Genomic DNA, 72,089 nt, shown 5'->3' with positions numbered 1-72,089 from the left:
TCTTTTCTTTTCCTTCTTCTTCTTTTCTTTTTCTTTTTCTTTTCCTTCTTCTTCTTCTTCTTTTCTTCTTTCCCGTGGGTTTCTTTTGGGCTGAAACAGGGGACCTTGAGGTTCCCTCGATGATGTTCCGACCGGCGGCGCAACCAGTGTGGGATGGCCGTCAGCAGGAGGAGAGGCGACCCGACGGCAAGAGGAGGCCAAAATCGATGGTCGGCGGTGACACCGGCGACGGAAAAATGACAAAAAGGAAGGTTCTTCCACAACAAAATCTGAATACTCCGATCATCGGTGAGCGTGCACATCGGCACGGGAAGGAGGGGAGAGAAGAGAGGAAGGGGAGGAGGCTTACCTCCATCGCCGGCGAAGCTTTTCCGACGAGAAATTGGACAGCACAGGGACGGTCTTCCGTGGTGGATTTTCCGGCGATTGCCGTCGATTGAGCTTAAAATTTTTGATGGAAAGGAGAGAGGAGGGATCTCCTCCTTAAATAGGGCCGGAGGGAGCTCGTCTCCGACTCCGATTGGGAGCCGGCGAGAGGAGGAAGAAGACTCCCTTCGGGAGTTCTTCTTCTCTGTTTTCCTTCCTTCTTTTTTTTTTTTTTTTTGTTTTGGGCTTTGGCTGATTGTCGCATGGGCCGGGCCAGGCCATGACATTCTTTTCCTCTAGAAGAAATTTTGTCCTCGAAACTTTTCTTGCCTGAGTCTTTATAGTTTTTTTTTTACTTGAATCTCATCCACAAATATTTCAATATTCTAATTCTTGATATAAATTCATTCTTAAATCATTCCATAAGAAAAAAATCGGTACATCAAATATCGATCTGAACGGAACCATCCATTTTCTTATTTATCAAGATCAACATCTCAAAAATTTTCAATATTTCAAGATTTCAAAATTATGATCTCATTTTTTATAAAATAATGTTCTATATCTCATGACTCAAATCAAATCTATCTCTTGTGAATAGAAGAAGGTCAATGTCTCTATTCTTGCATAAGAACTTTATTCATCATCATTCATTTATTTATTTATTTATTTTAAAATATTAACCACTCTTAATTCAACCCATCATAAGATAGGAAAAATATACTTCTATGAATCATATGATGACATCTCAATTAATCAAAATTCAAAAATATTTTCTCTTATTCATACTTTCAAAGATTGAAAATTTATCATTTCAATCTCATTCTCGAATTTTTGATATTTAATTCTCAATGCAGCTTCATCATTAAGTCATTTCATAAAGATCAATATCACCATTGTTGATTGAATCAATATCACTATTTTTAGTCATCAAAATTTTCTTACTCAAACCCTCAAACTCTTAAATATTTTAATTCTTGAAGCAAATTTTATCATTAAGTCATTCCATAATAAAAATCAATAACTCAAGAATTGATCTAAATCAAAACTATATTTTTCTTATAATCAAAATCAATATCTCTATTCTAAGTAAGTATATCAATTTTCTTTATCTAAACATTAACAACTCTTAATTAATTGATTTATTATTAAATTATAAATAACTCTAATTCATCTTTTGTAGAACAATCATCAATATCAATAGATAACCTCAATCTTTTTTATTTAGTCAGAAAAATAATAATGATCAAAAGAGTTCTAACTTCAAATTTCATTATACCCTGAAGATAAATATTTGAGCATAATATTCTAAGATCGAAATCATTATTCGATAAACAATCTCCAATTCTTTCTAATGAATAGAGAATTATAAAATTTAATTCTAGGATAGAAAAAATTTATCTCTAAATATTTTAAATCTAAAATCAAAAATCAAAGGTCCACTCATCTTAGAATTAGGATGCTAATTATTTTTGTAGCATAGTAGGTGAAAGCTCTACTTTTAAAAATCATATTAGGGATATCCAAAAATAATTCAAAATTTTAAAATATTATTCTTTCTAATATCAATAAATTTCTTGTATCAAATCATATCATCTATCATAATTCTTTAACTCAAAGGGTCAACATTCCTGACTTACTCAAAGTAGTTCAGATTAACATACTTCCGCTGCGCACTCTGATCTAACAATCAAAATTTTTTAGGTTCACCAAAAAAAGTTTGATCAAATTATTTCTTTATCTTAAAATTTCAAATTTTAATTGAAATCAAAGATTAACTTTCGATTCTCATTCATATCTTTACTGGTGTACAATAATCTTGATTAACCCTTGAGTCCAATATTATATTTAAACCATCATATAGATTTACTATAATCAATATGAATCAAATCTCAATTCTCATATCAATTCAATTCGATAATTTTCAAACCAAAAATTTTTATAAGTCAAATCAACGAGAAAATCCTTCAATGCTCTATCAAATTTGGATATAATCTAAATATATATGAATTTCAAGTCATTATTATTATTTATTATTTTTTTTCTAAAATTTCTATCATCAGAATCTTCAATATCTATTAAATATCCTTTCATAACGATCATACAAGCTTCAAAAATCAATTCTCCATTTAATAGTAGATTCAATTAGGGACCTCGTTAACAAAAGCAAAGGAACTCCTATCAATTCCTAAATCCAAAATTTTTAAATTGTAAATTCACATGGATCCCTTAATCTGAAATAAATATAAATCAGATCTTTTGTCTTAATCTAAAGATATCAATTTTTCATTAACAACCTCAACAATAATATCAGAAAATCTCTTGATCAACTTAGATACGAAATCTTTAAATTAGAATTTCATACACATCATGTAGTCTCTAAGAGACATAATAAGATCTATTTTCTAGATCTAAGGATGATGATTAAAGATTTCAGTATGATGAATATTCTACAACCTCTTAATCGATTTCATCAATAGGTTTCTTTGCAATATCCTCAAATATGCATTCATCCTAATATACCACTTTATATATAATCCACATATCAAATTCAATTTCGATAAATATTCCAATCAAGCATCATAAAAGATTATTCTTAGTCCATCCTGGAACAACATTTTATTATCAAATCTTTATCTTTCCAATAATAGTCAACTTCTCAACTAAAAGTAATATCATAATATTATTCTTACATCGAATTTGAACTTATGATTCACTTGAATAACCAATGCTCAAATTAATAACCACAATGCACAATAAAATTTTATATCAATCCTTTTGTGATTACTTTCGATCAAGATCTAACTAATCTTGTCATGATCAATAGATCATCCATCATATTTCAAATTCTATATGTCATAATCTCTTGCGATCCTTTTATACATAATCTCAATATTTAATCAAAATTTTTAAATATTTCTTCCACTACAATCATCAAAGATCTACACTATAATGTCCCTGGTGTCTATTTACTTACATCCATTCTATATCTGATTCTATGTTTCATAATTCATCCACTTATGCTCTGATACTATATTAATTGTCACGCCCCCGACCCGAGATTGTGCATCGAGGGTCATAGCAACCGCCGCATATTCATAGAAAACTCTTCCTATAAGCATGCAAGGCATCTTATCATGCTATCTTAAAACAATAGCGGAATAATTAGACAATAATTTAAATCCAAAACATAACGACCTAAATTTTTTCTTTAATGTCTCAATAAATTCAACAATAATTCATAGTCCTTACATCAAATGCAATAAGATTTTCAACTAAAAATAAAAGTCTAGAGATTCTGCTTCTGATCACTCTTCCATTCATATCTTGTATCATCTTAGTTCCTCAATATCTGTAAAAACAGTAAAATAGGAGGTAATGAGCTAGACAGCCCAGTAAGCAATGATCACTTCTCAACAGATTTGATCAGGCATTTAAGTAAATAATCATTTATAAAAAATAAGCATATAGAGTTCATTAATTCGAAATCAATTTTCAATTATGCAATATAATTTATGCCAAATTCATTTCTTTTTCAAAAATTTAAGTTTCTTTTCATATTTCAATTTCTTTTGTTCTTCAATTCTTTTCGTCAACCATGAGCTATGACCATATTTTTTCTGTGGCAGGGTCATAATACTGCGTATCTGCTTGCGGTAGGCTGCAAATCATCTGGCAGCCATGTCCTTTGGAACCGCTGGTCTTGCTGGCGATTTGTCGCTGGTCTCTCTGGTGACATGTCGCTGGTCTCGCTGACGACATAAATCCTCAGGACAATCAATTGCCAATGTATATGCCCCCATTGGCAGGGTCCTTTATATAGTCAGGTTGTCAATTCATAATGTTTCTTATATCATAATTCTTCATAAATCATATTTCATATTCTAATTTCGATAATAAAACATATAATCATGTAGTATCGAAATCAATCAATGTAATACATCATGAAATCTATATGTTCAATCATGCTTCATCATAACATTTCAAATAAGATATTTTTATAGCAAAATACCATTCATCCAATTCATGCATCGTTTCATAAATCATGTCAGAAAAATATATTATAATTTATCGATAAATCTAGAAAAAGTGAAACATTACTTACCTCGAACGCATTCCAATAAATCCACATAATTCTATAATTTTTCTTTTAAAAATTCTGTTCGTAGATCATATCGCGATATCCCATGATCAAACATCTACAATCCTATACAGAATCAATTTCAATAATTAGAAAGAATACGAATACCATATTTCAACGGTTTAGATTGGGTCCGATCATCTAATTTTATCTAATCAAAATCTAATTAGGACTTAAACGATCCAAAGTTTGACTATCAGATCAAATCGGATTCGAAGTGATAGGACTGAGGTTTCTTCATCGATTTCATAAAATCAAGTGGAGAGAGAAAATCAGAGGAGAGAGAAATCAATGAGGTATAATTCGAATTGATCAGGTGACGCAATCCAACATTATGATTGGTCCAATATCTCGATTGGTGAAATCAACATGATCAAATCAAGTCATGGCTAGATCAAAATTATGGATGATCAAATCTAAAGATTCATGGTCTGATTAAGGTGGATGCCAGTACGCTGTCTGACAACCATGGATCAGATCAGGACTATTAAAAAAAATTTCTTCATTCACTAATCTTTTTAGAGAGAGAATCAATCAAGGGAGAGAATATTTTTAGAGAGAGAAAATTCTAGAGAGAGAAAATTCTAGAGAGAGAAAACTCTAGAGAGAGAAAACTCATCTTGAATTCTTCAGACAATATGATTCAACAAATTCAATCGATCAGATCAAATCATGCTAAGATTATCATGTGGATAATTTAATAAAATTATAGAAATTAAAATCTTAAAAATACCTGATCTGATCAAAGTGGATGTTGGTGTACCATCCGACGATCACAGATCAAAAATTCATCACTAGGATCATTTAAATTCATCATGATTCTTCACAAAATTCTAGAAAATCTTAGGAGAGAGAAATAATCTAGAGGAAGAATTCTAAAGAGAGAAAGTAGAGAGAGAAAGTCCAATTCTAGAGAGAGAAAATACTAGTTCAGGCTGAAGGGAGAGAGGGAAGAGAGAGAAACTCTCTTTCTCATATTTTATTATTTATATCATTATTTATTAATTTATTAATTTATTCTTTTTTCTTCTTCTTTTCTTTCCTTTTTTTTTCTTTTCTTTTTCTTCACGGAAGAGAGAGGAGAGAAAATTCTATTTATTATATTATTATATTATTATTATTTTATTTTTTTTCTTTCTTTTTTTTTTCCTTTTCCTTTTCCTTTTTTTTTTCTTTTTCTTCTTCTTCTTTTCTTTTTCTTTTCTTTTCCTTCTTCTTCTTTTCTTTTTCTTTTTCTTTTCCTTCTTCTTCTTCTTCTTCTTTTCTTCTTTCCCGTGGGTTTCTTTTGGGCTGAAACAGGAGACCTCGAGGTCCCCTCGATGATGTTCCGACCGGCGGCGCAACCAGTGTGGGACGGTCGTCGGCAGGAGGAGAGGCGATCCGACGGCAAGAGGAGGCCAAAATCGGTGGTCGGCGGTGACCACTGGCGACGGAAAAATGGCAAAAAGGAAGGTTCTTCCACAACAAAATCCGATGACTCCAATCGTCGGTGAGCGTGCACATCGGCACGAGAAGGAGGGGAGAGAAGAGAGGAAGGGGAGGAGACTTACCTCCATCGCCGGCGAAGCTTTTCCGGCGAGAAATTGGACGGCACAGGGACGGTCTTCCATGGTGGATTTTTCGGCGATTGCCGTCGATTGAGCTTAAAATTTTTGGTGGAAAGGAGAGAGGAGGGATCTTCTCCTTAAATAGGGTCGGAGGGAGCTCGTCTCCGACTCCGATTGGGAGCCGGCGAGAGGAGGAAGAAGACTCCCTTCGGGAGTTCTTCTCCTCTGTTTTCCTTCTTTTTTTTTTTTTGTTTTGGGCTTTGGCTGATTGTCGCATGGGCCGGGCCAGGCCATGATAGCATAATTTGAGAGTCGACCACTGCACATCTTGAATTGACTTTAAAAAATGAGTTGCTCCCAATATAATTTAGGATACCAAATAGAGAGAAGTAGAAAAATGGCCAGAACTTGAGTTGACCTCAGAACATCGCAAGTCGACTCTAAAAAATGAGTCTACCCTGGAATGGTCTCAAGATAAAGATCGAGTAATGAAAAATGGTTGGAACTTGGGTCGATCCCATTAGGAGCTCTAGAATGGCCATAGTCAAAAGACAGAAAGCTATTTAGAGACACTATAGATCATGAGTCAGTCTTTGAAAAAGCTGAGTCGACACTTGAAAATCTATGGTCAATTCCTTTGCATGAGACAATTATAATGGCTAATTTTGCAGAAATTCTCGAATGGCTAGTATGAATCCTATAATGGCTATTTTGCCCTCGTCAGTTATTTTTGGAGATATTTAAGTAGAGAATTTAATTAAAAAAGGAAAGAAGTAGTGAACGAGTGAGAAAAAAGAAATGAACACTTAAGAGTATTCAAATTTATTTTCTAACAATTCAATTCAATTGAGAAGAAAGCATGAAAGTATTAATTATATGACCTACTAGTTAAAGCATCTTCTCCAAATATTTAATCAAGCTTCACTTAAGTATTAAAGGAGGAAGTTATTATATTCAAGAGACATCTACATCGACTTCCCTAAGCTGCTAAGAGTTTTTATTTCTTAAGCTTTAAACTATCATTTATTACACTCTTTGTATTATAATAAGTTTTTTGGGAATAGAAACTTAGGGGTTTAGGCTGGTCCAAGCCTATAATTGACGGTTATATTTGACTAAGTCAAGAAAAACTTCATTGAAAAGATTTTGATGGATGAATCTATGCAAAATCAACTGAGTTGATTGTGATCTTGATAAAAATAATCGGACTATAATCTTAGTAATTATAGTGAAATTCCCTACTAGGGAGACTTGGAGAATAGGCGTACATGTTGGGCCTTGCAACAAACCATTATAAATTTTATATGTTTGTGATTATAGATTGGTTTTACTTATTGTGCTTCTTTCATTTTGTTAAGAAAGAAATTTGTGGACAAAGTTATTGAAGAAGGAATTTGTGGCCAAAAGGTTCAATTTCATTAGTTATGATAACATGCTTATATACACCTCTTATGGGATCAAAATCCCTATATCAAAGAAATTAATATTTTTACATCAAAGAATTGATATGATCCATATAATAAAAATCTTCACAAATATGTGCATAGTTAGCAAAATCAAAAATGGTTTCATTGTCATGGGTGTATGGTTGGCCAGGAAAATCAAAGAATGATTTCCACCATATGAGATTGTATAGCTACCCATATTTGTCCAATATAATGTCGAGAGAATCCACATATGATCATCATCATAGCTGCCCATATCTGCTTAATTGGATACTGAGATCTTCACTATAGCTGTCCATATCTACCTAATTTTGATACTAAAAGAATCAAGATATGATTTCCATCCCCCACCTCAAGTTGGAGCATGGAGATCAAGAATGCCCAACTTAGATAAGAGATGATGAAACTGAATCTTTTCAAACTTCTTGATAAAGATATTTGCTAGTTGTTATTTGGTAGGAATGTAGTGAGTAATGAGTTCATTAGATTGGATCCGTTCATAGACAAAATGACAGTCAATCTTAATATGCTTAGTTCATTCATGAAAAATCAGATTGGAAGCAATATGGAGAGCTGCTTGGTTGTCACAATAAAGCTGCATGGGACGTGTAAGAGAAACATGCAAATCAGAAAGAAGAGCTCAAAGCCAAAGAAGCTCACTAGTAGCAGTAGACATAACTCTATATTCAGTTTCAGTAGAAGAACTTGAGACTATACTTTGCTTCTTAGTTTTTCAGAAAAGTGAAGAATGCCCAAGGATGGTAAAATAGCCGGTGGTGGAGTGACGGATAGTAGGGCAACTCGTTCAGTTAGAGTCATAATAAGCGACAAGGACAATTCACTTGATGCAGGAAGAAATATGCCTTGTCCTGGTGCTATTTTGAGATAGAGAAGAACCTGTATGGCGGTATCAAAGTGTGGTTGAAGGGGATCATGCATGAATTGGCTGAGAACATGGACCGAATAACATAGATCCAGATGAGTAATTGTAAAGTAAATCAGCTTGCCAACTAAGCGCCTGTATAGAGAAGGATCAACCACCTTTGGACCAGCGGCACTAGATAAAGAATGATGTTGTTCCATTGGAAATATACACGGCTTCTCCTAGCATACTTGTCTGAGAAAAAAGTCAAGTGTATATTTTCTTTGACTGAGCACAATACCATCCAGCAATCTAATAACTTCAATTCTCAAAAAATATTTTAATGGGCCTAGATCTTTGATATGAAACTGTGAGTGCGGATAAATCTGGATAGAAGAGATATAGATGAGATCATTTCCGATAAGAATGATATCATCCACATAGATTAAGATGAAGATTATACTCTCACCTTGAGCATGAGTGAACAAGGAGTAATCAATCTTGGACTACTTAAAATTGAACTAGATAATAGAGGAGGTGAATTTTTCAAACCAATTACGAGATGCTTGTTTGAGTCTGTACAAAGACTTATTCAATTTACAAACTTGTGTATTACCTGGGCATGTAAAATCTTGAGAAATGTGTATGAAAAATCTCTTCATGCAAATCACTTTGCAAGAAGGCATTATTGACATCCAATTGGTGCAGATCCCATTTATATATTGCTGCTTCTACCAACAAACAGTGCACAGTAACTAATTTGGCCATAGATGCAAACATCTTGTGTAGTCAAGACCTTCAACTTAGGTATAATCCTTAATAATCAACCATGCCTTATAGTGATCAATTGACCTGTCTGCCTTGTACTTGATGTGATACATCTATTTGGAATCAATGGCTCTCTTTCCAGATGGTAAATCAACCAAAGTCCATGTCTAATTTTTTTCTAATGTTGCAATCTCTACTTCCATAGTCTCATGCCACTTTGGATTTTTAATGGCTTATGAAAAATGCTTCTCATCAGACTGCCAAGAAAGCTAAATGTCGAAAAGAAAATTTATCTTAATGAACAAAATTTGAGAGAGGGTAAAGAATACTTGAAGGAGTTGTTGGAGTGGTAGATTGTGAGGAATCGAGTAAAACTGGCAATTGAAAGACATAATCTTTCAGATGGGATGGTGTTTGTCAAGTTTGAGTTGATTTAATGCACTGTGGTTTAGAAATTTGGTCCTACTCAATACGAGGAGGCTGAGTTGGAAGCATTTCAGATGAATTATTTGAATCGGTAGAAGATTCAAATGTGGGATTGGCAGTAGGTATGCTCGATGGTGGATCATCAAGAATGGGCAATGGAATAATCGAATTGGTTCTTTGCTATTGCGCACTGACTCTGCTATGGAAGAAGAGCAATATAAAAAAATATATTCATGAAATACTACATCTCGCGTGACAAAGATATTGTGATTTTCAAGATCATAAACATGCTACCCTTTTGTCCATATGGGTAACCAAGAAATATACATTGAATAGTTTTAGAATCAAATTTAGTACATGACCTTGCATGGTTATGTGCATAACATATGCAACCAAATACACGAAGGTGATCATAAAAGGGTGGTTGATTAAACAATACCTCATATGACATTTTATGCAGTAAAACTGGAGTTGGCAAATGATTGATTATATATATAGCCGTAAGGATACATTCTCCAAAAAATTTTATTGGCAAATTAGCTTGAAATCTAAGTACTCGAGCCACTCTAATAAGTGCCTATGTTTACGCTCCACTACTCTATTTTGCTAAGGGGTATAAACAAAAGATGTTTGATGTTCTATGCCCTGAGCCAAGTAAAATTTTCTCATAAGTATGGATGTGAACTCACTCCCATTGTCACTATGAATAATTTTTATTTTAGAATCAAACTATGTAGCAACCATGCGATAAAAGGATACAAGATAAGTAGATGCTTCATATTTATAATGTTTAAGTAAACCCAAGTACCACATGAAAGTTCATTTACTATGATAAGAAAATAATGTGAGCTATTAAGAGATGGAGTCAGATACGGTCACCATATGTCCCAACGAATTAACTCAAAACAATGAGAGCTTTTATTATTGCTAATAAAAAAATGAGTTCTAGTTTGTTTTGCATGATGACAAGCATATGCCAAAATAAATCAAAAAATTTTGCCATAGCTTGAAGGGATGTGGGGTTTGGTGTAACATAGCAGTGGTAGCTACCATCTCTTTGTCTATCCACTCTAATCAGCTTCTTCAAGGCAAGGTCCTGAAATATATAAAAATTAGGAAAGAAAATAACAACACAAGATAAATCAGAAGTTAATTTGCTAACTAAGAGCAAATTGCATGTAAAATTTGGCACACAAAGAACATTGTGAAAGGTTATATTACCAGGTAGTTTCACTTTACCAACATGTGAAATAGGAGGATTTATGTCATTTGGCAGCTTGACAGGTCTATCAAAGGGTATGATAGTATGTGAATTTAGAATGATGGAAGATGAGACCATATGATCTAAGGCTCCACTATCTGCACCCTATGTAGTAAAGGAAGAAGAAATTTTATCTGAGAGACGATCATGAGTAGAAGTCGTGGCATGTGAAGCTAGGCTAGGAGAAGATTGCACACCATTAAGAAAATTTAGCAACTGAGTACATTGTTGCATATTCAAACTTGAAATAGCTGATGCGGCTTGTTCTGAAGAATCATTTGATTCACAAACAGCTGCAGCTGAAGATTTTATAGGATGTTACTTGTCTCGTTGATTCTATCCCTATCTTCCAATGTGGTTTGAGCCTTTTTTTTTTTTGTTCTCCACGTTGGCAGATAGCCAATAAGCTCAAAATAATGCTCTTTTGTGTGGTCAGATTTATGGCAATGATCACACATTATACCAGCATCACGTGTGATGGAAGAAGTGGTCTTCGCAGCCATAGCCATAGTCTCATGATCGGGTTATTGCATAGCAGCAACAGACTGTTGCTTTTCTTCTTGCACAACTATGAAAAAATTTTGCTTAAGGAGGGTAATGGATCATTATTAAGAATTTATGATCGTACCATATTGAAACTCAAATTCAGTCCCATGAGAAACTGGTTGATCTTCCCTATTTCTCTTGCTGTAGCAAATACCTTTCCAGCCCCACATGTACATAGAGGAATAGTGTCATATAAGTGCAACTCATCCTATGAGGCTTTAAGCTTTGAATAATAGGCTATGATCGAGAGCCCTTCTTGCACAGTGAGAGAGAGATCGTGCTTCAGCTGATGAATTCTTGGTATGTTACCCAATGAGAATCTTTCATCTAAATCCATCCATATGTCATGTGTAGTATCATCATATGCCACACTATCGTGTAAATCTCTAACAATAACATTGAACAACTATGATATAACCATGGAGTTACACTTTGTCCAAGCTGCAAAATAAGATGAATCAGCATCAGCTTTGAAAATACTTCCACCAACAAATCCTATTTTACTCTTAGCATTGAGGGCATTTTGTATCGCCTTTTTCCAAGTACGATAGTTATTTCCATTCAAAATGGTTGAAATAAATACCGTTCTCAGATTATCAAACGGGTGAGATAATATGCAGAATCAATAGCAATGAGAGAGAAGATCACTCCCCCTATCATCAAAGAACTCTGCTCTTGTCTCTTGTGACATCATGAAGGCTGTAAAAATACTTGCCTAGGCTTAAGAAATCAAGAACATGAATGATGTAAAGATGGCGCAATACTTGTCAGGAAGAAGAAGTTCATCAATGCTCTAATATCATATTAAAAAAAGAATTTGTGGACAAAGTTATTGAAGAACGAATTTGTGGTCAAAAAGTTTAATTTTATTAGCTATAATAACATACTTATATACATACCTTATAGGATCAAAATTTATACATCAAAGAAATCAATATTGTTACATCAAAAGAATGATATGATCCATATATGGGGTTGGAAGTAGGCTCGGGTCGGCTCGAAGCCCATCAGGCAGGGCCGACTTCAGGTCCGACTTTTGGCTCGATCTGAATTCATTCAGACCAGATTTGGTCCAAAAATTAAGGCCCATTTTGCTTTCGGGTTGGACTCGAGCAGATCTTTGGTCCGAGCCCGAAGTAGGATCTGATGGTAGCCCGAAATCCATCTCATCGTGGGCACATGGACCGCGCTAAATCCCACGGTGAATAACACGCCACGTTACCCCTCATTTTTTTTTTCCTCCGTGATTTGTCCTGTCTGCCCCCGATCAACAGCTACCCTTCGACTTCGAGGAGCTTCTCCAGACTCCAGTTCTCCTTTCGGCTGTCTCCTCCTCCTCCGCAGCCTTCCGCATGGTGGTGGCGGCCTCCAACCAGTCCTAGAGGCTTTCCCGCTCCTCTCCGTCTCCACGATGCGGCCTCCTCCTTTTCCCCACAATGCGGCGTTCCCCCCATCTCCCTTGACCGCACCCAAGCCCCAACCATCCCCAGAGATCCTCGAGGGCTCCCGACGTCCCGCTCATCTTGATGTAGAAGGGCGAGGTGGGCTCCAATTCACCGCCATCAATGGCCACCGTGCCACTGCCATCGTCCCTAACGACCCCGCCCTCATCGACATCCTCGCCTTGGCCCATTAATGGCATCGACATCTCCGTCTCCGAGGGCGCCTCCCTCCGGGCATCCTCCTCCTCCGCGGCCCTCCATGCGGCGACGGTGGCCTCTCGCGCGGCAGTGGCATCCAACCTCGAATGCCTTTCTTTCTTTCTCCTCGATCTCGGTCTTCTCCTTGCACCCCTGGATCGCCTTCCGCTTCTCCTTCCTCATCATGCCACAGCAGTCGCTGGGTTCTCCCGTTGGCTCCGACAGTTCTCTGCGGGCGATCGGGTGACATGGGCGAGGTTCAAGTGGAGATCAGAAGTGAAGGTCAAAGGAACAGCGTCGGCCCAATCGGGATCGGGCCAATTTTTTTCTCAAAATAACCGGGCCTAAATTTGACCCGAAGCCCGAAATATTGTTTCGAACTGAGCTAAGGTAGGGACGTGACCCGATCCAGGTCGACCCATTGTCAACTCTATCCATACAATAAAAATCTTCACAAATATATACATAATTAGCAAAATCAACAATAATTTTATTATCATGGATGCATGATTGGCCAGAAAAATCAAAGAATAATTTCCGCCTTATAAGATTATGTAGCTACCTATATTTGCCTAATATGATATCGAAAAAATCAACATATGATCTTCATCGTAGCTATCCATATTTACTTAATTGGATACTGAGATTTTTACTGTAGCTAGCCATATCTACCTAATGTTGATACTAAAAAAATCAAGATATGATTTCCATCGCATTTACTTAGTTCAACTACCTCATATTGCATTCACCACGTTATTACACAATTACCTACAAATTAGTGCATGCACTTGTTTTAATTACAAAATTTTTAAAAACTTAATTCACCCGCCCCTCTCTCCCCGCGTTGCTATTCCCAGGCAATAGTTGTTCTTATAAGTTTATAATAATAATTAAAGAAGGCTAACAACATTGATATAATGGCTATTATTCTCAACAATAGGAATGAACTAGCTCATAATATATCCAAAATTATTAAAAAAAGCAAAAAATGAAATATTTATGTAGTCCAGGGTACTTGTGAACACGTATTCAGGGTAAAAGTACAATCTCATCATTCTGTTCTTTCCTTTTCTTTTTCTTTTTTTTTTTTTTTGTGATGAATTGAGTCAAGCAACAATAATTTTTTTTTTAATTGGTAGAAAGAGGAGCCAAGCTTAATATATAAAAGAAAGTTTTACAGGCTCAAACCTGCAGCAAAGCTAAATATATTAGAGTATTATTACTATACATACAAACAACAAAAGCAAAGATTATGTGCTGGTCAATCACAAGAAATTACAGAGTTCTTCAGGGTCCAAAAGAAGCAACAAAATCTCAATACTTGTGGTGCATCCTCTCTCGCAAGACAATTAACCATCTTCCACCCAATCACCATGTAGCTCTGCACAAGGAAGTAAAGAGACAGTATGGCCGAGTGAATAATTGATTCCATCCACACCTGCTTCCAGGTCCTGAAATAGTTGTTTCTATTTCAACTGACAGGAATACTCAATATAATTATAATCACAGAGTTTTCCAGACCACCACATCCATCTGGAATAAGTCGCATACCACTATGTACATTGTTTGCTAAAAGCGCCACTTACATAGCATATTATAGATAATTCACCAATAACCTCATCATTGCATTAGAGTTTCACCTGACAAGAGATAATACCAGCCATTAGTACTATGCAATCACATAAACAATGTTCATCCCATTCTAACAGTCAAACCACCATATGATGTTGTAGTACATTTGATACACATGAAGAAAGAATTGTGCCACCGAAAAAGTGCTGCTAGAGTACTAAAGGGAACTCCAAAGTAACCCTTGAGACAATTGGTACAACAGTCCCCTCACAACTCCTCCAGCAAAATGCCTTCAACATCCTGACTAGAGTAACATATTGGGCTATTGGAAGTAATACTCCAACACTAGAGTTAAGAGAAAGGATAATCAACAGCATCGCTCTATGAACAGTGTAAGCATCACCCTTGCTCATAAGCCCAAATGTACCCTTAATTCTTTCAATCTGATCCCAGATCATGTTCCCTGCAACAGAAGTCAAAGACCTGCTAATACAGCATGATGCAAATAAAGCATAATTGAGTTCCAGGGACATGACTGCAATCATAGACAGTCCAAATTATGAGGCTATAGCAATATGGAGGAAGAAACCTGGGTGATTTGATCCAATGACAACAACAGAGGACAGCTTGTAAATGTCCCAATATAAGCTTAAGAAGGATATCCAATGGTTATTAGATTGAGCTGAAGCATAATCCATAGGTACCTATATTGTTTGTGGTTGCCTCCAATAAGGGAAAGCAACTCACCCTTGGTCCTGTTGAAACTATAATGACTACCATAGGTACCTCGCAGCACCCTGATTATAGCTATATGCCCAAACTCATTGATAGTTCATCATTGTCCCAGATTGCACACCACGAGAGGGCATAGAAAACTAACAGGCTCATTCTCAATATAAGCTTATGACAATTTGAGCCATACATTTCGATGCAAATAACGAAAGAACAAGGCACCAAGACCATCAACCCATAAAATAGCAGCAAATGCTGGGTCCGATAAGTCCCCCCATACCACATGATATCTATCTCCTTGCAGGGCTCTATTAGCCATATAATCAGCAGCCAGGTTAGCTTTATGATAAGTGTGGGAGATATAGCAAACCAAGCACACCTTCCAAGTCAGCACATCCCTCACTAGAGGGTTAAGCACTGATTTAGAAAGCCAAGATATAACAGTTTTTGAGTTACCTTCGAGCCAAGCCTGCTGTACTCTTAGGTTCTTAATTGCACATTGTAGACCCAACCAAACAGCAACTATCTCCATGTAAGACATGGATGAGGGCAACAAGGCATGGTCACCAGCTCCAATCAGTCGCCCATATTCATTTCTAATGACAAAACCAGCTGCTACTTGATTAGCTATAACAGAGATATTAAAATTAATTTTTCTAACACCAGCAGGAGGAGGCAGCCATGATACTAAGGTGGTAGGCTCTTTAATTAGCCAAGATTGATAGGCACTACCCCAGTGCCGCTACGGAGTATTTGAAAAGTCATTAAGATCGCCTGAATACTGATAACAAAAAAGTCCTACAAATCAGTTGTTTGAGGGGGTTGCCTTTGTTTTTGAAACACACGCTCATTCTGAGCATTTTATATCATCCATGCAACATAGGCAACCATGAACTTTAATTCTTCCTCTACATTAGAGTCAGAAAGAAGATCTATTAAGCCCTGGAGGGAGTCAGATAGATACTTATGTCACACTTACTCGCAAAATGCTACCAACAAAGTGCAGCATATGAACATGTAATCATGGCATGCTCACAATCCTCCTCAGTAGTACCGGATGCATCACAAGCCTGACCAGTCAGTGGGATAATTCCCCTCCTAGCCACCAATTCCTACAAGGCAGCCTATCCCAAGTTAGCTTCTACAAAAATATTTTAACTCTAACTTGCACTTTAAGTTTCCAAACCCATTCACATTTAACCCCCAAATCACAATTAAGGGATAAGTCCATGCTCCTACGCATATTTGAAAGATGCACTTGAGGCTGAGTTGTATGACTCCAAACCTGCTGATCAGGCCATCATCCTTGAGCTATAGGCAAACGAAGAATGAGCATGTGAATCTAGTTTCTTCTTCACCTAATTATTGTGGTTCGATGGAAGAACTCGGAATCGGTATCTCCCTCCTGCAACCATGTGATACGGGATTTTTGCCTCCAAAAGATTTCTTATTGATAAAAAAATTTATTATAAGACCGCAACAAGGAAAAGAGATTCTTGTGCTATAGCTTAGAAAGCCCGCTGTTACCGGACTCCAGAAATTACAACTGCTAATTTGATCTCCAAGTTGTTGCCCTTTCTTAAATATATTGCCAATTCAGCCCTTCCATTGTTTGATACTCTTCCTCATATTATGTAACAAAATAGGAAGTCTTATAGCTAAAGAATGATGGCCATCAACCCTCCAAGCTTGTTGAACCACCTCCCCAATACCATCATAGGTCAGCCACACTCCTGAAATTGGAATGGCACCAATCCTAGAGATTTAGTATCCAACATATGCAATAATAAAGGATAATGATCGAAGGAAAACCTCATAAGATGCTTGACCATTATTTCTGGAGATAAATCTAGCTATGAATCCGAAACCAGATCACGGTCTAGCCTCTCCAAACCTATGCGAAGCCAAGATGATTGTTGCACTAGGTATATGATGGTCCTTGATACCTCAAATCCATAAGGCCTGATTGTAGAAGAAATGCCCAGAACTCATAGACCTTCTCATCAACTTTAAGAGATTTTCCCCCTTTCTTTTCCTTCTTCTATTATATAATTAAAATCTCCCACCAACATGGTAGGTAATCTCAAGGACAACACAGAGAGAATCTCCATCCATAATAATCTCCTCTCAATTCCACAGATACTATTATAAATAGTTCTCAAAGTCTAAGTGTTACGTCCGAACCTAGCATTCAGGTCAGATATGTGATGGCCACATATTTTTTAGGATAAATCCTAAAGAATATGCAAAGCCTAAAAATAAACAAATCCATAAGAACACTAGAAGAATTATAAAGTTTCAATTATATTTATCAAATCAAAATAAATCCATCTTTATTGAATAATATTCATAAAATTGAAATATTTATTAGATATGAAAATATTAACTAACTAAAGACTCAATCGCTTTGAACTCCATATCCAAGCCGATCAACACTACACACCCTACAAGTAGCGTGGGAGCTTAATAGCCCAGTAAAAATTTCTCACACTCACACTAATATGAATATAAAAATATCTGTTAACAATATATATAACTAATAAAAAAATAATAATATTCATACATCATCAATTTGATAGTTGAATAATTTCATCACACACAATCACATATCATAATCAACAATTTTATTCCATGGCAATTCAATGAGATTATTTATCTTTAGTTGATTATTATAGTTCTGATCCAAACAAAATTATTATTTCAGCACTGGATTAGACTTGCTCACGCTCCAGCCCATGGTAAGCCATCATGTTTCCGTCCATGGCTGGCAACCATATCTCAGTCTATGACTGATATCACAATACTATATTTTATACATATCGGCTAATCTAGGTATCCTTCAATTAAATATGGTTCATCATCCTAATTTGATTTCGATATTGGACTAGTCATAACCATGCTCTAGTCCGTGGTAGGTCAAACATCTCAGTCTGTGGCTGATACGTCATATTTTACATATGGCCGACTATCCACATACTCTTCTTTCCTATACTTTATGTATGTCTTTTCGGTATTGGATTAATTACAACTATGCTCTAGCTCGTGGTTGGCCAAACACAATGCTACACCCCAATCCGAGGCTACCCAGCATACACACACCACATTTCTTGTATAGTGTTGCTCCTTGAATTGATTTTAATGATTACAAAGCATTTGAGGGGGTTACTAATGATTTTGACTTAGAAAAAAATTATTATTTTTCAGGGACAAAATCGTAATTTCATCAAGTCCTAACTCGAAAGCCTCAAGAGCAAGAACAAAAGATTTGTGATCTATTGGAGGTAATTTTAATATTTTTGGATGTGTATTTTGAAAGAAAATCATGTTTATAAAATTGAGTCGACCCCATGAGTCGACTCATGTCAAATGGAGTAGAACGGCACACTATTTTTTGGATGGTACATCCAATTGAGTCGACCCCATGAGTCGACTCTTGTGCATGAGTCGACCCTATGAGTCGACCTCTGTTGCTGTGTATGCCAAAATTACAGAACAGTCAACGGCACACTATTTTTTGGATGGTACATCCAATTGAGTCGACTCCATAAGTCGACTCCTGTGCATGAGTCGACCCTATGAGTCGACCTCTGTTGCTGTGTATGCCAAAATTACAGAACAGTCATTTTCTGTTTTGTGTCACAGAAGTCGACCCCATGAGTCGACTCATGTGCATGAGTCGACCCTATGAGTCCACCTCTACGATGGAAAAACTCCGTAACGGCTAGTTTTTTAGTCCATTTTGATGTATTTAATGCTCATTTAATGATCTCCAACGGCTCTAAAACTATCCATATTTCTCTCTACTATCTATTGAAGCTATAAAGGCACTTAAAGGAAGAAAAAAGAAGAAAGATTGAAGGTTTTTCAAGCATTCATTTCAGTCCTAAGCAAAGAGTTTTCTTGAAGTTAAAGAAGCTTTCATTTTAAGTTCACCAACCCCTCAAGAGCTCATTCAAGTCTTCAACAACCTTGAGGAGAATCAGAAAAGCTTCTTCATTGTTGTGTAAAGTGTATTTAAAACTTTATTTGCTCATTAAAAGAGCTACATTTATATTTCCGTGTGATTAACTGTTATACTCTATTTTTGAGTTAATTTTTAGTTTTGGAAGGATTTCAAAATGTGAAAAAGTTGATCCGAACCTTGAATCGGATTGTATTGGATTGGTTTGTATCCGAAAAATAAGTGTTCTAGCTTGAGATAGCTAGAGTCGGAGGTACCGACGTTGTATTCTTGTTCAATACAGTTTAGTGGATTTGAATTTCCATGTAGGAGCTTGGGGAGTAGATGTAGGTGCAAGGTTGGCACTGAACCACTATAAATCTTGATTGTTTGTGGTGTGCTTACTTGTTCTCTATCTTATTTTCTTTTTCTTCTTGCACTCTTGCATCTAATATCTTCACTTTACTTAAATCACTCACTTCAACTAACTTGCCTTTTATTACTTAATCCTTATGGTTCTAGATTAATTTTAAATTTTTAAAAATCTAATCACCCCCCCTCTTGGGTTGCATAGCTGGGCAACAAGTGGTATCAGAGCCTGGTGCTCTAGCCCTTCTTTGATTTAACCATCAAAGAGCTAAAGATCTATGACAACTAAAGTTGGTGCTTCACTAGCCGAGGGGCAGTCCACAAACCGATCTTCACTTTTTAATGGGTCAAATTATACCTATTGAAAAGCTCGGATGAAAATCTTTATTCAAGCACTTGACTATGATATGTGGAGTATCATAGTAAATGGACCACACATACCCACTAAAATAATTGATGGTATGGAATCAACCAAATCCGAAAAAGAATAGGATGAGGTTGACAAGAAAATAGCTCAACCTAATGCAAAAGCCATGAATATTTTATATTATGCTCTAGATGCTAATGAATTCTGTTGGTGCAAAAATCCACCTGCATCGGAGAAGCTGGAGTCGAGGGAGTCGCGGTCGCCACCAGGACCTGCAAAGGAAGTCTAAATCGGAGGTGGGGTTGCTCCGGCAAGACCCTCCGACGCTCAAGTCAGTTCTCTGCCTCAACAAGAATGGAGCGCTCGAACGAAAATTTTAGCAGAGTTTCTAGGTAGAAATGAGAGCTTATAAATAACTATCTGGGGTCCTCCTTTTATAGGCAGGGGGAGCAATGGATTGATAGCGATCGTTTGTAACCACCTTGTCATGGGCCGCACAGGGCCAGGAGAAACTTATCATGAGGAGTAATGGGGTGGAGTCGTGGCTGTCACCATGGCTCACCACGTGGAATCAGTTGCGGGGAGTGGAGCGGCGTTCGTTGTCGCGACTTGCCAGGGAGTAGTGGAGCCGCGCAGCACCCGTCGCAGAGAGTGGAGCAGAGTCATGGCCGTTGCTGCAGCCTGCCAGAGAGTGATGGAGCCACGCGGAATCCGTCGCAGGGAGCGGAGCAGAGTCGTGACCGTTACTGCGGCCTGCAGGGGGCCCAGGCCTGTCGGCGAAGTTCGGTTGGGGTCCGATCTCCGTAGGAGTTCGGACGAGAATCATTTGCCAAGGAGTCTCGGTCAAGGCCACTCATGGTAGAGACTTGAAGTAGTTTGTTTGCAGCGGTGACTCAGAGTGGGTCGCTTGCGATAGGAGCTCGAAGTCCGGCTCCCGTAGGAGTCCGGACGAGGTCTACCTGTGATTGAAGTCATGGGCAGAGTCCGACTTCCGTAGGAGTCCGGGCGAAGTCAGCCTTCAGCCGGAGTCGGGGATGAGGTCCGACTCCCGTAGGAGTCCGGGCTAGTCTACCTGCAATTGGAGTTAGGGCGAAGTCCGGCTCCCTTAGGAGTCTAGACGAAGTCTACCTGCAATTGGAGTCGCGGACGGAGTCTGACTCCCGTAGGAGTCGGATGAAGTCTGCCTGCAGCCGGAGCTGGGGACGAGGTCCGGCTCCCATAGGAGTCCGGGCGAAGTCTTTCTGCCACCGGAGTTGGAGACGAGATCTGACTCCCGTAGGAGCCCGGGCGAAGTCTACCTGCAATTAAAGTCAGGGGCGAAGTCCGGTTCCCTTAGGAGTCTGGACGAAGTTTACCAGCAGTCGAGGTCGAGGGGGAGCCCGGCTCCCGTAGGAGTCCGGGTGAAGCCTTCCAGCAGTCAAATTGGGGACGAAGTCCGGCCAGAGTCTTCCTGCGGCTGGAGTCGGAGACGAGGTCTGGCTCCCGTAGGAGTCCGGGCGAAGTCTTCCCGCAGCTGTAGTCGAAGATGAGATCTGGCTCCCGTAGGAGCCCGGACGGAGTCTACCTGCAATCAAAGTCAGGGGCGAAGTCCGGCTCCCTTAGAAGTCCGGACGAAGCTTACCAGCAGTCGAGGTCAAGGACGGAGCCCAGCTCCCGTAGGAGTCGGGCGAAGCCTTCCAGCAGTTGAGGTTGGGGACGAAGTCCGACTCCCGTAGGAGTCCGGGCAGAGTCTTCCTGCAACCAGGGTTGGGGACGAGGTCCGGCTCCCGTAAGAGTCCGGGCTGAGTCTATCTGCAATTGGAGTTAGGGGCGAAGTCCGGCTCCCTTAGGAGTCCGGACGAAGTCTACCTGCAATTGGAGTCGCGGGCGGAGTCTGGCTCCCGTAGGAGTCCGGACGAAGTCTGCCTGCAGCCAGAGCTGGGGACGAGGTCCGGCTCCGTAGGAGTCCAGGCGAAGTCTACCTACAATTAAAGTCAGGGGCGAAGTCTGGCTCCCTTAGGAGTCCGGACGAAGCTTACCAGCAGTCGAGGTCGAGGACGGAGCCCGGCTCCCGTAGGAGTCTGGGCGAAGCCTTCCAGTAGTTGAGGTCGTGGGCAGAGTCCGGCTCCCGTAGGAGTCCGGACGAAGTCTGGTAGTTGAGGAATCTGCCGTTGGTGAAGTTCAGTCGTTGACGAGTCCGGGTAGTTTGGATTGGAGTTGAACCTGGCTGGAAGAAGTCTGGAAGGGATTCAGAGAACAGTGATAGTCGTAGAAGGTCGGCTGGCGGCGGAGCTCAGTGAGCATTTGGGGTGGCTTAATAGATGACTGGGGGAACTCATGTTGAAGGAGTTCGGATGGTGCACGGGAGTTCGTCCATCGGGGAATTCAGTCAGCACTGTGGAAATCCGGCTGTTGGAGAAGTCCGGAGAGATACCATCCCAGTCGAAAGCCGGAGGAGTTTTGGGAGGGTCAATACTGTTAAGAACTTTGGCTGACGGTATTTTATACCTAACACCAGTCCTCCTACTTCCGAGTTCGAATTTCGAATGAAGGAAATACAAAAAGATTTTCACAGCCGAAGTTGCTCCCTTGATGTCCGCGCGCAATCGTCCTCAAATATTTTGGCATTCAATGCGCGTGCGTTGGAGTCTTTTTTCGATTAGGACGATCCGAAGAGTCCTTTCGGAACTCCCACCAGGGCGTAATCCTAAGCGTCACGCCATAATGGTCCGCGAACGGTCAGCCCTATACCGCGGTGAGTGGGACACGTGGCGGGCACTGGTTGACCTAGGGATATCTGCCACCATAACTGCACCAGGCCCCGTTGCTTATTTAAGCCCCCACCTTTTCTCCAGGGGCTTCACTGCTGGCCTGGGTCGGCAGTTGATGTCGAATTCTGTGAGTTCGATCGCCTATTTTGCCATCCTCCCGGAGGCATCCGCCCAGTGTAGAATCACCTTGATCGATTGGTCGGTGAGCAGTGTTACGGTGTGCCCTTGAAAGTAGGGTCGGAGCCTCCGGGCTGCAATCAACAGGACGTAAGTCAGTTTTTCTAATTTGGTATACCTGGTCTCGGCATCTCTCAACGCGCGACTAACGTAGTAGATCGGTCGTTGGTCTTTTGCTTCTTCCCTGACAAGGACTGCCGCGAGAGCCATGGGAGAGACCGCAAGGTATAACAATAGTTCCTCTCCAGGCTCTGGCTTCGCCAACAGCGGAGGTGATCTGAGATAGCTCCTTAGTTCTTCGAACGCCTGTTGGCACTCAGGGGTCCAACAGAAGTTCTTCGACCGCTTGAGGGTTTGGAAGAAGGGTAAGCACCGTTCGGCCGACCTCGCGACGAAGCGATTCAGGGCTGCTACCCTCCCTATAAGGCGCTGAACCTCTTTTATCGACTTCGGGGCGGCCATCTCCTGGATGGCACGAATTTTCTCTGGGTTGGCTTCAATTCCGTGTCTCGATACCATAAAGCCCAGGAACTTTCCCAAGGTCACTCCGAAAGCACATTTGGTCGGGTTCAGCTTCATCTTATATTTTCGAAGGGTGCCAAAGGCCTCCTCGAGGTCTGCGACGTGGTTCATGGAAGATTTGCTTTTCACGAGCATGTCGTCCACGTAGACCTCCATATTACGGCCAATCTGTTCCTTGAAGATTTTGTTCACCAGCCGTTGGTAGGTTGCACCTGCATTTTTGAGGCCGAAAGGCATGACCCTGTAACAGTAAAGGCCACGGTTAGTAATGAAAGCAGTCTTTTCTTCATCTTCCGGTGCCATCCTGATTTGATTATAGCCGGAGAATGCATCCATAAAGGTGAGGAGCTCATGGCCCGAGGTCGCATCCACCAGTTGATCAATTCTGGGCAGAGGGTAGCTGTCCTTTGGGCAAGCTTTATTCAGCTTTTTGAAGTCTATGCACATCCTCCACTTGCCGTTTGCCTTTTTGACTAGGACAACGTTGAAAATCCAGTCAGGATAATTGACTTCCCTAATGAATCCGACTTTCAGGAGTTTGTCCACTTCCTCGGCTATCGCTTTCTGCCTCTCTGGTGCATGACCTCGAATTTTCTCTTTCGTCGGTCGATGCTTGGGATCGACGGCCAGACGGTGCTCCATGACTTCTGTGTCAATCTCCGACATGTCTGCTGGAACCCAAGCGAAAACGTCCGCATTCTTTCATAGAAAATCGATGAGAAGCGTCCGAACCTGTTCCCCTAGGTTGGAGCCAATCTTCACCACATGCTCCGCATTCCCGTCGTTCAAAGGGATCGAAACCAGATCTTCGATTGGGCCGCCCCTCTCCTCAGTGAGGTCGTCGCGGGCATCCAGCCCATCAACTGGACAGGGGTCGGATTGGTCACTTCTTTGTAAGGCTATGTTGTAGCAGTGTCTGGCCAGGGCTTGGTCTCCTCTGACCTCTCCGATCCCCTGGTTGGTAAGAAATTTCAACTTCAAATGGTAGGTTGACACGATGGCTCGGAGAGCATTGAGGTCAGGTCGGCCGAGGATCGCGTTGTAGGCTGACGGCGCCTTCACCATCAGGAAATTCACCAGAGCCCTGGATTGTCTTGGATATCGACCCGCAGCTACAGTCAAAGTTATCACTCCCTCCATCGGGACAGCGTCGCCAGTAAACCCTACTAGAGGGGAGCTAATCGGTCTCAAATGGCCGTCAAAGATGGACATTCTTGAGAAGGCATCGTAGAACAAAATGTCGGCCGAACTTCCATTGTCAACAAGAATGTGGCGAACGTTGTAATTAGCTATATTCAAGGAGACTACAACCGCATCATTATGAGGAAATTGAACCCCCTGAGCATCTTCTTCGGTGAAAGTTATAGATTCCTCGATCTTTTGCCGCTTGGGAAGTCCGACCAATACGTCGGTCGCTCCCCGTCGGGATTCTTCCGAGATGGTGTTGGCAAATCCGTCGGAGGTCGATTGTACGACCGCTCCATGCCGGCGGCCGTTACCGGAGGACGTGGGGCCTGAAAAATTAGAGGCGGGGCCGGAGCTTGAGATCTGGCCGTGGAGGTCGTGGGTCACCGTGTGGATGCTTCGCGAGAAGGCATCGGGCAAGGATCTAGTGGGGGAAGGAGGAGAAGACGCCGGAAAAGATGACCGGAGGCGGTCCCGTTGAGCGCTCCTTTAAGAACAAGGATACTTCGGCTGTGAAAATCTCTCTGTACTTCCTTCATTCGAAATTCAAACTCGAAAGTAGGGGACTGGTGTTAGGTATAAAATACCCTCAGCCGAAGTTCTTAACATGATTGACCCTCCCAAGACTCCTCCAGCTTCTCCGATGCAGGCGGATTTTTGCACCAACAAATTCAATCATATTTCAACATATATGTCAGCTAAGAAAATATGGGATAGATTAGAAATAACTCATGAAGGAACTAATCAAGTGAAGGAATCAAAAATTAATATGCTTGTGCATAAATATGAACTCTTTAAAATAGAGCATGATGAATCAATAACTGAAATATTTACTCATTTTACTGATATTATTGATGGTCTAAAAAGTCTTGGTAAGTCTTATTCTAATAGTGATCTCGTGAGAAAGATTCTTAGGTCTTTACCAAGGACTTGGGAGGTCAAAGTGACTGCAATCCAAGAAGCCAAAGATCTGAATATCTTACTCTTGAAAGAGCTTCTAGGATCGCTAATGACACACGAGCTAAGTATGAAACAACATCAAGAAGAAGATGTCAAAAAGAAGAGGACAATTGCCCTCAAATCCACTGCTCAACTTGATGAGGAATCTGATGATATGGAAAATGAAGAGCAGGATGAAGAAATAGCCCTTAAAGTTTAAGAAATTTTTGAAGAAAAGAAGACAAAAAATGAGGAAGAGGCCACCTACAAAAGGAGAACATAGCAAAGAGAAGGATAAGGAGCAACCCCTTATTTGTTATGAATGTAAGAAGCCGGGACACTTTAAGTCTGAATGTCTACTACTTAAGAAGGATCCCAAGAAGTACAAGAAAAAGGCTATGATGGCTACATGGAGCGAAAGTGATGAGTCAGGCTCCGAAGAAGAAGATTCAAATGAACAAGCCAACTTGTACCTTATGGCACATGAAAATGAGATAAACACTGAAACTCCTAATGACTTTACCTTTGAAGAACTTCATGAAGCATTTTATGATCTAATTGATGAACTAAAGAAGCTAGGGGTAAAGAACAAAGAATTGAAATCAAAGAATCAGTCTTTACTAAAAGAAAATAAGATTATTTCAAATGAAAAGTCAATCTTGTCTCAAAAAAATTTGAACTTAAAAAATGAGATTGTCAAGTTAAAACCAATGGTTGAAAAGTTCACTTTAAGTTCAAATAAACTTCAAATAATACTTGACAATCAAAAAGTCATTTATAATAAAGCCAGTCTTGGATATAATCCTTTAAATAAATAAAAACTTCTGAAAAATATCTTTGTAAACTCATCATGCAACAAGTTTTCAAATATTACTTGCTTTAAATATGGTAGAGTAGGATACAAATCTTATACATATTTTTTTAACAAATCTAAAAATTCTAATGTAAAGAAAATATGAGTTCCAAAAGAAACCACTGTAACTAACCAAAAAGGATCCAAGAAAGCTTGGGTACCTAAAGTGCAAACTTGATTTTTGCATGCAGATGTATCTTGCATCCCAAGGAACAAATCAAAAATGATATCTTGATAGTGGGTGCTCAAGACACATGGCGGTGATGAATTTTAATTCATCACACTTGATGCAAAAGATGGAGGGATGGTCACTTTGGAGATAATAGCAAAGAAAAAATCATCGGTATATATAACATTGGTATCACTCCCTCCAAATATATTGAAAATATTTTGTTAGTAGATGGTTTGAAACATAATCTATTAAGCATCAGTCAATTTTGTGATAAAGGATACAAAGTTATTTTTGAATCTTCATTTTGCATAGTAACTAGTCCTATTAATGAAGACATTAAATTTGTTGGACATAGACATGGTAATATTTATATGGTAGATTTGAATGATCTTTCCAAAATAAATATGCAATATCTAGTAGCTTTGAATGTCAAGATTCATGAGACTAGTTGGCTTTGACATTGTAGGCTTGTACATATTAGCATGCATTCACTTTCAAAACTTATTAAAAAGAAATTAGTTACCGACTTTTCCAAATTAAATTTTGAAAAAGATAAAATTTGTGATGCATGCCAACTACAAACTAGAGTCTCATTCAAATCTAAAAATATTGTTTCAACTTCTAGGCTATTAGAACTATTGCACATAGATCTATTTGGACCCACTAGAACTACTAGTCTAGGTGGAAAATAATATGGCTTTGTGATTATTGATGATTTCTCTCGTTTTACATGGATCTTTTTTTTGGCACATAAGGATGAAACTTTTCATATATTCTCAAAATTTTATCGAAAAGTCACTAATAAAAAAAGTTTTCAATTCAAAATATTCGAAGCGATCATGAAATCGAATTTGAAAATCAAGATTTTGAAAAGTTTTATGATGAAAAAGGTATTGACCACAACTTTTCAGCACCTAGGATACCCCAACAAAATAGGATAGTAGAAAGAAAAAATAGAACCCTCGAAGAAATGGCCCATACCATGCTATATGAAAGCAACCTCCCAAGATATTTTTGGGCGGAAACAATTAACATGGCATGTTACATATTAAATCGTGCTTTAATTAGACCAATTTTAAAGAAAACTCCCTATGAGCTTTGGAAAGAAAGAAAATCAAACATTGCATATTTTCATATTTTTGGTTGCCGATGTTTTGTTTTGAACAATGGTAAAGAAAGACTAGAAAAATTTGATGCAAAATTCGATGAAGCTATTTTTCTTGGTTACTCCTCTTCTAGCAAAGTTTTTAGAGTTTTCAACAAAAGAACTTTAGTAGTAGAGGAGTCAATACATGTTGTTTTTGATGAAACTAACGATCTTCCTTCAAGGAAGAATGAAGGTATTGATGATGCAGATCTTCTTATAGAAGGGATGAAGGAGATCATCCTAAAAGATTCAACAATTCAAAATGAAGAAGAATATGAAAACAAACAAGAGGATGAAGGTGAAGAACAACAAGAACAACCTCAAGGCTCAAATGATCTACTTAAAGAATGGAGTATGATCACAATCACCCCAAAGAATTGATCATTGGTGATCCTACACATGGAGTAAGAACTCGTTTCTCTCTTAGAGATGCAGACAATTATTTTATATTTATTTCTCGTTTTGAACCTAAAACCATAGATGAAGCTGAAAAAGATTATAATTGGATAAATGCAATGCAAGAAGAACTTAATCAATTCGAAAGAAATAATGTATGGACTTTAGTATCAAGACCTAAAAATTATCCAGTAATTGGCACAAAATAGATATATAGAAATAAACTGGATGAACATGAAAATATAATTAGGAATAAAGCAAGATTGGTTGCAAAAGGTATAATCAAGAAGAGAAAATTGATTTTGATAAGACCTTTGCACTTGTTGCTAGATTAGAAGCAATTAGACTTTCACTTACATATGCTTGCTTTATGAATTTTAAGTTATTCCAAATGGATGTCAAAAGTGCTTTTCTAAATAGATGTATTGCTGAAGAAGTTTTGTAGAACAACCTTCCGATTTTAAAAATCATGCTTTTTTTAATTATATTTTTAAATTAAACAAAGCATTATATGGTTTGAAACAAGCACCTAGGGCTTGGTATGAAAGGCTAAGTAAATTTCTGCTTAATAATGATTTTTAAAAGGAAATGTAGACACAATCCTTTTTATTAAAAAAAATTAAGATGATATCTTAGTTATACAAATATACGTTGATGATATTATTTTTGGGTCTACTAATGAAACTCTTTATCAAATTTTGCTAAGCTCATGCAGGAAGAGTTCGAGATGAGCATGATGGGAGAACTTACATTCTTCCTCGGACTCCAAATCAAACAAATAAAGGAAAGAATCTCCATCACTCAAAGCAAATATACAAGAGAACTCCTCAAAAGATTCAGACTGGAGGGTTCCAAAGTAACTAGTACACCCATAAACCCATCATATAAGCTTGACAAAGATGAAGGAGGTAAAAATGTAGACTTAAAATTTTATAGAGGCATGATTGGTTCTCTATTATATTTAACTGCTAGTAGATCAGATATTATGTTGAGTGTATATCTTTGTGCTCGTTTTCAATCAAATTCAAAAGAATCACACTTGAATGCAGTTAAAAAAATCCTTAGATATTTAAATGGTACATAAATTCTAAGACTATGATATTCTAAGGATTCATCAATTGACTTAATAGGATATTCAGATGTCGATTTTACTGGATGTAGATTAGATAAAAAAAGTACTAGTGAAACTTATCAATTTTTTGGAGTTAATTTAATTTCTTAGTTTAGCAAGAAGTAAAATTCAGTGGCACTGTCTACGATCGAGGTCAAATACATTGCAATCGGAAGTTGTTGTGCTCAAATCTTTGGATTAAGCAACAACTTGAGGACTCTGATATCAAACTCAATAAAACTCTCATAAGATGTGATAACACTAGTGCTATCAATCTAATTAAAAATCCAATTCAGCATTCTTGATCAAAATATATTGAAATTAGACATCATTTCATAAGAGAATATATTCAAAACAATAATATAATTCTTGACGATATATGTACTGAGAAATAATTGGCTGATATTTTTACCAAGGCCTTAAGTGAACATAGATTTTATGAAATTAGGAGAAAATAGAAATTCTTGATCCATCAGCTTAAGTATCTCTCTAATTTCAAGTTTTTAATGCCAAAAAAAAAATCATTGAACCAAATTTGTTGAGCTTAATTCTCCTCTCTTCTTTTCTCTTAAAAGCTCAAAACTGTACTTCACATGATCAATCTCTAGGTAGACACTTTTCTCTCAAAGTTTCAGATTTTTTTAAATTTTTTCATCATTCTTATGAATTTTTCTGTGCTATGAGTCGACCCCTAGGGTCGATCCTAGGATAAACTTATAATTCTGTCAAAATCCTTCAGACGTTCTCTTTTTATTGAAATTTTTTTTTGAGCCGACTCAGCCCTTCTTCTTCTTCTTCCCACCGAACCAAAAGCTCTCCCTCTCTTCTCCCTCAAATCGAAGATTTTTCTCAATCTCTCTTCCCATCGATTTTCACCCTTCAAATCGCCCGTTTAGGAACCAACTTCACTCCTCTTTCTTTTTCGTTTGGGCGATTCGAGCTTGCCCTAGATTCTATCCCTCTTCCCCAAACTGATGATTTACCTCCCCAAAATTTTTGCTTTTTCTTCTAAAATCCTTTCCTCTCTATCTCTCATTTAGTCCCCTAAGCTCCTTGCTAGTCTCTTTTGTCTAAATGGCTCCAAAAATGAAGCTACCGCAAAGAAGAAAATCTGTTCGCAGGTTGGAAGAGAGTGTGCGTAGAAAAAGAATAGCAGTCGAGTCCTCTCCTGCTCCAATCCTAGCTTCAGGTCCTGCTTTAGCTTCTACACAGTCCCCAATCAGCCCAAGCAAGGTACCTCTCTCTGATCGAAAAGTGAAACTCGAGAAGAATATAGATTTTAAGTTTTTTGAAAAAGAAAGGTTCTCCATTGGAATAAAGATTAAAAATCAAAGATGGGAGTTTTACTGTCTTTTGAAAGAAAATACTTATATTGATCTGGTCAGACAATTTTATTTGAATTTAAGTTACTTCAATGGAACAGTAAAGTCTACAGTGAAAGGTGTTAATATTATTCTTGATCTTTGTATTTGGGATAAATTCTGTACTTGCCTTGTGAAGGCTATACTAATATGGAGCTCCCAATCAAAGAAGAAGGAATTAATGTTATCTTAGGAAGAATTTTTACTAAAAGTTTGAATAAATTAGAAGCAAAAGTTTTTTTTGTTGAGATGAGGCTGTTACATCACATGGTAACCAAACTGTTTGTCTCTAGGAGTGGCAGACATGACCTCCTATCTGGTAGGAATATTTGCATCATGTACCATGTGATCATTGAGATCCCCTTGAACCTTCCTGCTTTAATATTTGAGGCCATGAGAGAGATCCTAAATAGGTCTAAGGCTCACTTACCTTTTGGTATGGCACTCACCCTGGTCTTTAGGAGGTTCGGAGTCAGTTTTGAGGGGGAAGCAGTCACTAGATTATCTCATTCTGACATCATCAACTGCCACACACTGCATCGCATGGGTTTTTCAAAGACTGATGGCGGTTGGTCAAAGGGTGTTGAAAAGAGAGCAGCGGAGGAGAGACTGTCTTCACCTCCTCGTGATCACAGAGCATCTCCTGATATTCAGTTTGTGTCTGATCATGAGGTTGGTCCCTCAGAGTCAGTGAGGAGGCATGCTTCAGTTCCACAGTCAGGGAGTAGGATACATCCTTCAGAGTTCTGACTTGCAGATGATCAGATTGAGCTGATGTCCCAGCGTGTTGCCTCCATTTTATCTTAGCAGTTTGCCACCTCAGTCTTTGCTCAAAGATCGACATCTCAGGATGACTCAGACCAGACTTTGATCCCTCATATCTCTATTATTTTTCAGATGCTCACAGCTCAGTCCATACGACTTGAGGAGCTTGAGGGATGTGTTCTGAGACTGACGGACAAACTTCTAGATTTGCAGAGATAAGTTTTAGCCTTAGCTCATCCCCAGCCGCAAGAGAATATCATGAAGGTCTCAGACCTATCTGCAGAGGCGGCTAGACTTCGAGGAGTTTTAGAGAGTGGATTTGATTTTTTGAGGAGAGAGATCAGGGCTCTAGTGAGACTACCTCTACTCAGTTTAGTACCCTGATGCAGTCTGTGTCGAGAGCCTTGGATCTTTTGGACACAATCAGACTTTCTCTTCTAGCACAGTCCATATCTTTTCCGGCTCCAAGATCCTCTCACCCCTCTACTCGTGCCGGTACTTCTACCATGGCCGAGGCAGACGTGGTCGAGGTCATGCCCATGGATTTGATCCTACATCTCCTCATCATATCTCTGACTCTTCAAATTCTGATCTCTCTAGCCATGATATCTATTCGATCTAGAATAGTTAATCTTTTTTTATTTTTGTCTAGGATCTATCTTATGGCCTTTATATTTTGTTGGCTGATTGACTTTTGGATAGTTGTTATCCATGATTTTTGTATGATCTATGTATTCTGACTTAATATATTCAGTCACATTTTGATATATACATTTTTTATGCTTTGAATTTCAATGAATATCTTTGGATTAATGTTTATGAATGGGATCAATTAAAATATTTTAATTATAAGATATGAAAAATGACTCATATATGTGTGATGAAATATCATGAATAGCAATATCTTCTAAATGAGTAAATTGATGTTTTTTATAATTGCTATAGTGAGGGGGAGTAGAGAAATAAATAATGAAAGAGAAGGAGTAAAGAAATAAAATATGGTATCAAAAAGGGAGAGTAGAGAAAATATGTCCTTTATGTTATCCTATTTTTTCTCTCTTCAAAATTCCTTAAGATCTTAATTGATGCTGTCAAAAAAGAGAGTAGAGAATCAAAAATCGAGATCAAGTAATAAGCAATAGAAAATAGAATCGAGAGCAATAACCAAAATTGTCAAAGTAAATGAGCAAAATTGTCAAAGCAAATGTATCAAAGAACCAAAATTGTTAGCAATTTTCAAAGCAAATGATCTAATAAGCAAATTTTAAATTGATCTTCAAACTACTCATGATGTATTTTATTCAAATAACTGGTTATGATGTTTAAGTGATGCATCGTCATAAATTTAAAATTCATGTTCAATGCCTTATATATATTATACTCTACTTTTGCTCAAGTATTTTGTCATCATCAAAAAGGGGGAGATTATTCTCCTTGAATTGATTTTGATGATTACAAAGTATTTGAGGGGGTTACTAATGATTTTGGCTTGAAAAAAGATTTATTATTTTTCAGAGACAAAATCATAATTTCACTAAGTCCTAACTCGAAAGTCTCAAGAGCAAGAACAGAAGATTTGTGATCTATTGGAGGTAATTTGAATATTTTTGGATGTGTATTTTGAAAGAAAATCATGTTTATAAAATTGAGTTGATCCCATGAGTCTACTCATGTCAAATGGGGCTGAACGGTACGTTATTTTTTCGCTGGCACACCCAATTGAGTCGACCCTATGAGTCGACCTCTGTGCATAAGTTGACCATATGAGTCGATCTCTGTTGCTGTGTACGCCAAAATTATAAAACAGTTATTTTCTGTTCTGTGCCATAGAAGTCGACCCCATGAGTCGACTCATGTGCATGAGTCGACCCTATGAGTCACCCCTGCGATGGAAAAACTCCGTAACAACTAGTTTTTCAGCTCATTTTGGCATATTTAATACTCATTTAATGATCTCCAATGGCTTTAAAACTACCAGATTTCTCTCTACCAACTATTGAAGCTATAAAGGCACTTAAAGGAAGAAAAAAGAAGAAAGATTGAAGGTTTTTCAAGCATTCATTTCAGCCCTAAGCAAAGAGCCTTCTTGAAGTTAAAGAAGCTTTCATTTCAAGTTTACCAACCCCTCAAGAGCTCATTCAAGTCTTCAACAACCTTGAGGAGAACCAGAAAAGCTTCTTCATTGTTGTGTAAAGTGTATTTAAAGCTTTATTTGCTCATTAAAGGAGCTACATTTGTATTTCCGTGTGATTAACTGTTATACTCTATTTTTGAGTTGATCTTTAGTTTTAGAAGGATTCCAAAATGTGAAAAAGTTGATCTGAACCTTGAATCGAATTGTATTGAGTTGGCTTGTACCTGAAAAATAAATGTTCTAGCTTGGGATAGCTAGAGTCGGAGGTACCGACGTTGTATTCTTGTTGAATATGGTTTAGTGGATTTGAATTCTCAAGTAGGAGCTTGGGGAGTGGATGTAGGTGCAAGGTTGGCACCAAACCACTATAAATCTTGGTTGTTTGTGGTGTACTTACTTGTTCTCTATCTTATTTTTTTTCCTTCTTGCACCCTTGCATCTAATATCTTCATTTTGCTTAAATCACTCACTTCAACTAACTTGCCTTTTATTACTTAATCCTCGTGGTTCTAGATTAATTTTAAATTTTCAAAAACTCAATTCACCCCCTCCTCTTGGGTTGCATAGCTGGGCAACACATGGCTAAACAGTCTAAACACTGTCCATACCCCATCCATATTATTAAAGTCATAATATGATTTTTGATATTAGATTAGTCACAGTCATGCTCTAGAACCTCTTCTAGGATCAACCAATTGATTTGAGTTATCCAAGTATTTAGACCCTCTACTGATTCATAAAATTTTTAGAGAGAAAAATCCATGAATTGAGAGAATAAATCTGTAGAGAAAAAAAATTCTAGAGAAAAAAAATAGAGAGAAAAAATTATAGAAAAAAAGTAGAGAGAGAAGGTAGAGAGAGGATAAAAGGACAAGAGAGAAACTTTCTCTCTATCTTTTTTCCTTTTTTTCATCTTTGGCTCACATCTTTTCTTCTTCTTCTTCTTTGTGGAAATAGGATACCAAAACTCTTCTTTTTTTTCTCTCTTTCATCCGGCTATGGCTGTGGGACTCCGACTAGCGACCGACAGCCACACTCAACCCCGATTAGGAGATGATCCCGTTGGCGACCACAGCCACCAGTGGTCGACAAAATATGTGAAAAAATTAGAGAATAATGGAGACCCTATTCACAGTGAATCTGATGGCCTATTGAGCCCAATCCAGCGACGGTGAGGCTAGAAAAGGAGAAGGGAGAAGTTGTTACCTTGGTTCGGTGATGCCTACGATGAGAGATCTGACGATTTCTCCGATGAAATCCTAAGAAAATAGCTTAATGAAAATACTCAAATTGGCAGCGATTTCCTAAGAAATTTGATGGTAGAAATTGGAGGAAGAGGGATTAGTATTTATAAATAAGAATTAGAGTTGTTTTTATCTGAGTTTTAGTGGGATTTTCCTAAATTTTTTGATGAAAATCGAGAGAGAAGACTCCTAACCGGAGTTCTATTCTTCTCTCTCATGTGCACAATGCATGACTTTTTGTCCTTTATTTTTTTGATTTCCCACCCTTGCTTTAAGGTTTGTGTTGGGATAAAATTCAAGGTCATTACATTCTCTTCCATTAAAATAATTTCATCCTCAAAATTAACATACTATAAAGTCGATAACCTTAATGATAAAATTCATATCTTATCCTGCATCTCTTAATTAATCTTTTTTATTAAGAAAAAAAATGCAAATCCTTTATTGTAACACCTTCACTTCAACTACCATGTTTTCGTTGCATACTCTGATTTAATGCATTGAATATCTCAAATTTACTAAATAATCTCTAAACCAATAAAATTATAAATTATCAATTTTTTAATTTATAATTCAAGATATAAATTATCCATCTAAATCCTAGGAATCATCTCTGTCACAATCCCTAGTAATCATATCCCTAAGTTTCGATATTCTTTATATCATGCTCTCTCAATAAAATTCAATCTACCAATAGAATCAAATATATTTTTTATTATATATGAATTCATACATGATCCTTTTATAGGTTCAATGCTTAAAAATATTCCTCTCTTATATGATGTAATTTCTTTTTAAGCCACATCCTATAAATCTTCTTTTTGATAAAATCCAAAATTGTAATGATCAAACAATTAATGTCAAAGTTAGAAAATTCATTATGATCTTTATCTATATCAAGTTTAAAACTTTAAAATTATCTAAATAATAATTGCATAAGTATACTCAGCAAAATGTATTAATATATCTACTTTATTCTAGGGTCAACACCTCTCAAACTTAGATCAAACTCTATTTATTGAACTTCAAGATATAACTCATCAATTTTATTATAGACATCATATGCCACTTATGTATCAATTTCATCATAATATTTGTTGATCTGAATTTCAAATATTGAATCTTTTCTGCTACTTCTATCATGATCCTAGTGATCATGATCTTATACTCAAATATCACTTAAGTTACAGTCCTTGATGATCAAACCTTAAACTCTAATATTCTTCTATCACTTCGTTAGTGATCATAATCTTATGCAATTAGCTCTAAACTCACAGTCCCTAGAGATTATAACCTTAAGCTCTGATACCATTATGTCATATCTTAATCACTTATGTCATAGTCCCAAATGATCATAACCATAAGTTTTGATATCACTTATGCCATAATACCTAGTGACCTTAAATTTATGCTCTGATATCATCCTGTCACACTTCGAATCCAACATCGAGATCGGATATGTGATGGCCGTACATTCTCTAGGACAAGTCCTAAAGAATATGCAAGATCCAAAAATAAACAAATCCATAAGAACATTAGAAGAATTATAAAATTCCAATCATATTTATCAAATCAAAATAAATCCATCTTTATTGAACAATGTTCATAAAATTAAAATATTTATTAGGTATTAGAAAATTAACTAACTAACTAAGGACTCCATCTCTTGAAACTCTACGTCCAATTTGATCGACACTACGCATCTTATAAGTCTAAAGAAAAAAGAGGTACTACTATAATAAGAGCCTATGGTAGCATTTACTACTGCAGCGATTTAAAAATCGCTATCATATATTCTATGGTAGCAGTTATTTATAACCACTGCTATAGGTTTGAGCGTAGCAGTGATTATCGATAACCACTGCCATAGGTTACATATAACAGCGGTTATATATAACCGCTGTCATAGATTTAAAATATGACAGTGGTTATACATAATCACTATCATAGATTTGACCTATGGCAGCGGTTACCTATAGGTTTGAGATATAGCATTTCTTATAGTTCATTCATTTCGCTTTGACAATGTATGTGATTGCCTAAGATTTTATTTAAATTTACAATTACAGGAGCAGTTAGACGTGCTTGAGAGCGAGGGCCCAGAGTTGTTTGGCCCCCATGACCATCTGTCTTAGATCTTGAGACCTAAGCACTCTGGGAGGATTTATTGTAGGCACGGACATATGTCGACTAGCTACTGATCTGATGCGAGCGTCTCTCCACATGCTTCTGGGGTCATCAGTCGGGAGCAGCTTGATGAGGCTTTGGCACAGGTAGCTCTGGCTTAGAAGGGTGCATCTCAAACTAAAGAGCATACATACTAGGCTCAGGAGTACGTAGATCAGCTACAGAGTGTCATATCTGTTATGGTACGTGACACGGCTCTCCACTACTTTTGGAGCTGATTTTTTGAGATTTCAGGACATATTGGCTAGCTATTTAGCTCCAGCCCCTTTCGGTCCTGCTACAACCCCTTTCGATCCTGCTACAGCCCCTCTCGGTCTTGCTTCAACCCCTTCCAATAATGATGAGATGCTTGGAGAGGAAGATTTTGATTTGGCTGATTTTTGATATATTTTATATTTATTTAAAAGATATTATAATATAATTTAAATATTTAAGAAATATTATACTTGTTATTGAGTTTTATGTGAAATTTTTGATTCTTGTAAGTTTTAGTTTGAGTAATTATATATTAAACTGCATCTATCAGGTAAAAAAAGAAAAAAATTATGCTATTGATTGACCAGTTGCTGTCAACAGGCTATGCAGCGATTGCACAACCACTGCTATAGTTGTGCCAATCGCTACTGTAGTTCTATGCCAACCACTGCCATAATCTATGACAGTAATTGATAAACCATTGTCGTACATCTATAGTGGTGGTTGTATAACCACTGTCGTAGTTTGATATATGGCAGCGATTTTCTAACCGCTGCTATAGATGATATAGCAGCGGTTGGACAACCATTGCTATAGATAAGCTATAGCAATGGTTGGACAACTACTGCTATAGATCGACTATAGCAGTGGTTGGAGAACCGCTGCTATAGATTGACTATAGCAGTGGTTGCAATAACCGCTGTCATAGACCTACGGTGAAGGCCATAATGACAGCAGTTGTGAAACTGCTGCCATAAGCTATGACAGTAATTTTTTGGGATACGACAGTAGTTTGGAATCACTACCATAGTTTCATTTTATAGTAGCGAGGGGTGGGCTTAACAGTCCAATAAAAATCCTCCACACTCACACCAGCATGAATATAAAAATATCAGTTAACAATATATATAACTGATAGAAAAATAATAATATTCGTATATTATTAATTTGATAGTTGAATAATATCATTACACACAATCACATATCATAATTAACAATTTTATAGCAATATATTCAATGAGATTATTTATCTTTAGCCAATTATCACAGTTGATCCAAATAATATTATTATTCTGGCACTGGACTACATCCACTTATGCTCCAGCTCGTGGTAGGCCACCATATTTCCATCTATGACCGTAACCATATCTCAGCATGCGACTAATATCATAATACCATGTTTCACACATGCTGGCTAATCCAGGTATCCTTCAATTAAACATGGTTCATTATCTTAATTTGATTTCTGCATTGGATTAGTCATAACCATACTCCAGTCCGTAGCAGGCCAAACATCTCAGTTCGTGGTTGATATGCTACATTTCACACATGGCCGACTATCCACATGCTCTCCTTTCCCATGCCTTATGTATGTCTTTCTGGTATTAGACTAATTACAACTATGCTCCAACCCTTGGTCAGTGTAGCATACATACACATCATATTTTTTGTATTGCCAAACAATCCAAGCACCACCTATGCCCATCCATATTATTAAAATTATAATTTAATTTTTGATATTAAATTAGTCACAGTCATGCTCCAGGATCTCTTCAAGGGTCAACTAATTAATCTGAGCTATCTAGGTATCTAGACCCTCCACTCGTCTATAAAATTTTTAGAAAGAGAAATCCATGAAGAGAGAGAACATATCTATAGAGAGAAAAATTTTAGAGAGAGAAACTTACAAAGAGAGAAAGTAAAGAGAGAAGGTAGAGAAAGGAGAGAGGGAAAAGAGATAAACTTTCTCTCTTTTTTTTTTTTTCTTTTTTTTTCCTCTTTGGCTCACATTTTTTTCTTCTTCTTCTTTATGGAAATAGGGTACCAAGCCCTTCTTTTTTTTTTCTCACCCTTTTGTCTAGCCATGGCTGTGGGACTCCGACTAGCAACCAACAGCCACACTCAACCCCATCAAGAGATGACCCCGATGGTGGCCACAGCCGTCGATGGTCAATGAAATATGTGAAAAAATTAAAGAATAGGGAAGACCCTATTCATAATGAATCCGACAGCCTACCAGGCCAAATCCGATGATGATGAGGTTAGAAAAGGAGGAGAAGAGAGAAGGTGTTACCTTGGTTCAATGATGCCTACAGTTAGAGATCCGATGATGTTTTCGATGAAATCTTAAGAAAATAGCTCGATGAAAATACTCAAATTGGCAGTGATTTCCTAAAAAATTTGATGGTAAAAATTGGAGGAAGAGGGATTAGTATTTATAGATAATAATTGGAGTTGTTTTGATTCGAGTTTAGTGGGATTTTCCTAGGTTTTTCGATGGAAATCAGGAGAAGACTCCTAATCGGAGTCCTATTCTTCCCCTCCCTCATGTGCATAGCACATGACTTTTTTTTCTTTATTTTTTTTATTTTCCACCCTTGCTTTATGGTTCAAGCTAGGATAAAATTCAGGGTCATTATACCAGATAGGTTGATTGTCTATAGAAATGACACCAAGTAACAATAATTTCTCTAGACAATCTGACTGAAAGAATCATATAGACATCCCCTACTGGTCCCATAAACTTGTGGATTCGAGGCAAAGCTTAAGTAGTAAGTCAGGTTTCAAAGAAACAACAAACATTCGGGTTGTTATGCCTAATTATGGACTTGGCATCATTGATAACAGGAGACTTAGTAACCCCTTTATAATTTTATGCAAGTATCTTCATTAAGGTTGCATTTAAAGGAACCCCAACCCCTTATCTTCCCTAACATCATCCTTGGACACCCCAAGATCAAGGCCCCAAATGATAATGCTTGATGAAGACTCAGAAATAGACATGAAAGGAGAACATGACTCTTTTGCTTTATCAAGTCTAGACTGTAGTCGATGAGCTCAAATTTGATGATTGTATGACTTAGTACCTGATTGATGTAGTTGTGCCTCCCTAATTTCACCATAACTATCAGTTCAGAACATGGTTGATCTAGTGATGCCTATTGGATTGTTCGCATGATACCACCAACAAGCTTTCTAATTTTTATGTCAAATTTCTTATTGGTTGGAGAAGGATCTGGTTGTTCACTGACTTCTCTAGCCCCCTTTGCCTCTTCTTCCACTATCAATATCTTTGCTTATAGTGGGGACTCCGAGCCTACTGACTTCTTATGTTTAGATGGCTTTAGAGGAGAATATTTCCTTTTTCCTTTATTACTTGACCTATCATAAGCTTCATGTTTTCCAACCAAACCTTTAATCACCTCTATCATTTGTGACTCTTTAGGCCCCTCAGAATTTTGATTCATGAATGGAGAAAATTTAGAGGCAACCATAGTACCCTATGTCCCTTCCTTCATTACCTGTGTTCTAGGTGGAGATTTTCTTGAGATTTTATGAGGCTAATTCTATGAAGTGCCCCAGAATCCACCATTCGGAGCTGAAGTAGGTGATCTTCAGATATCTAGAATTGGTGCAGTATTTACTGACACTCTAGTAGCCCAAATCCACGGCTGATGTAGTGGCTTAGCATTAGATGCATGAGCCACCATGCAGCCATATGAATCTAGTCTGTCCGATTTTTTTACAAACATAACATAGATCCAATAGCTGCTCATAGATAAACTACTGCCAAATGGATTTATCCTTCAACCATACCTTAGCTCTTGGCCAAACACTCTTGGATATATTAGTTAGAATACAAACCCTAGAATAGCCCCATGCTCATAGAAGTTTTAGTCCATTCGTCCAAATATAAATGAGTACTAGCTAAGATTGCAATCTTTAAAATTTTTCCTTCTCCTAGAGTTCAAGGTGCAGATCTGACAGTCTTAACCAAGTTCAAGCCTACTTAAGTGTGTTATGATCCGAATGAAATCTAGATCTTTAACTTTCAAGAGCAAGCAGTTGCTCAGCCAAGGACCATGATCTTTTCTACAAAACCCTTTATTTTATCCCTTTAGAGGGACAATCCAAGAGAAGCAATCCTTTTAATAAAGAGGAGACTCAAATCTCTCCTTGAATGTTCTGCTAAAGTTTCATTTTCTTATAAATAAATTTTAATGAAAACCCACAGCCTAGAAACTTACTGACTAAGGCAGTCCCATTGACCAGATGTATGATTATGTCTTTCTTAGTGAACATCACCACTTGATTCAACTTTTGTTCTAGAGCAGCAATCTCTTCATTAGTGGCTTATGAGGTTTTCCATTGAAAATGATTAGTCCCTTGCATCACTTGTGACCATGATCGAGTTGCCTCAACATGCTAGCCACCTCACCACTCGAGCAGACTTCTTCCTAAGTGGAGAACCCATGCCTTTTCCTTTGAGATCTAGGCCCTTAGTAGAGCTTGAGGAGATATTTTCATCCAAATCTAGCCGATCAACCTCCATCTCCAGCACTTTCTCCTCCAGCAATGAACCCTTATCCATCAGAGCTGAAGAGCCTTGAGACTCCTCATTCAACACAATCCATCATAAATCTAGGCCACTAGCAAATCCTGATGAGGAAGACCCTACAAATTTAGGATAAAACCAGTCAAATTGAACTCCATCCCCATTGGTACTTCAAGCAAGCCCTAGGTTTAACAAGCCATAGGTTGCAAAGCATGGGACTTATCTGACCATCATGAATATGTATCTAGTCTTTTCAGGTCTTGATTTCTACTTTAGGTGTGCCTCAAAATTTTTCTTTGAAAATTATAGGGATTCCATAAAAAAAAAAAAGACCATCCATGTCTACAAATAATCTACCCAATGTAGCTTCCTTGCAATATGCCTTATCTATTAACTTAAAAAATATTTAATGCTTATAGACGTAGAAGAATAATGATTTGACACATTAGATTTAAGCCAAAAAATATCTCCTCATGGATAAAATTTTAAGTAAAGGAATTGAAAATTACTTTTATGAAATTGCTCAAGTTGTTATATCATGACATTGTTCTATTATTTGCTTATTATATTCAAGCAAATGGCCATATTCTTTTTTTTTTGTCAGAATTGGCCCAAAGTGGGTCTGCTTGGACCAAAGTCGGCAAACTCAGCTGACTCCAGCACTAACTAAAATTAAAAGAGATCAAAATCATCATCGAAATAAATAAATCATGATCACAATTCTTGTTGAAGCCCCACCATTAAGATAAAGCCACACAATTGTGGCCAGTGGAAATAGCTGATGGCCATTGCAACCAGCGAACAACCAACATTAAGCAAGTTTGTCTTTTAGAATCCATTCAATCTAAACCCATCCCCTTCGGTTGATCCACCACCAAAACCCCTCTCTATCTTCTTTTCTTCTTCTTTCTCATTCTTGCAGCTGTCGTACTACTGTGCCAAATGACACCATTCCAAAATCCCTTTCTTCTCTCCATTGCTCTGATTTTGTTTTTTCCTATTTTTGATACCTTTCACCACCGCAAATCATGCCAAAATCTGCTGCCGTTGGCCATGAGCTGATGCCTTTACTACTCGCCAACGAGTTCTCTTCCCTTTCCTCCTCTTCTATTCTTTCCTAAACTAAGACATTAAGCTCTGATTGAGTTCCTTTTTCCTTGTGCCATTGGGCTTGTTCTCGAACACCGACACCTCCATTCAAGGCCATCACTAACATCTTTGACCATCACTACCACTTCAGCTACCTATTGCTAAGCACTATAGTTGGAGCACCATCCTCCCTCCTCTTTGTTTTTGCTTTTGAATGAATGTGACCTCTATTTTGCCTCTTAAGTTTTGCCATGGAAGAGAAAAGAAGAAGAAAAGGGAGAGGAAGGGAACCCATTCCCTGATGTGGTCTCACCTCCCTATATTAGGCCCATAATTTGGCTAAGCTCAGATAAAAACTCCAACTGGTCGACCCAGTCTGAATAGAGTAGGATCTTGATTGGATCTAAACTAAGTAAATCTAGCCTAAAAATCTAATTAACCTAGATTAAGTATCTCTCTCCTTCCTATGTTGGTCGACTCATTTCATATAGATCAAGCTCCTGTTTGAATGCGGACCGATTTGCTCTCTTTTCTCTCTATTTATCATTTTTTTTTCGATTAAAAGTTGACAAGATTAATTACTTTGAGCTGAGCCTTCAACTCTAGAGGAGTGTTAGGTCTAGAGATCAGATTGTGTATCTAGGGATGTGATAGTTTTATTGGATGAATTTCTTTGGATTTGGTTGACTTAGACTATAAGTTACCTATCCCTAGTGTGCTTTATCATGCACATGATTTGATTTGAAAATTTATCTATTGTTATGATATTTTATTTAGGTATCTTATGTGCTCTATATGAAAATAATTTGTAAAATATTGGACCAAATATACATGATTTACTTGAACATGAATTATATTTCATTACTTTAAAAAAATATTATGTGTCAATTTGGCTGCTCTTTACTCTGACTATAATCACACGGCCTCAAGATCTAGTCTCCTTCTGAGCCTTTAGTGGAGCAATCACTGGCATATGTCGGCTAATAGTGTGTTATAATTAGGAGCTATCTTCTTTTTGGATCTAGCTAGTCAAAGCTAATTGATAGTACTTACTGGTGGGAGCATATTTTTTCATATGATATTAGAGCTAATTTTTTTTTAGGCTTCCAATGAAGCGATCACTTATGCATGACCAATGGATGATATGCTGTAGTTAGAATTTAGTCTTTTTTGGGGCTTGCCATAGGTCGATCATGGCTATTGTCAGGACGACTAGGAGAGTGAGAGTGGATAGTTCACCATTGGTTGTCTTGAAAAAATTATTTTAAATGCATTATATATCTTAAATTTTATATTGATAGGTATGATTTGCTTCATCAACATGTTTTTATTTTCAAAAATCTTGTAAAGTAAAAATTTATATTTAATCGAGCTAGAGGTTTTGGTAACTTACTAGGCTTGTAAAGCTCATTATATTTTTTTATTTTTTTTCAAATATAGCAAAATAGATGGGACTTGAAATCGAATAGTGAGGAGCTTAAGAACTAGAAGACTTTTGATTCGTTGTTCTTTTAAGAAAATGGCTAGACAAGTGGCTTTGGATTAATTTTTTTTTTTACTATTACCTAAGTTTGGAATGATGTAAATGTGTGAATAAAAAGATAGGCTTGCAAAACCCATGGGATTAAATTCTGTAGATGTGCAAATGTTTGTCACACTTTTGGCTTGGGCTATCAAGTCAAGTCATGATATTTTTGATAGCTACCATTTTATTAAATGAACCTATCTTGACTTCACACAAAAGAAATAAACCAAGATTTTATATCTCGATAGGATGGAAGGGCATCCTGGCTATTTCGTCCATGAAAAAATAGATTGAGATGGGATCAAAACTTTGGGACCTATCCACATGGGATGAGAAGAGAGGAAAGAAGGAATAACAAAAGAAAAAAAAAAAAAAAAATATAAAACAAAAAGAAAGAAAAGAAGAAAAAAGAAAAAGAAAGAAAGATAGATAGAGGATATCTATTAAGATACATGATTGAGATATCGCTACCAAGGTAGAATGGGACAACAAATATCCAATTTTATGAAGGAATTGAGATACCTTTATTTTATATGATTTAGAACCTTAATATAAATAAAAATATAGCAACAAAAATTAAACTAGAATTATCATTATTATATGATATAAATTAGAAATTAATGTAAATCTTAATAAAGTGGCCATTCACCCTAGTTAATTCAGATACAAATAATTCAAATGTTTCTTGTAATGCTTCAGTTTCAAGCTTTTGCATTAAGTTCTCTAGCAGAAAAATAATTGATAACTAGAGATTAAAAAGTTTGGGGCAAAAAAAGAAAAGAAGAAATTAAGTTTAACTCAAAACTTTTGTAAGAGCATGGTTTGAATTCACACTAGTTCTATATGTTTATTTTTTTATTTAAAATTCTATATGATGTTTTAAACTTTTATTTATTTTCAAATGTTATATGATTCTCAAAATTTTTTTCATCTTATTATCTTCAGCACACTAGCATTGGCTATAAACAAAACCAACATATAGACCCGACCCATATTTAAATCTGGTAGATCAAGCTTGTCTTGGTTTTTCCAAGGAATTAGACACCACATCGTTCCATCCTGTCCTGATTGAGCATCTTGGTAGGTATTCTCTATTTTTTGTCATATTTTTTTTTTATTTATTTTTGTTCTTTCTTACTTGTCTTTCCTTTCTTCTTCTTTTTTCTTTCTCCTTTTTGTTTCTTTTTTCTTCTACATTTTTTCCTCCCTTTCTTTATTCTTTCTTTCCTTTTTGTTTTCCTTTCTTTCTTTATTTTGTTCTTTTCTACTATTTTGTTCTTTTTTTTTCTTTTTCCACTTCCTTCCTTTTTTTTCTTTTTCTTTTTCTATTCTTTTTTTTTCTTTTGTTTCCCTTTTTCTTCTCCCTTTCTCATTTTCTTTTTTTATTCTTCTTTTCTTCCTCTTTTTTCTTTTCCTTTTTGTCTTTTCCTCCCATGTGGATGAGTTTTGGAGTTCAAGAAATTCTTTGTCCACCGCACTTAGTGGAGAAAAAATACATCACTTCACCAAATTTGGCCACCTAACGTAATTAATAAGAGGACAGATATTTAATACAGATTAATTTTTTTTCAATTTTATTCTTATCAAAATATTTTTTTCTTTTGAATGCTATGATATTTTAGATAGTGTTATGACATCCCATTGCTTTTTTATAGGATAAAATACGATGTCATGGGATCAACAAGATATTATACCATTATTATAACATCCTATCATTTTTTATAATATTCTGATAATTATTTATAGAATGTAGCAAGATGTCATAGGATGCAACAAAATATCATACCATTATTATCATATCTTATTATTTTTAATAATATCTTGATAATTATTTATCGGATGCAATAGGATGTCATAGCATTATTATGACGTTCTGTTATTTTATATAATATTTTGATAATTATTTAAAAGATGCAACAGAATATCATATTATTATTATAAGGCCATGCTATTTTTTATGATATCTCAATAATTGTTTATGGGATGTAATAGTATGTCATAGGATGTAACAAGATATCATATCATTATTATGACATCCTATTATTTTTTATGACATCTTGATAATTATTTATAGAATATAACAGGATATCATAGGATGCAACAGAATATCATACCATTATTATGATGTCCTGTTATTTCTTATGATATTTCAATAATTATTTATAAGATGCAACAGGATATCATACCATTGTTATAACGTCCTATTATCTTTTATGATATCCCGATAATTATTTATAAGATGTAATAGGATGTCATAACATGCAATAGAATGTCATACCATTATTATGATATCTTGTTATTATCTATGACATTTTGGCTAAATATGAGCAAAATAGAGTAAAAGGAGAAAAATGGTATTTTAGTCAGAAAAATTTTAAGAATAAAAGCTGAGCTGCATTAAATGTATGCCTCTTATTAATTATACTACGGAGCCTAATTTGATGAAGCGGTGTATTTTTCTCCACCGGAGGCAGTGGACAAAGAATTTCTTTTAAGAGTCTTGCCTTATTTTCTCAAATCACATGGCCTAGACATGCACTATTCTATCAGGATTTAAAAAATTGGATCTAATAAACATACATCACACCCAAAAGGAAATCAATGTTACACTTGCATCATATTTAAAAATCTTGACACTTTTTTTTAATGACATTCTATAATGGAAAAGGAGCTCATTATATATATATATATATATATATATATTATATATATATATATATATATATATAATATAACAATACTCTATAGAGGAGTATTGTAGTATTGCTAACTCAGAAAGCTAAAATCCTCCCAATGTGCCATGTGTCGAGCCCTGGCTTCTCCATAAATATTTTATTTTTTTTCTTATGAAGCTTCCCAACCCCGCTCGACTTTTTTTTCCATCTCCTCTCCGCTCTCCTCACCGCCACCTCTCATCGTTTTCCACCATCACCTTCCTCCCCATCGTCACTAGCGTCGGCCCGCCCTTCTGATCTCTCTGAGGCACCGTCACCTTCCTCCATCCCAATTTTTTTTTCTTCAAAGCTTTTTGAGCCCTCCAGACGTCCATCTCTTTCTCCTTTCGATCTAATTCCACTGGATTTCTCCACCCATATCCATCAGATCCGGCAGGCAGAATGTGTTCTTCGACTTTCTCACCAGCGACAGCTCCGACGATGATGGCAGCCTCTCCCTTCGATCCTTTCCTCTCGAATGGTGGCGAGGATGGCCGCTCGACCCGTCGGAAGCAGAAATCCGAGGCATCAAAAAAAAAAGTTGGTCGAGAGAGCGGTGGTGGCCAGAGATCCAGGTCTTTTGGGGAACATGAGGGGATGGCGACGAGACGGGGCCGCAGAGGGGAGGGGAGGAGGGTTGGTGGCATCAAAGCCAGGAGAGGGGAGGGGGTTTGGTGGTCGCGTGGAGCCAGGTGCGGTGCGGATGGCGGTGGGGCAGGGCTGGGTTGGTGGCACTGGAGCCAGGGGAGGGGGCGGTCGTCGGTGCTTGTGTAGAGCCGTAAGGGCTCGGATTCATCGGAGTGAGGGAGGGAACAGGAGGGGACGACGATGGAGCGGGGCTATAGAGGGGAGGGGAGGGGGGTTGGTGGCGCTGGAGCCGGGGGACACGGTAAGAGCGGGGGGTGGGGGGAGAGATGACGGGAGGAAGGGAAGGGAACGGGGAAAAAAGTAAAAAAAAGAAAGCAAAAAATATTTGGAGAGGGAGAGGAAAAAAGAGAAAAAAATATTATTATTTTATTACTAATAATAATTTAAAATATTATTTTTTTAGGGTATTGATTTTGTAAAGAAAATATTTGGGGAGGGGAAGGGAAGGGAAGGGAAGGGGGAAAAAAGAAAAAAAGAAAAGAAAGAAAAAAAATATTTGGGATCAGGGAGAGAAAAAAATATTATTATTTTATTACTAATAATAATTTAAAATATTATTTTTTTAGGATATTAATTTAAAAAAATATTTAGGGAGGGGAGAAAAAAAGTAAAAAATATTATTATTTATTATTAATAATAATTTGAAGTAGAAAGAAAAATATTAATTTTAAAATAATAATAAAAATAATATTTTTTAAAAAATATTATTTTAAAAATACTATTAATAATAATAACATATTATTTTTAAAAAATATTTTAAAAATTAATAATAAAATATTATTTTAAAAAAATATTATTTTTAAATAATAATGAATATATTATTTTTAAAATATTAATTTATTATTAAAAATAATTTGAATAATAACAAAAATATAGCAACATTAGAAAAATTATTTTCATACATCCGGTACAGATGGCAGTGGGGCGGGACCGCGGTGGGGGCAGTATGAATGGTTATGACCTGGGTCTCACGTTGTGGGGGTGGGGGTGGCGGAAGGAAGGGAAAAGAAGAAAAAAAGGAAAAAAAATATTTAAAGAGAGAGAGGAAATAAATATTATTATTTTATTATTAATAATAATGTGAAGCAAAAAAAATATTAATTTTAAAATAATAATAAAAATATATTTTTTTTCAAAATATTATTTTAAAAATAATATTTTTATTATTAATTTAAAAAATATTATTTGTATAATAACATATTATTTTAAAAAAATTAATTTAAAAAATTAATAATAAAATATTATTTTCAAAAATATTATTTTTATAATAATAATAAAAATATTATTTTTAAAATATTAATTTATTATTAATAATAATTTGAATAATTATAAGAATACAGTAATATTTGAAAAATAAAATAATAATATTTAAAAAATTATTTTTATACATCTGATCTCACGTAATGCGTGGATCTCCAACTAATTATCCAATAAAATAAACTTATAGGTTAGATTGATCTTTTTCTTATTTTCTAAGTCCTGCATGCGGGATACTAACACTGACCAAGACCGTGAATCCGAACGGTATCCCACAGCGACAAATTCCCCTCCGAGCAAAACTGATGCAATGAATATTCCCAACGTGAAAACAATCTCGATACCAACAGCAACTCTGGCACGCAAGTGTTAAGCCCCATGTCCCCATTCATACCGCCAAAAATCTTAATTAATTAGTTGCTAATTTTGGTTTGGACGCTGGATTAGTCGGGTTGCCCACTCCCTGAAGCATTTACAGTGGCCCAACCACTGAAACCATCCAGTAGGAAAAGAGCTACGCGGCGCCGGTCCTTCACACAAATCCAAGATGCGACCAATCATCCTGCTCCACGTTACTGAATAAAGGTTTGTGTGACTGATCGGGCGCCCCCAGCCTTACTTGCCTTGTAGGGAGTCCTCATAAACTCCTTTGACCAACCAGCCTGTTGATTCCGTTCGTTACGTACCGGAAATTAAAACGCAACATCGAGCTCGATTGTAGTACACGAACGACTCGTGTTGATCCGATTAGCTCCGGACACGAATATTAACGTTAACGTGTAGAATCTATAGCCCGAAGTACTTAGATTTCTCCGCCGTGTACATGGCATAACCCCATTGCACATATCGAGCTGTGTGTTTTTATAACTCTCTTTGGGGCGACCGTTGGATTGATTCCCTCCCTCCCTCCGCTCGTCTCCATCGCGCCCCCCCCACCCCCCGCCCCCCCCCCTCCTTAAAACTCCCCCACTCCGACGAAAAACCAATCCTGCTGCTCCCCGCGCCGCGCCCCGCCCCACCCTCCCGCCCCCACAAAACCCTTCTCTCTCCTGGCTCTCTCCTCTGGTGAGTCTTTTCTCTCAGGGTTTTACTTATAATCTATTTGTCCATGCGATCGATCTTTAGGAGGCCCAGCCTCTGAAATGTTTGATTTTTACTTGTTGATTTGTATTTCTGGTGATTCGATGTAGTTGGTGTTGCGTGGAATGTATCGGTTAATGTCGGATGCTAGAGTTTCTTTTAACGGCTTTTCTTCCGATTTTGAATGTTTGATGGTTGATTTTGGGTGGTTCTTGTCGAAATCTGTGCAATAGGTTGTGGATTTTAGCAATCCTATAGCGCCAAAGCATCTGATTCTGCTTGTTCTATTTATTTATTTATTTATTGTTGTTATTATATTTGCTCTTTCTACTTTGTGGTTTTGGTTTGTATTTGCTTTTAAACTTCAATTTTTAATGCTATGTCGGTATTCTTGTGTAGAATGGTTTGAGGATCAGAAGAAATTGGAGATCCATTTCATTTTTGTTTTTCTTGATTTGATCGATGTTGTGTGATTCTGTTTGTTAATATTTGTAATCTATGTTCTCTCTTTGTGTCAAAATCTAAGTTTGGAACTTTTAAGTTAGGACATCTTACAAAATCTTAGAAGTGAGAACGTGGAAATGAATTGGCCATAATTGTTTGAACGTTTAGTTCTTTGAAATTCATACATTTTCGTTGTCTGGTATGTTCTTCAGTGGAAATGGACTTGTGAGTTCGGATCCGTGAATCTAAATAAGTTCATGAGTGGCATGGTTATTATTGTTTCCCCTTTTGTAGGTTTTTATTGTCTTGGATAAAGGACAAATGAAGTGTCTAATTTTCTGAATTTTGAGACTCCACAAGATATTTGTGAAGGGAATTGTGCAAGAAAAAAGTGTACTGTACTTTTTTAAGAAATGGGTCCACATTTTTTTTTTTTTTTTGAAGGATAAGAGTTAGGAAGCCATTACCCATTAGATGTATTATAAAATAATATAGAAGATTACAGTGTTGGACGAGACTACAAGATGTCCAGAAGTGGGCAAAATGCTAAGATGGAACAGAAAGAGAGTGGTTGAGAAAGTGCATAGAATGATGGGTGATGAAGAGAACGTGCAGGAGAAGTTAGATCACTACATCATTGATGAGGCACAGGAGGTTTGAGCAGGTAGCGAGCTCAAGGTGTGTTGCTGTATAAAGTCTAGCCCTTAAATAGAAGCATGCAATGCCGCAATGCTGAATTGTTGGATTCTGCCGTGGAGTTGGAGAGCTTATTGTTTCTTTCAACCCACAAGCACCAATAAAGCATGGCAACTAGGCTGTCCTGAGAGACTGTTATTGACTTTGGTGGAAGCTTTTTTTCTCGAGGTTCTCCACAATTTTTTGATTGTCTGAGGTATTGGCAAGTAATGAAAGATTGGAATGAGCTTTTGCCATATGTCTTTAGAGAAGTTGCACCACAAGAATAAATGGCCAACTGATTCTTCCTCTGTGTAGCAAAGAAGGTCTTGGCCAGTTATGTTTTGCCAGATTGAAAGGCTGATTGTTAGGTGGTGTTTCTATGATTCGGCTTGTTGTTTGGGTTTGGCTCTGCTATTCTTTAAGGTCTACTACAAACTAGCTGGGTATAAGGTGGATCATTTCACCGTCTCTTGTTTCTTGTTTTATCATCTTGAGCTTCATTGCTCCTCTTGCCATAAAAAGAACCTTTTTGTGATGTGGGACAAAGTTGCCCTGAGTTGACAGGGCTGCTGAGAGCAATTGGAGGACTCAAAAGAAGAAATAACCTCTCTGAATTAGGGAATAAAGTTGTGTACATTTGACCCTTTGCAAACCCCACAATGATTGGAGCCTCGTGCATTGGGCTGCCCTTTTAAAAACACTTAGGCATCCCTTGAGTGCTTTGATAAAAGAAGAGTAGGGTTATGTAGTGGCACTTGATCAAGGTTCTCAAATAGCTCAAACTTTTGCAATGGTGTATCACACGTAGAAGCAATTTCAAAGCTTCACCATCAATTGCATGGTTAGAATTTTTGAGTTAGACAAATTTCACTATGACCAGTGTTGACTTTTCCAGCTCAACTTGGATCACCTTAATTAGAGTCCGACAAGGAAATTACGGCCAAAATACTCAAGCATTGTCGATGCTGCCAATTTTGGTGGCTGTAACTATCACATACACTGTTACACATGAGATGATTTCAACAGTAATACCCCTACTATCATACTGATTCTAGTGACAGCTACCCTGCATGCAAGTCCTTTTATGTTTAGGAGTCATCTGAATGCATCTCTCTAGCTTTCTGAATCTGCTCATGGCAGCTACGCTGTTAGATACCTTGGAAGCTGTGTAACCATCTTTAACCCATGGGATTAGCTAGGAATGTTTAGTTTTCTTGAGTAGTAAGTCTAAGTCAAATTCTAGAGGTACCCATGAGTCTTAGCCAATTTAAGAAGCCCTAAAACACAAGGATCTCAAGGTTCAGCATGGATTGGTTTTTATTCAAGATGAACCAAAATCCAAGTTTCCAATTTTGGTCAATTTTGTTAGTTTCAGCCAAAAATAGTCAGTTTTTCAGTGATCTTAGCCATTTTCTATTCGAACTAAAGATAAGTAGCTAGAAATACCCTTTTTGTTATTTTGTGTTTTCAATCATATTGGAGTCAGTTATTTATTTATTTGAGTAGACAGACTTTAAATATAGATGTTCAGTGACTTTTTTTCTTTTCCTTGAATTAAAAGACATGGTAAATAATGCATAAAAAACTTGATTGGTTAAGGCTTTTGAAAAGCCCTTATTATAACACATTATAAAGACTAATATCAATAACTATATACAAGATATTCAATGAAAAAACATCTTTTCTATTTAATATATATAACATTATATTACATGTAATGTAGGAGAGGACTTCTAGGGTTCTCTTTGTGTCTTGATACAATGCAAGGGGTGCCATGGATTGTCTTCTGCTAATATGCAATCGAAACTTGAGACTTCAACAACTAGGTTAGCAAAAACCCTAACCTTGCATTGCTTGCTCCTTGAATCATTAGAGCACACGCTGCATCATGTTTTATCATTTTTCGTTTTACAGAACTAAGCTGTGTAAAAGGTTGCCTCATCTTTCTTCTAAGACACACCAATCACACTACCGTTAATGCAACGAAGGTTTCAAATACTGCTCGAATTGAGATAGTGTGAATGGTACCATACCATTCAGGTGGGTTTCTGGCATCAGTACATAGTGTATCAGTACAGGATGTAGTCTTGTATCACATGTCACCACCCAGCACCATACCTAGCAAAAGACTGGTATGAGGTGTAATAACCCTACCCATTTGGGCCCTGGACCAAGCCCAAACTTTAGAAGCCCAAAAACTCCTGTGTGCAGCGCGTGGCAGAGAGGAGGAAGAAGACTCCTAACTGGAGTCTTCTTCGCTTCCGATTTCGTCGAGATCGGGTGGAGGGGAGTCCAGTTAGATCTAGAAAACCCCTCTATAAATAGACCCCTTCCCCTCCCTTATTTTTCATGGATTGTTGAAAGATTACCAGGATTTCTCGAGGTGATCTCTATGGGTTGCTGGACGGGAAGAAGAGTCGTTGGAGCTTTTCTCGACCTCAGAGCCAAGGTAAGGGCTCGATCCTTTCTTCTCTCTCTGTTCCTATCTTTTCTTGGTTCAGGCCTTGTCGCCAACCACCTGCTTTGCCGAAAAAATCAAGAAAAGAGAACCCCTATTTTTTTTTGTTTTGAACGAGCCTGCCTCCTCCTTTTTCCAGCCACTGGCATCGCTATCTATGGTGCCACAACCTTGGATCGTGAACCCCCACCTACCTGCTACCTTTTTCGAAGCTTATGGCCGCCAGTGATTCGTTGATGATGGAAGAAATGAAGGAAAAATGGAGGTCCCCTATTTTTTCAAAAATTTTATTTTTTTTATTGGCCACCACAGCCGTCCCTTGTTTTCGTCGCTGTCGGCCGTCTGTTATCACCACTTATCGCCGATCTTCCAGCCACTAGCCACCAAGAATCACCACCCTTCCTCCCCTGTTCGGCCAAGCAAAGAAGAAAAGAAAAGAAAAAAAAGAAAAGAAGAAGATGAAAGAAAGAAAAATAAAGAGAGGATTTTCTCTCTCCTATCTCTCTCTCCACTTTTATGTCTCTCTACTCTCTTTCTCTTTCTCTCTCAATCTGATCCATGGATCTTACTATGAACTTGATATGAACTTTTCAAAGAGATCCGAACTCCTTTGATAACTGTGCAATTTCGAATCCTAGTTCGATCCTTGCTAGATATTTATAAATATAATCATCGTTAATCTCCATTGAGTCACTATGACATGAACTCTAATGATCTTGATCATAGATTTCTCTTTTGAAGAATGCGAAGAGTTTCTCTCTCTATTTTCTCTCTCTAAAATTTTCTCTCTCTTCATGATTTTCTCTCTATAAAAATCTTATGGATCAGTGGAGGGTCCCGATACCTACGTAACCCAGATCATTGGTTGACCCTAGGAGAGTCCTGGACTTATAATGTTTAGGAATTTTTCTGTAATTTTTCTATCCTTAATCATACATGATTTTTATGTTGAACCCTGATCATGTAAAGATGCAATTGTTGTACAAGAAGGTATCGAGCAAAATATCTTGATTTCGGGTTCGTAGATTTAGAAGCTCATCGATTTTTGTATTTAGATCAATCATTGATAGAGGTAAGAACCACTATACATGATCCTCATTTTATATACTATTTTACTGTTGGACTTGTATCGTTGATTTTGCATCGTTGAATTTGTGATTGATGAATTTACTATGTTTGAGACACCATTATTTGCTTATATGATTTTTAGGCATGAGTATGTTATGTCAATGTATATGTATCAATGATTGATGGCATGATTATATGGGTATAATATATTTATCTTGATCACACTGCAAATTGAAATTGATTAATGAAGTTAACATATTATAATTTCATGAAAAAGATATGGTTTGGATTAGTCTCGTCATATAGATAGTCGGTCAGGAGCTTATGTCTGGGACAGCTTCTAAGAGCTTATGCCTAGGATAGCCTATCAGGAGCTTATGTCTAGGACAGCCTCTAGGAGCTTATGTCAAGGACAGTCCGCTAGGAGCTTATGCTTGGAACAGTCCACTAGGAGCTTATGCCTCGAACAGTCCGCTAGGAGCTTATGCTTGGAACAGCTCTCACGGGCTTATGCATGAATTTTTGGTCAGACCAAGAATTGAGGTATGATCTTGATTAGTCCAAAATCGAAAAGAAAAGATTAAGAAAATTAGATATGTGATAAAAGAAACAGATGATAAGACATGAAATTTATGCTGAATAAAAGACTTTCACTAGTGATATATGATAACACTTCTCTTTTGACAAGATAGATAATTGACATATATTTATATGGATGTTTGTATTATTTTAAATATTTGATATAAGATTTTATATTTATTGCTATTTTCAGATTATATTATTACAATGGTGTGATATGTAGAATTCTAACTAAGCTGTAAAGTTCACACCTCTTCATTTCTCTTTTTCTTCTCAGAGTTACAGGATGCTCATGATTGGCTATGATTTGGATTTGTGGATGAGCGGATGAATAGATAAAGTATTATTGATATCCAGTTGGATGATAAAGAAATAAATTTGTAATTGTATAAATTTTGCTCATTGTTATGAAAATAAATCATTATTATTTATAGATATTGAGATATTATAATGAATTATTTTAGGCCTTGCATAGTCTTTAGGATCTTTGTCCCAAGGAGTGTGCGGCCATCACGTATCTGATCCAATATTGGGTTCGGGGCGTGACAGAGTGGTATCAGAGCTTAGGTTTAAGATCACTAGGGACTGTGACATAAGTGATATCAAACTTTGAGATCATGATCAATAGAGTATGATAGATAATATTAGAGCTTAAGATTATGATCATTAAGGATGTGATAAAATGATATTAGAGTTTAGGTTATGATCACTAGAGAATGTGACTTAAGTGGTATTTGAGCTTAAGATTATAATTATTTGGGATTGTGACTTTAGTATTATTTGAACTTAGGTTATGATCACGAGGAATATGATAGATATAAAAGAAAGGATTCAATATTTGAATTTTGAATCAATAGATACTATGATAAAATTTATGCATAAGTGATATATGATATCTATAATAGAATTATTGAGTTATATTTTAGATCTCAATTAGTAGGGTTGACCTGAATATGAGAAGTATTGACCCTGGAATGAAGTGGGAGGTATTGATATGTTATGTTGGGTATACTCGATGATTTTGGAATGCTAAACTTATGTGGATGAAGATCATGATAACTTTTTTGATTTTGATATTGATTATCTGATCATTACAAATTTTGAATTTATCAGAAGGAAGTTAGTTAGGATGTGGTCTAAGAAAAAATTGTATCATATGAGAGAGAAATATTTTCGAGCATTGAACCTATAAGAGGATCATATATGAAATTTGAATTTAGATGAAAAATATATTTGAATTTTATTATGAGAATATGAGATACATATTTTGGTGAAATCTTTGGTTATTCAAAATATCATATTTGGATATGATTTTTTTTGATCTTTCAAGTTGCATTGAATTTCAAGTCAAAAGTTTGCTTTTCTAAGTGAATCTAGGGTATTTTGATATTGTTGTTGAATCGAATAAGAAAATTTATTTTGTTAGAGTATGATATACATGTTATGATGGAATTTTTAATAATTCATATTACTATTTTTGGATTAAATTTTTTAATTTTTCTTATGATTGTTGAAGATAGTAGAGTGTATTAATTATTCAAGTCAAAGTTTAGATTTCTGAGTTCATCTAAGATATCTTGCTATTGTTAAATTTTGAATGACTTATGTAAGTCTTAACATATAAGGGATAAGATTTTGTCTGGATTTATCGATTGATGTTAAGGGTTGTGATGAAAGGAGCTTTACAAGAAAAAAAAATCGAGTTGATTCTACTTACAAAGATGTTGACTTGAGTTCTTCTAGTTTGTTCGAGTTGGAGTTAATTCTTTTAAAAAGAAAGGTTGGTTTGAAAATTGTCTAAATGATTGTAAGGTAATTCCAAGATTAACTTCAATTAATTCTAGACATGTTGGATTTTTGAGTGATGAAGCTTATGCAATGATTTCAAACATTGAAAGTGGATCAAAATTTAATTTTGATGTGCTATGTCAAGGGTAGTAAAGATAAAGAAACTTAAAGTTTTGCTCTAAGATCTATATAAAAATTTGAATGTTGGATCTATCTTTGATTGATCTAACATACAAGGATATTTTTATCTTTGATAAACTTATATAATTTGGTAAGTTAGGATCAGAGTGCGCAGTAAAAGCGTGATGGTTTAAATTGATTAGAAATATTAATCTTTTAAATCAAAAGATATTATGATGGAATACATTAGTTGCAAATAAGAAAAGATTTTATTGATAATGAAAGGATGCTACTGATATTTTTGACCTAATCTGATCATAAACATACAATTTTTGTCGGTAGGTTATTTCATTGCAGATAATGCTAAGAAATCCTAGATATCTCAAGTTTATTGTTAATAGCTTGATAGTTCTTTTGTTAGTTCAAACCTAAAATGTCTTGATACAGATCTTATTTTTTGAAATTTAACATTGTTACTCGAACTGACATAGAAGATTGAGGTTTTCTTAAGATGAAAGTCTACCTGTTAAATTTGTTGGAAGGTCAAAAGAAGAAAGAAATCGATGATTGTGAAGAATGCCCGATGTTTGGCCTTTTTTTATTTTCTATCATAGGTAATCTGAGACAACTATGAATTTTGAGTGGAATGTATTGGATAAAAAACTATGGTATTTTAATACAAGATCAAAATGTTACTGTTCTTCGAAAAAGTTGAGAAATCAATATAAAAGGAATGAATTTGAGATTTCAAATAATTTTGTTATATCAAGATCATGAGAAATAAATAATACATAAGACATTATTGGAAGCTTGAGAATGACATGAAGAATGTATACTTTTGAAGTATGTATCTCAAACAACACAACTTAATTTTGAGGATGAAATTATTTTAAAAGGGGAGAATGTAATAACCCTGCCCATTTGGGCCCTAGACCAAGCCCAAACTTTAGAAACCCAAAAACTCCTACGTGCAGCGCGTGGTAGAGAGGAGGAAGAAGACTCCTAACTGAAGTCTTCTTCGCTTCCGATTTCGTCGAGATTGGGCAAAGGAGAGTTCGGTTAGGTCTAGGAAACCCCTCTATAAATAGATCCCTTCCCCTCCCTTAGATTTTCACCATGGATTGTTGAGAGATTACTGAAATTTTTCGAGGTGATCTCTATGGGTTGCTAGATGGGAAGAAGAGTCGTCGGAGCTTTTCTCGACCGTCGGAGCCAAGATAAGGGCTCGATCCTTCCTTCTCTCTCTTCCCTATCTTCTCTTCGTTCAGGCCTTGTCGCCGACCACCTGCTTTGCCGAAAAATCAAGAAAAGAGAACCCCTATTTTTCTCTGTTTTGAACGTGCCTGCCTCCTTTTTTCGGCCACCGACGCCACCATCTATGGTGCCACACCCCTGGATCGTGAACCCCCACCTACCTGCTACCTTTCTCGAAGCTCATAGCCGCCAGTGATCAGGCGATGATGGAAGAAATGAAGGAAAAATGGAGGTCCCCTGTTTTTTCAAAAATTTTATTTTCTTTTGTTGGCCGGCCACTGGCCGTCGGCTGTTTCTTGTTTTCATTGCCGTCGGCCGTCTGTTACCGTCACCTATCGGCCACCAGCCACCAAGAATCACCACCCTTCCTCCCCTGTTCGGCCAAGCAAAGAAGAAAAGAAAAGAAAAAAAAGAAGATGAAAGAAAGAAAAATAAAGAGAGGATTTTCTCTCCTATCTCTCTCTCCACTTTTATGTCTCTCTACTCTCTCTCTCTTTCTCTCTCAATCAGACCCATGGATCCCACTATGAACTTGATATGAACTTTTCAAAGAGATCCGAACTCGCTTTGATAATTATGCAATTTATCGATCCTAGTTCGATCCTTGCTAAATATTTATAAATATAATCATCGTTAATCTCCATTGAGTCACCGTGACATGACCCCTAATGATCATGATCATAGATTTCTCTTTTGAGGAATGCGAAGAGCTTCTCTCTTTAAAATTTTTTCTTTCTCTAAAATTTTTTTTCTTCATGATTTCTCTTTCTAAAAATCTTATGGATCAGTGGAGGGTCCAGATACCAACGTAACCCTGATCATTGTTGACCCTAAGAGAGTCTTGGATTTATAATGTTTAGGATTTTTCTGTAATTTTTCTGTTCTTAATCATACATGATTTTTATGTTTAACCCTGATCATGTAGAGATACAATTGTTGTACAAGAAGATATCGAGCAAAATATCTTGATTTTGGGTTCGTAGATTGAGGAGCTCATTTATTTCTGTATTTAGATTGATCATCGATAGAGGTAAGAACTACTGTACATGATCACATTATATATGCTATTTTACTGTTGGTCTTGTATTGTTGATTGTGCATCGTTGAATTTGTGATTGATGAATTTGCTATGTTTGAGACACCATTATTTGCTTATATGATTTTTAGGCATGAGTATGTTATGTCAATATATATGTATCAGTGATTGATGGCATGATTATATGAGTATGATATATTTATCTTGATCACACTACAAATTGAAATTGATTAATGAAGTCAACATATTATAATTTCATGAAAAAGATATGGTTTGGACTAGCCTCGTCATGTGGATAGCCGGTCAGGAGCTTCTGCTTGGGCTAGCCTCTAGGAGCTTATGCCTAGGATAGCCTGCCAGGAGCTTATGTTTAGACAGCCTCTAGGAGCTTATGTCTGGGACAGTCTGCCAAGAGCTTATGCCTGGGACAGCCCCCACGGACTTACGCGTGAGATTTTGGGTCAGACCAAGAATTGAGGCATGATCTTGATTAGTCCAAAGCCAAAAGAAAAGATTAAGAAAACTGGATATGTGATAAGAAAAACAGATGACAAGACATGAAATTCATGCTGAATAAAAGGCTTTCACTGTTGATATATGATAACACTTCTCTTTTGATAAGATAGATAATTGACACATATTTATACGCATGTTTGCATTATTCTGGATATTTGATATGAGATTTTATGTTTATTGCTATTTTTAAATTATATTATTATAATGGTGTGATATGTGGGATTCTTACTGGGCTGTAAAGCTAACACCCCTCTATTTTTTTTTTCTTCTCAGAGTCACAGGATGCTCATGATTGACTATGGTTTAGGTTTACGGATGAACGGATGAATATATAGAGCATTATTGATATCCAGTCGGATGATAGAAGGAATTAAATCTGTAATTGTGTAAATTTTGCTCATTGTTATGAAAATAGATCATTATTATTTATAGATATTGAGATATTGTAATGAATTATTTTAGATCTTGCATATTCTTTAGGGTCTTTGTCCTAAGGAGTGTTTGGCCATCACGTATCCGATCCGATGTTGGGTTTGGGGCGTGACATGAGGTCCAGTACTGGTATTTGAAATCTTTTATGTAACTATTCTTGTTATGTTCTGTATTTTCAACTTTTGTTTACAACTGCAGTGCATAAATCCATCTTTTAAATAGGGAATCATCCTTTCTACAATTGCTTTCGGCATACCTCTCTTGATGATTGTCTCACATTATTGCTCAGTGGTGTTGTTTTTGTTTCCTTGAGTAACCTAATATGTTCTTGTCAAAATTTCTGAATATCATGTGTCTACTTATCATACCATCCTTTAGTTGTGTTTACTGTACTATGTAATTTTACTGATAGACACCGAAAAAGTAATTTGATTGTTAAAAATTACATGTAAGTGGATGCTATGCATTGCCTTATTCGGTTTCCATGCTTATATTAAAACAGAAGGGAAAATGCCTGGGCACATGCTGAATGCAGCTGAAAGTATCTTGAACACCATAGGGGAAAACATCACCAAAAATGTCCCAAAGCAAATATCTGTGAGATACTCAGAAGAGCAAAACACATTCTCCACCAATAAGAATAAACTACTTGGACACCAGAAGTCTATTCATCAGATTTTGGGTGGTGGAAAATGTCTGCCATTTCTTCATCAAGATTTCCTGCTCTTAGATGTTTTCTTTCACATGAAAAATGATAAATTCTATATTGTGCTTGTAGCTGCTGATTTTTTGTTGTGGAGGAACAAGAAGATATCATCAAGTGTTCTGACTGGTGCAACAGCTACCTGGGTTCTCTTTGAGTGGCTTCAATATCATATTTTAACAATCTTTTGCCTTGTTCTTGTAATTGGAATGCTTATTCAGTTTCTCTGGTCCAATTTTTCTGACGTGTTAAGCAGGTATTGAATTTGCTGAATTATTTGACGATAAAAAGTGTGGAAGGTAAGATACTGACGTGTCCTTTTTGACAGGTCTCCATCTCAAGTGCCTCGCCTTGTTTTGCCTGAGAAACTGTTTATAAATGTTGCCGTTTTTATTGGTGCACAAATCAATCAGTTTTTGGGATTCATTCAAGATGTTGCATGTGGAAGAAACTTGAAAAAATTCCTTGTGGTATGTTACAATCTTAATTCCATTCTTTGCATGCTTGCATGCTATTCTTGTTGTTTTTTTATCTTTAAATTTGGAAAATGTTGTTTGGCAGGAAACATTTACATCAAGAACATTGATATGAACAGATTATGTTATATTTCCATATAACTAATTGTTTTGTCTTAGTAGTATTAATTTGATCATAGTCAGCACCAAATAGTTCGGGCAAGGGTGGATGTGAGTATAAAATTCTAGTCATTCTGTAATAAAAGCACAGTGATTCAGATTTAATATTCTCCACGGTTTCCATGGAGCAAATCCTTGAAGCTAAAGTGGATGAAGCCTGGTTGAATGCCAGAAATTGAGCACAGCATTCTCAAAATTATTTCAACAATATCAAGCTTAAGACAGAATGAGTTCTTGTGGAGCAGTTGTTTCTGAACTGTCTTGAACTTGTAGTGATGGCGTAAGAAGTATGTGGTAGACATTAGTGATTTCTGAACACCAAAAGCCATGCACCAATATCAATTAATCAATTTGTCAAACCTTAGCTGATTGATGAGGCAGCACTTATTTGCTCACTGGCTAGAGAGGGGTCAAATGCATGCTTATTCAAAAGTTGGTGATTAGTCATTGATCCAACTTATGCCATGAAGTGCCTGATGATGTTGGAACTAGGCATTTAAAGGTCACGTTTAAAGCTGCTAGAGGCAAAGTATCTAAAGTAAAGTTAATTGCCAAGAGATTGACAAACTAGATATGATGTTCTTGGTTGGAAGGTGTAACCAAGTAAACAAGAACAAGGAAGGTGAACCAGACGTGAAGGAGATTAGATGAGTTGCAAAGATCAATGCACTGACAAGCGCTAGGGGCTCACTAACACTGTAGAGGGATTTATAAAGTGAGTATTTAACCTAAGAGTTAGATCAGCAAGGTGAAAATTACCCAAGTAATTGATTGGAAAGGAGGTCTAAGCTTGGAAATGACACAATGCCAATGTAAATACGCATAATAATCACCATAAGAAGGTAAGTTGGCCGAAAAGAAAAATTCAGTGTATGTTAAAATTCCTTAAGAGGATGGTAGAAGTGGGATGGCATCAAATAAGGTTGTTGGAATTTGGAAACAAGTTCCAAATAGATAAAAATTTTACACTTCAAGATTTAAAGGGAAAAAAAGGATGAGGAAACCTGATCTATCATGTATAGAAGAAATCCGATTCTAATATGATTCTAGAATATGGTGATGTTTGATGAAATTGCCAAGTTTGGGTCACCTACAACTAACTGATCTTTAGATTTTCACTAAAATCAACTGATGGTTCAGGAAAAGAAAATATTGGAGATGGTAGAGAGGTGTTGTCTGATTCAACAACTGTGATGAGTAATGGATGACTAGATTGCCCAATGTTGTTTTAGAAGGGTGAGGGAGACTCTTTCTCATGTTTGCTTCTACTCTGTACAACCTGAGTTGTCACTGGGGGACAATAGTCCAGTACATACTACTATCTTATGACCCCTCATGTTACATCATCATCATAATCATCATCATCCAAAGTCTTTTTTGTCAAAATGTGATTGGCTACTGAGCACAACTTTAAATCAAGAAGGTTCATCGGAAAGTAAGTTGGCTAGCATCCTTACATCAACCTAGATTGTGCTGAAGTTCTCACAAAGGCAACTTAAGGTAACAAAAGCTTTCATGGAGCCTGGAGGGCCAGGTGGCGGATGGAGAATCCTAATTTATGTCAAAATGCAAGCTTATGCAATCATGAAACAATCCTTTCTTATAATGTACAATAAAAATTTGTGCAAATAAAATCAATTAATATATAATCTATCTAGAGACATAATATAACAGTTTGTATAATAGCTTCTCTAATTAAGTAATATTTTAAAATATATTTAAAATAAAGGCAATAGCAATGGACCTGGTATAGGTGTCCTACTAGTAAAAGCAGGAACGGATGACAGGTTCAATGAAGGAACATGATTTATAATTATATTTTTTAAGGCAAGCTAGGAGCTCTTTTTCTAGTCTAATATGGAAGTCATGCTTTCTATCCAATGTCTTCTAATAATAGCATGAATTGTGCCTGCAAATAAGTTTGCATTACTTATGTTTTCTCACCATCATTGCTGTAGCATATAAAGTCATTCCAGTAATCACCTAAAAAATCACGGATTTTTTAATTTATCATTTGAAACAGTTTCATCTTTATCATTTAAAATTTGAGACCAAAAATCATCTTTACCTGAATAACGCCACAGAGAGAGAGAGAGAGAGACCAGCAATTCCTTTTGTTCTGCGCTGAGTTTGCTAATGATTCCCTTCTCTCTAAATTTCTGGCTTGCTTTTTTTTTTTTTTCTTTTAATACTGTATTCCATATTTAAATAAAACTTAAAGTTTAAAATGCCATTGAGGATTTCTTTTCAGGTTGTTGCAAGCTTGTGGGCTGCTGCTGTGATAGGGAGCTGGTGCAATTTTCTAACTCTTCTTTACATTGGTGAGAATTTACTCCCCCTCTTTTCACATCACCTGTTTTCCATTTTATCAGCTTTGCCTAGTCAAATTCTTAGGCAGCTGTATGCATACATATTATAGGGAAGTGTCTTTACATAAACAAGGAAACTACTTGATCAGGAGTATATATTTAGTTTCTGCTAGGTATCTCTTGCAGAAGGTAATCTCATTTTCTTTAACATTGTATTCATTCTTGTGCAAAAGCAACATGCAATATTATCTATGCTATGATTATTTTTTTTCTTGGCAAGACTCATGTTTATCCATAATGATCAGACATTTCACCACATATTAAGTTATACCAAGCAATCTTTTAGCTAAAGGACTAATATGGTCGAGTTTGTGCAAATAAATATTTGCACAGTGCTCTAAAGAGCATCACTAACATGCAGAGAGAAAATCTTCAGAATCTCTAATTTATCTTGTATTTGATACAGGATTTGTTTGTGCTCACAGTCTGCCAGTTGTTTATGAGAAATATGAAGACCAAGTTGATGACTTTCTGTACAACCTTATTGGGCAGATGCGGAAACGATACCACAAGGTGGATGCAAGTGTTTTTAGCAAAATATCTAAAGGAAAACTTGAATCACATAAGAATGAGTAGACTTGACTAGTTATTCTTGTTTGCTTGATTTATCTGAACAAAAAGTGGGTTGGTGATCCATTGTCAAAAACAAAGTAGACAATTGGAAGGAATGTCGAATGGATGTAATTTGGAAACGAATATGTGAATCTGAATAATTCAAGAACATAATGCAGTACCTAGAAAATTTCAAGTTCATTCCAAATTCTTGAAGAAATTCCAAAACACTATGCTATCTTGCTTGATTTCTTAGGCTTTCATATTCGCTCATGGCGTGCTGCACTTTATTTAAATTGGTGTTTGGCCCAAATGTACGGACATAGATGATGCAGCATGAGGAGTGGAGAGCGATTTGACAAGAATTAAACTTCAAAAATCGAATATAAATTGAAGACAAACTGGTTTGAAGAACCTTTCAAAGAACAATGAAAGTTCTCTCCCAGAACTTTTCCATTCATATATAAAAAGTCACATTTGTTCCAATATATTAGAAGCATATGTATGACATGATCCCTAACACGAGCACTAAGCTTGGTAAAAAAATCATACTGGAAATAAGATCTAAAAATAAAGAAACAAGCTAGAATTATTCAATTATAAATATGGAAATCAAGCTAAAATTTGATACTATCTCTAGTGAAAAATATATAAAAAATTCTGACTCTAAATCCAATAAAATTTTTATCTAAGAATCTACTAGCTCCTTTGATGCTTGATATGGTTTAATTGGTCATAGCATATCTTGTCCTGCAACAATGGATTGCTATGTAGTATTACAACTTGCGTGCAATGGACATCAACTCAAGACATTAATAAGTGTCTTTTAAAATTAAAAATGATATAGCAATTGGTTGCCGAGAAGTTAGAGGAGACATGTTTGTTAAGAAAAAATGTTGAGCATTTTAAGGGAGACATATAATCATGGCTACTTTTACCAAAGTGAATGCAATTTATAAGCAGTAGAAGGATAATGCTATTATCTTATTTACATATAATGCTATCTCATTATAGAGGTAACTAACAAAGAGAAATATAGTGTGATAACCCAATCACCCAAACAAATCTTAAAATGGTGTTAAAAAAAAAAAAAAAAAAGTTGAATCGTGAGTCTTCTTCTCCAGCAAATCTCGGAAAGAACGGGAGTCCTAGGGCCACCGGGACCCTAGAGCTCTCTATAAATAAACCCGACCCCCCTCCCTAATTAAGGCCCTCCATCAGTGAACACCATGCTTCTTTTTCTCTTTTCTCCCTTTGGATTTGTGGCCTCTTATGCTTATACCCATCGGAAATCGAAGTTGAGGGCTCACCGGAGCCAAGGTATGGGCTCGACCTCACCTCCTCTCTCTCTCACCCTCCACCCCACGACCTTAGACAGCCCAGTCATCCATTGGATTCGTCGAAATCCCATCGGATTTCCATCACGAATATCTTCTCCTATTTTTGAGACTTTTTCCATGAATTTCCATTGGTTGATCCTTACCGCCGGTATCTCCTGCCCCACCACTGTCGGTCGCTTGTTGCTGCTGCCTAGTGCCACTCTTCCGAGCACCAGCCACCACCCCTATTCCTCCCATATTTGGCTAAGAAAAAGAAGAAGACGAGAAGAAAAGAAAAAATGAAAATAAAGAGAGAAGGGTTCTCTCTCTCTTGTGTCTCCATTTCTCTCCTTCTCTCTAGAATTTCTCTCTCTACTCCCACTACAAAAATTAATTATTAGCGACAGCTGAATACCATCGCTAATGGCTGAAATACCATTGCTAATACTATTAGTGACGAAACACCATCGCTAATAAGTCATCGAAAAAATGATCGATGTTGAAGACCATTATTTGTGACGGTGGAAAAAGCCATCACTAATAAAGTATTAGCGATAATAATTAGCAACGACAAGTCCGTCGCTTATAATAATTTTTAATTTTTTTAATTTAAATTAAAAAAATTAAAAAAAATATTAGCAACTGTTGTAGTCCGTCGCTAATAAGCTATAGCTGTCACTCGCTAATAGTTAGCGATGGTATTAGTAACGGATTTAATTGTCGCTAATAGTAGGTTTCTTTAAAAAAAAATTTCAGAAAATATTTACTAAAACCTACTATAATTAAATTAACAACTAACATATATTTACAGGACACTGTAATAACTACCAATTAACTATCACTATCATAAATAAAAAACTAATATTATATAAAAAGTATGAATTATCCAATTTACAAGATAACATTGTTTAACTATCAAAATTAAATATACCATATCAAAACTAAAAATAATCAACGAAGATCCACCTCCTTCTGTACGTCATCTGCAGCAGCAAGTGAATAAGAGCTGGATATCTCAGCATCCTGTAATGAAAAAAAATAAAATATTATTAATAACTTTAGAATTAAATTAATTGAAACAGTAAAACTAAAGTAATTGGTGCACCTCAAGCCTAAATCTTTACGAAGAGATCTATTTTGATATACTCCTTCGATTCTCGAACGAATTATTTCTAGATTTTTCTTTCGATGATATGGAGCTATACACACCCCTGGTCAGTCCATCAGATAGTTAGATTGAATTTTGACCTTCTGGATGCTCTCTCCCTCCTGCTTGAAGTCTAAACCGACATGGAGGGGTATATTTTGATATACTCCGATTCTCAAATGGATTATTCTTATATACTTTATTTGATGATACGAAGCTATAGACACCTTTGGCCCATCCATCGAATGATTAGATTGAATTTTGACCTTCTAGATACCCTCTTCTTTCTACTTAAAATCTAGACCAGCATGAAAAAGTATATTTTGATATACTCTGATTCTTGAACGGATTATTTCTACACGTTCTATTTGATGATATGGATGTATGGAGATCTCCTCGAAGGTCCGACAACCAGCCTTCTCATCCTGAGGAATCTTAAATCGATAATATTTCTGTAATTAAAAGCAAATATGTATTAATAAATAGAATATAAATCTATCACGAATTTAAAAATTAAATATCTTTGATTTATCAGGAACATCTCCCCTGCAGCATCATGAGCCCCCAACGATCAATCGAAGAACTCATTCACCGACCCCGACATCAATCATCGGATGATTCTAGTAACCATATGGGACACCTCAGGCTCCCTATATATCTTGCAAAATTGGTTTTGAATAATAAATATTGATTCTAAAATAGCTAAATTTTAAACATATTTCTTGAAGATCTAATGCTTATGAGCGGCTCTAAATATGGACGAGCTATCTATCCTCCAATCGAGTCGAAGGTGCCGCAAGCTGGGCAGGTCCTCTACCACAACGCTGAGACTGAAAGCTGGCTGCTACTCCATGTGACTGTGAGGTTAATGGTGACCCCACGTCATCCGAACCTAAGAGTAGCAAAACATCATAAAGAATATTATATTAGATACTAAAGGATAAAATAATCTAAAAGAGAATTTTTAAATTGTTAGAGTTTACCGAGTGGTGTGGGTGCTACAGAACCATACAAGCTAGTCTCACGTGAGCTCTCTCCTCGAGAGCTTGATTCTCTGGAGCTCTCTCTTCGACTCGTACGGCTCCATCCTCTAGAAGTAGTCATCCTATAATCTCTGAACATAAAAGTAAATAGATTCATAGATTAATTATACAATTATGGTAAGTAACGCAAGAATTGAAATAATACAAAATAAGTATGAAAAGTAGATAAAACAAGCATACCATAAAGATAAAGAAAACTGACCGTTATGCTGTCCAAGATAGTCGAGTCGTGAATCCCATGCTAATGGGCTGTGTTGGGGCAGCCACAGAGGTGGCCCACCTTAACACCCCAATAGGGCATCCAGACGAATCCCACTTCGGGTGTTTCCAAGTACTGAGCAGCATTGCAAATGGGGAGGGTCAGGGTGTGCATCCCACACACGTAGGCTTCGACTGCAGGATGACTGGGTGGTGTGACCCGTGTACCAAGGACTGTTGCCCAAGGCAGTCAGGTCACATATCCGTACTGATGGGATGAGCCGGGGCATCCGTGGAGATGGCACCCCCTACCACCCCAGTAGAGCATCCAAGCAAATCCCACCTTGGGGATTGCAAAGTATCGAGCAGCATTGTAAATGGGATTGGGATGCACATTCCATGCATAAATTAAATTCAAACATCAAAAATTGAAAGGGGAGGCAACAGCATGTGGTGACAACCACCATCGTCGCTAATACTCATTAGGAGATGGGAAGAAGAGGAGGAACTGGCGAGGGATGGTGGTGCAGGGATTGGGACATGGGGATGGCGGTGTAGGGACTGGGGTGTAGAGATGGGGATAAGGATGGGGGCTGGGGCTCTTGCAGGGTTTTGATGGTGCGGTAGGAGAAGAAGGGGGAGGTAGTGGCGGATTCGATGTGGGGACAGCGGATCCGACATCGAAATAGCAGATCCAGCATGGGGATGGCAGATCCAATGTGGGGATGGTGGATTCAATGCGGGGACTGGGGCATGGGGATGGGGGATCTGGCAGGGTTTTGATGGCATGATGGGGGAAGAAGAGGGGGCGGGGGAAGAAGAAGGGGCGAGGGAAGAAGGGGGGAGGTGGGGGTGCAGGGTCGACGGTAGATCCGGTGTGAGGATGGTGGATCCCGCATGGGGACAGGGGCTTCGACAAGGTTCTGATGATGCCGCGGGGGAAGAAGGGGACAGGCGGGGAAGAAGGGGGGAGGTTGGGGTGCGAGGACAGTAGATCTGGTGTAGGGACTAGGGCGTAGGGATGGGGGTTTTGGCAGGGTTTCGATAGTGCAGTGGGGGAAGAAGGGGGATCGAAGGCGGGGGAAGAAGGGGGGAGATGAGTTCACGGTGGAAAATAATCAATCAAAAATGGGAGATTTTAGGATACTGTATTAGCGATGACGAAAGTGGCATCGCTAAAGCCATCGCTAATAAATAATTAAAGAGGATCGAAGGTAGGGGAAGGAGGGAGGCGAGTTCGCGTCAGAAAATAATTGATCGAAAATGGGAGATTTTAGGGTACTGTATTAGCGACGATGAAAGTGGCATTGTTAAAATCATCGCTAATAAGTAATTAAACTTAAAATAATTAAAATAAATAAATAATTAAAATTTAAGAGTTATAGCGATGGCTATGCCATTACCAATAACAAAATCCTCCATTGCTAATAGGTCTTCAATCCTTTAACGACTGTTTCTTTTCTATCATAATAATTTATCAGTAAATATCACCATCAGTGATGACTTGCTAGCCGTCATCAATAAAGAATATTCTTGTAGTGTCCCTCTTTCTCTCTCTATTTGATTCATGGATCTCAAGATGAATTTGAAATGATTTTTTCAAAAAGACCTGGGATCGCTTTGATATCTATGTAGTATGTCAGATACCAATATGATCCTTCTAGATATCCATAGAATCTGATCACTATTAACCCCTGTTGAGTCACCCTAGCATGACCCCTGATGATCTCGATCATAATTTTCTCTTTTTTTTTTAGGGATACAAAGACTCTCTCCCCACTTTCTCTCTAAGAAGACTTATGAATCTTAGTATTGAGTTCTATCTTTTTATCTTATGGATTCATTTTGAACCTTGACTAGGAGGTTCTGAACTACCCCGATGCCTAGGTAGTCTATTGGATCGATTATCCAATCTACAGCCCTCTTTCCTTATAATTGAATTTATCGAATAGGAACTAATTATATTTTTATTATGATAAATGGGTTCGATAAATTTATCTCGTGAAGTTTGAAGGACTAGAACGAAAAGGTAAGTAATCCCGATATTTCTTACCTATTTTTGAATTATTGATTATTTTATCATAAAAAAATTATTCTATTTTTGTATAAAATAAAGATCGAGTATATGTATTATGAAATCCATGATTTATCATAAAATAGTGATTCTATAAATATTTTAATATGAATGACTTATTTATGAAATATGAACACCATATTTATGAATTATACTTTATTATAAAAAGAATAATTTCATGATTATTTTACTGTTAAAGATTATTTATAAATCATAAACTCTATAAAAATTTTTAGTATCATATTTATACATAATTTAATAAAATATGATTTAATGAAATATAATTTAAGAATGCTTATATTAAGAAATATGAAAAAAGACTCTTAGATAGCTATGTATGGCCCCTAAAAGTAGAGAAGATTAACATCCGGAGGTAGCATCAATATGATCCTAGCAGTAGATAATAGTAGTTGGCATATGACCCTTCTATTGGGTAATAATAGTTGGCATACAATCTTGCTAGTAAATAATAGTAGTTGGTCTATAACCTTGGCAGTGGATAATAATTATTGGCAGACAACTCTATCAACAGATAATAGTAGTTGGTGTATGATCCTACTAGTAGATAATAGTTGTTGGCACACGACCGTACCAATAAATAATAGTAGTTGGTATTTATCGATGATGGCTCTGTCACAGGTATAATAATGATCTTAGCATTTAGTCTGCGAGATTATGATATGGCAAAATGATAAATGATTTATGACTTTATATATAAAGTTAATATGATTTATGAATTTGTCTGTGCTATACTTGATCTAGTAAGATAGTGTGAGATTTACTTATTGAGCTGGTATAGCTCATGTCTTTTACTTTTTCATTTTCTATCCAAATGAATAAGATTAGGAACTATGGATGATCTATGCTTAGGGGTCTATACTAGAAAGCTTGAAAATTATATGATGATTATGGACTTGTAGTCAATTATTTTATGAATTTTGAGATATTGATTTTGGTATTTGATATTGGATTTAAATGCTTTGGATCAATTTTGATTTATTGCTTTGATGAATGATAGAATTAAATTTTTTATTATATTTTATTTCTGATGGATTTTAGTTGATTATGATCGATAGATTTCATGTTATTGAGGGTAGAATCCCTCGGTAGCATGATCGTGTTATGTCTCAGATTTGGAGTGTTACATTTTATAATATCAGAGTAATAGATTTGATTGTGGGTAGAAAATTAGGCTGAGTCTTATGATTTGTAGGGTTAAAAAAAATTGGTCTAGAGTACTGACTTCTAGTTTAGTATGGGTTTAGATCAGGGTTGCATAGTGAAAGTATGGTAAAGATGATTTGAAGACTAAATATTCTCATTTGTTTGAGAATGAAGGTACCTTGAGTTTCGAGGATGAAACTTTTTTAAGTAGGGTAGAATGTGATAACCCAAGCAGCCACACAAATCTTAAAGTGGCCAAAAAAAAAAAAAAAGGTTGGATCAGGAGTCTTCTTCTCCAACGAATCCCAGAAAGAATGGGAGTCTTAGGGCCATTGGGACCCTAGGGCTCTTTATAAATAAACCCAACTCCCCCCTAAGGCCCTCCACCAATAATCATTGTGCCCCTTTCTCTCTTTTATTCCTTTAGATTCATGGCCTTCTGTGCTTATGTCCATCGAAAATCGAAGTTGAGGGCTCACCAGAGCCAAGGTATGGGCTCGATCTCACCTCCTTTCTCTCTTTTCCTCCTCCCCACGACCTTAGGCAGTGCTGTCATCCATCAGATTCATCAAAATCCCACTGGATTTTGCCTTCCCCTATTTTTGGACCTTTTCCCATGAATTTCTATGGGCCTATCCTTGTCGTTGGCTGTCCCCTGCCCCACTGCCATCACTTACTTACTATCGGTCTTCCGGTCACCAATATAACCACCCCTATTCTTTCCCTATTCGGCCAAGAAAAGG

The 72,089-nt window shown here is 36.8% G+C and overlaps 1 protein-coding gene across 3 annotated transcripts; it reads left to right on the top strand.

Annotated features, from left to right (window-relative positions):
* The first annotated feature begins 49,713 nt into the window (after positions 1 to 49,713).
* LOC105033663 (reticulon-like protein B8) lies at positions 49,714 to 64,602 on the top strand. Of its 3 annotated transcripts, none has more exons than XM_010908560.3 (6): positions 49,714 to 49,754; positions 60,645 to 60,836; positions 60,921 to 61,101; positions 61,174 to 61,315; positions 63,732 to 63,801; positions 64,256 to 64,602. In XM_010908560.3, exons 2-6 carry the CDS (start codon positions 60,653 to 60,655, stop codon positions 64,423 to 64,425), a joined length of 747 nt encoding a protein of 248 aa, XP_010906862.1. In that variant the 5' UTR covers positions 49,714 to 49,754; positions 60,645 to 60,652; the 3' UTR covers positions 64,426 to 64,602. The 3 variants fall into 3 exon arrangements, with proteins under 3 accessions (XP_010906862.1, XP_073107391.1, XP_010906857.1); XM_073251290.1 differs by lacking the exon at positions 49,714 to 49,754 and adding an exon at positions 59,991 to 60,271; XM_010908555.4 differs by lacking the exon at positions 49,714 to 49,754 and adding an exon at positions 60,003 to 60,088.
* The last annotated feature ends 7,487 nt before the right edge of the window (positions 64,603 to 72,089 follow it).

The sequence above is a fragment of the Elaeis guineensis genome, chromosome 2 (assembly GCF_000442705.2).
Source record: "Elaeis guineensis isolate ETL-2024a chromosome 2, EG11, whole genome shotgun sequence".
NCBI lineage: Eukaryota > Viridiplantae > Streptophyta > Magnoliopsida > Arecales > Arecaceae > Elaeis > Elaeis guineensis.
The sequence above is the reverse complement of the archived record's forward strand: the minus strand, read 5'-3'. Positions and strand labels throughout refer to the sequence as shown.

Excerpts from the sequence above, each read along its gene's own strand:
- LOC105033663 (XM_073251290.1), top strand. The coding sequence starts at position 60,235 with ATGTTGGGTTTGGGGCGTGACATGAGGTCCAGTACTG. Across the intron at positions 60,272-60,644 it reads TGACATGAGGTCCAGTACTG|AAGGGAAAATGCCTGGGCAC; the intron begins GTATTTGAAATC and ends ATATTAAAACAG. Across the intron at positions 61,102-61,173 it reads TTTTCTGACGTGTTAAGCAG|GTCTCCATCTCAAGTGCCTC; the intron begins GTATTGAATTTG and ends CCTTTTTGACAG.